Source organism: Apodemus sylvaticus, chromosome 3, assembly GCF_947179515.1.
Source record: "Apodemus sylvaticus chromosome 3, mApoSyl1.1, whole genome shotgun sequence".
Lineage (NCBI taxonomy): Eukaryota > Metazoa > Chordata > Mammalia > Rodentia > Muridae > Apodemus > Apodemus sylvaticus.
Window position 1 is genome coordinate 85,563,935 of NC_067474.1, and position 72,089 is coordinate 85,636,023.

The window sequence follows — 72,089 nt, forward strand, 5'->3', positions numbered from 1 at the left end:
CTTTCTTCCAACCCAACCCTGACACAAGACAGGAAGGCAAGGCAGAGCATCCTCAAACCCTCAGCAGGATGAGGATTTATAGGGAATTGGAGTAAATAATAGGGTGCCCTGTCTGTTTTACTAGATATTAACTGAATGTCTAGTAATACCTGATAGGTGGGTGCTCTGACACAAGACCATAAACAATCACAAGTACCTCTGAAACAATCAGACTAATCTTTGATTAACTATGGCTAGGAAGTAGCTAGAGAGTAATTCTGGTCAAGGACAAGCCATCAGGTCCTTTCTGGTATGTGGATGTAGCTTGGCTTCTTCTGTAAATCAAGTTCTCAGACTTTTTTTTTTTAAGAGCAGAGACCAGTCCCAAGATAAAATAGGTTTGGCCTCTCACTCCCTTCAGTACTTTTGAAAATGAGCTGTTATATGGAACTGTAAGTGAAATAAACCCTCTCCTCACCAAGTTGTGTTAGTCATGGGGTTTCATCATAGTAACCTTAAGACAATCATATAAAATGCAAAAATGCAGTTAGTTCAGCTTTTGCTGTCCCCAGTCAGAGTCATTCAGTCTCAAAACTATTTAAAATTATAAAGTCTGAATTCTCTTCTAAGACTCCAATAATCAAACGTTGACCCTTGTAAAATGAAAAATCAAGCTACATACTTCCAACATGCAGTGGCTTTCTTAGAATACATGCTTTCATTCCATAAGGGAGGAATAAAGGTATATCAGGAAAACACTGGACAAAAGCAAGAATGAAATGAAACCTAGCAGGAAAAATACCAGAGCTGCAACTCCATGTCCCATGTCCCATGTCCCATGTCTGAGAATTGAGTTTCAAAGGACTTCCCTGACTTCAGCTTTTCTTCTTGTAATACAAATATCTCTTTTCTGATTGTTACACTTACTGTATCATTCTTTGGTAACTGTCTCATTGCCCTGGAATTTCTAATACTTTGGGGTTTCTTCTGCAACCCAGTCTTCATGGCATAGCTTCTCTGGGGATCCTGGATTCTCAGGACCTCCTTGAATGAGTCTGGCACTGCCAGATGATAGCTGGCTTGAGAAGCTCCCTGAAACTACAGACTAGCTCACATCACCAAAGCTCTTTCACCTTTAAAGCCCCAAAAGCCAGTACCATGTGGATGATACCGAAAATGTTGGCTTTAAACTTGGGACATATCTTTGATCCCTTTGACCACATTAGCATCAACTTTCTAATGCTGAAGAAATGTTTTATAGTAACAAATAATGCCTTAGCCTTTTTCCTAACACAGATTAGAAGTTTATCAAAGTTGTATTCACACATATAATAAAATCTTTGGATTATCTGAAGTCCCAGATATTTCTTGTCTAGGCTCCATAATGAAGCCTGATCATAGAGGAGCTTTATCAGTGTTCTTCCTCTTATGTTACCTGTTACATGCATGGATATGGAAGCCGAACAGCTTTTCTCTTTTGAATCCACAATCATGCAAGCACCCAGTTGGTCCAGAGCTCATCAATGGCATGGCATATGTTCATCATGAAAACAGAATCATGATGAGTTCATCTAAATTTGAGCTTTATTTCAGTCATTGTAGAAGGGAAATACATTATCTCATTTGTAAAAGATGGATTTGGAAAGAACACTTAGCAAAAAAGAAAAAAAACCTGTGGAAATTCCTATGGTTCTAATATGTACTATGTCCCACAAACTCATGTATGAAAACAAAGGTCCCTACTAGTGACACTATTTTGAGGTATTTATTTATTTATTTATTTATTTATTTTTATTGAGTATCTTCTTCATTTACATTGCCAATGGTAAAACCTTTCCCAATTCCCCCCTCCCAAAAGACCCCCTCCCCAAAGATACCCTACCCCTCCTCCCACCTCCTGCCTCCATGTATATGCCCCTCTACCCGACATACTCCCACCACCCACCCACACCCCCCATCCGTCTCCCTTTGTTGGGACCTCTATTGAGCCTTTACCTGACCAAAGACCACTCCTCCCACTGATGCCCAACAAGGCAATCCTCTGCCACAGTTTTGGCTGGAACCATGTGTACCCCTTGATTGATGTTTCAGTCCCTGGGCGTCTTGAGGTGTCTGGGTGTCCGAAGTCATTGTTCTTCCCATGGAAGTGTAAACCCCTTCAGATCCTCTGGACTACCCTCCAGATCCTCTATTGGGGACCCCAAGCCCAGGGTTCCTCTGAGAAAGGAAACATAATACTCACAGGAGCAATAAGGGAGGCAATGTGTGGAGCAGAGTCTGAAGTAAAGGCCACTTTGGAAACATAATCAGAATAATTTTTTCCTCCTTTACATTGCTTTTTGCTGTATTCTTAATTGTCTCTTATTTCAATCACTGAGATGAAAAATAGATGTTGGCGAGGATGTGGAAAAAGAGGAACACTCCTCCACTGCTGGTGGGGTTGCAAATTAGTACAACTACTCTGGAAATCAGTCTGGCAGTCCCTCAGAAAACTGGGCATGTCACTTCCAAAAGATCCACTCACTAATAAGTGGATATTAGCTTGGAAAACTGGAATATGCAAAACATAATCCACACTTCAAATGAGGTACAAGAAGAACGGAGGAATGGCCCCTAGTTCTGGAAATATCCAGTGTAGCAGTATAAAGATCCTGCTATACCACTCCTGGGCATATACCTAGAGGATTCCCCAGCATGTAATAAGGATACATGCTCCACTATGTTCATAGCAGCCCTATTTATAATAGCCAGAAGCTGGAAAGAACACAGGTATCCCTCAACAGGAGAATGGATGCAAAAAATGTGGTATATCTACACAATGGAGTACTATTCAGCCATTAGAAACAATGAATTCATGAAATTCTTAGGCAAATGGATGGAGCTGGAGAACATCATACTAAGTGAGGTAACCCAGTCTCAAAAGATCAATCATGGTATGCACTCACTAATAAGTGGATATTAGCTTGGAAAACTGGAATATGCAAAACATAATCCACACTTCAAATGAGGTACAAGAAGAACGGAGGAGTGGCCCCTAGTTCTGGAAATATCCAGTGTAGCAGTATAAGACAAAACCAGAACAGGGAAGTGGGAAGGGATGGGTGGGAGAACGGAGGGAAGGAAGGGGGCTTATGTGACTTTCGGGGAGTGGGGAACCAGAAAAGGGGAAATCATTTGAAATGTAAATAAAAATATATCGAATAAAATTTAAAAACAAACAAAAAAAACAAAACAAAACAAAAATAATAATAAAATTAAGTGCTACATTGTTTGAGTAATTGAAAAATAAAAAAAAAAAAGAAAGTGGCTTTTCCTAAGTATGTGTTATTCATGAAACAGTATCTGAAATTTTTGTTTAGAGGCTTAATGATGAGATTTTCAAAAGTAGAGAATCTTAAGTAAGAAAATGGAAATTGAGCCATTTGGCAGTTGGAGGACTGAGGTGCAGTATGGAAAGAAAAAGACCAAAGCAGGACAGGGAGGACTCTGAGTAAGATAAAACCAAAAGTCAGCACCATGCAAACTCCTATCCTTCCAGATCATTCTTTAATATTTTTTAAATACTTTCAGTTATGCTACATTTTTAGATAAAAATTTAATTTTTAAGATAAAAATGAAATTCTAGAGAAGAAGGCCTCCACTGTCCTGTAGACAACTTTAAACAATGATATTTTCAGATATTTGATTAGGGAACCAATATAAGTTTGGTTCATTTATTCATTAATTAACATTTTCACAAAATATCTGTTTATAAAAAGGCTCCATTAAACCTTATGAAAATATATTCATAATGAGTGTAGAAGCAATGGTCAAAGGAAGCCTCTTAATCTTCAGTGATAAAGAAGAGACTGACAGAAGAGGATCCACACAAAGAGAATCCCAGGGAACATGAGAAACAGTTCCACAGGTTTGGAAGCATGATCAGACTTGGCTTACAGGAGTAGATTAGAGAAAGTTCACATGGCTGAAAGGTAGTGAACACAAACATTATAGTTTGAGACATCATAGGAATGAATAAACTATGGAACTTAGTTAAGAAACTCATTTACCTATTCCAGAATCAATATAACCTGGACAAATAACATTAGATATGTAAGTTTAAAGACATACTGGAATTTCACCAACTTTGTTTTAGAATTCAGTAAATACAAACAATAGACTCATGCTGTCCAACATATTATTGGAACTCAGTAAATGCTTATGGGATGCAAATCATCCTGTCTTTATTATTCCATATGGTTGTGTTTCTTTTTCTTTCTTTCTCCCTCCCTCCCTCCTCCTCCTCCTTCTTCTCTTTTTCCTCTCTCTCTCTCTCTCTCTCTCTCTCTCTCTCTCTCTCTCTCTCTCTCTCTCTCTCTCTCTCTTAATTTATTTTGTAGGAAAATATCTCAAGGACAAAGACCATATTGTCCTTAGGATATAATGTACATGGGTAATCTCTATCTTCAGAAAAAGGTACAATAAACTAATTTGTCAGAAGTACTGATGTCACCTGTGCTTGACAGGGCTTGAGAAATGCCTTGCTTAGGAACACAGAAGTGTCCCACCATCTTATCTACTTATTCAGGCCTTTTCTTCTATGTCCTCTACTTGAGCAGTTGAGCTGGCCCTTGGAGAACCCATTTAAAGCCAAAACATGTCCAGGCCTTTGGTTTTTCCTCTGGAGCTAATATCTAGTACTTTTAAATCTATGTGCATTTAGTACAGAAAAAGGAAAAGAAAAAGAAAAAATAGGGAGCTGCATTCCTTAAAGAGCATGACTGAATGGAAGAGAATGTGCATTTCTGGAGAGGTTCTTTGAATCCTTTTTGTTCCTGATAAAATATTTCCTAAGCTGTTTATTACCTAACAGCATCTGGATTTTTTTCCTTAGTAAACCTTGCTTCTTGGCTCTAAACCATACAGTAGTAAAATTATTTCAAATTCAAGATCAGTTTTATCATCAATAATCATGATACCTTTAGGTCAGATGGTTATATCATGTAAAAGTTAAATCTATAAATGATAAGGAAACCAAGAAAAAATAAAAACAGAAGAAAAAAGAAAGAAGTGAAGAGGATTTGTAAAGCATATACTTCCCTAGTGACAAATAATGTCACATGAATAATGACAATGAGTTTATTATGCCAACATGAGTAAAGCAATTCCATATTAAGAAAAATGACATCAGACAGAGAAATAAAAATAGTACATCCTAACTGTTGTGATTTCTAAGGGAAATCTCTATTTCTGCTTGTTAGTGTGATGCAACTACTAAACTTTATTTCCTTCACTTTTAAGATAATATCATCTCCTTGGAGATGTTATCCCTAACTTATCTTTTCCACTAAGCAGGTATGCATTCCTTGCTACATTTCTCAACAGAAACCTCTAATTTCTCAAGCAGTTTTTCAATAGCATACCTAACTTTCACGTTGGCTGAATAATCTGCCATTCTATTAAGGCCAAGAGAGTTTGTGGGGTTTATTGAACTTGAGTGTATTAGCTTAGAGACTATTGTTTCTGATAGGCATGATTATTGTCAGGCTGGGGATAGTTGTCTCCATCTTACCTAACATTCGTTAATGCTGATTGGAAAGATTAAATACATTCTATACTAAAGTACTTGAGCATGTGATCTGGCTTAATCTTCATTAAACTGTATTTTATGTGATATTACAGTCACTTCAAAGGATCCTTTGTACTTAATCCTAACTACAAAATAGCATTCTCTCAACCATGATACATGCAGAGAATATTTTGAACAATAGCAGGACAACTTCAGTGTGAAGTTGGTGTCCACTAATGCATTTTACATTTACAAACAACTAACAATCTTATTTAAAGAACTCTGACACACCTAGTAGCTCTCCCCTTCTCTGTGCTGTCCTCTCTCTACTGAAGCTAGTAAAGCAACAAGAATCACCTACACTGAAACTTCAGTGTACTGTAGAAATAATGAGGAAACTAGGCTGGGTGACTTCTCGTAAAGATTCGTCAAAAGATATTTCTGCTCATATTCCATTAGTTAACTCAAGTCATATACCTCTAAGGCAAGCCCACCAGGAGAACAGATTTTGTTTGTTTGTTTGTTTAACGAAACAAATAAACTAATGCTGCTGTCTACTGGTTATTCCTTGGATGAATACCTAAATAAACCTCTTATAATTTGTAAATTCAGTAAGCTCCAAATACTCTACACAAAATTTAATAGAATTTCAGCCATATTTTGATTATTTCAGTTTACTGCCTTTTCTGATTCTACTAGCCATAGATACATATTTTTATAAAAAAAATCTTTCTAAAGTGAAGATAGAGCGGCATGCTAAACTACTCCTGATCCCAGTCTGTTACTTTTCTGTCTTACATAAAGCCTCTGCTGTATCTAACATACAACTGAGGGATGACAGTTAAATGAATGAAAGAGTGTGCTCACCCCAGGAGAGGGTGTCTTCCTGTCACTGATCTTCTCTTACGAATCCACTAATGTGAAATTTCTGACCTAAGAGGCAGAAATTGCACAGCTCTGAGGCTCTTCTCATTATTCATCAAATATGTGCCCTACCATATGAACTCTCTCCCGCAGACTTGCTGCCAAGCACTTACTCATTTCTATCACTTACCTTTTATATTTTTTCAAGAGGTGACTATATATTCAGTACATTTTTCAGAATCAAAGCACAAGTTTAGAATACAAATGATATTGTCTTGTTTGATTTTGAAGTATAAAATCACTTTCAAGTCCAAAAAAATTGATGCTGATTTAAATTTTAACAATAAAAAATAGAGAAAACTGGTAACTACAGAAATAAATAGAAAGCAATCCTCAGCTCTGTATAGATTGGCTATGCAAGAGTCACTCCAAAGATTGTCTCTTTTGTTCTCACTTTTTTTTCTTTTCCAAGGAATCATTCAGAAATAGCTGACAAAATCTACTTAGTCCTAGGTTCTGGATGAATGAAGAAAGTCAAGTTCCCAAACCATGCCCCTTTTTTTATGACGAAGCATTCTTGATAAACCCTTGAAGATACAAAGTCTAATAAAAGGAAATATAATATGATTTGAGCACAGTACTTGTAGGCCTTTGCACATCATGAAAGGTTCAAATTTTTCATGCACTATACTTTCATATTCTATGATCACCCACAGTGGTAATCTCAGATTTTTAATATCTCAACATCTATCCTAACTTATCTCAGGTGACTCTAAACAAAAAGCCATATCTGTAACTAATATACTATTTTGACTGATTATAATCAGGTAGCAGGTAAATACCTCACTTGTAAACAAACAAGAAACTGACTTAGCTCTATTCACCCATCTCACATTTTCCTACTTTAATCTTTCTTTTTCTTGTTCCTTTAATTTATGAAACTTACCCCACATACATATAGTTGTTCTAACTACAGTATGATTAATACAGGGACTGCTTATCACAAACTTCCTTTTAAAGATTTCTCATTCTAAAACAAGGCTTGCACTCTTTATGTAGACATTTCATCATGATGTAAAGATTTGCAGCAAACTCAAAATCATTAACTATTCTGGTACTTTTGATATTTCTGTATTGCTGTGTATGTTAAATAAATGGTACTTGAATACTAGTAAAAGCAGCATTGAAGAATTTGAAAATGCAATACAGATATAATCCTAAATCATCTGGATGTAATTATTTTGCTTAGTATCTATTTCAAGCTACATGACACATTAGAATAATCCCTTCCAACTGGACACAAAGGCATCCTACTAACATTCCTCAGGAATAAATGATCTCTAGTCTAAAACATAAGTTTAGGCTGAGTGTGAAGCATATCACTACAAAGATGACACATTTTATCCCATCCCCCATAGACCAACATATCTCCCAGTTCTTGGAATAGGGATCACTGGATACAATACAATAACATTCCACCAGCCAGAAGGAAGATTATGGGTGCTGGGTTTCAGGACATCTCCTCTTGCCACCTTCCATCTTGCCTCTAAGCCCATCTCTAGGGTGCCAGACTGCTCTTTGTGAGCAGAAGCTCAAGAAGAAATGCTATCCATGCCTGGTATATAGGTTTTTGTGTTATCTTGCTAGGCATACCATCGTCATCTAAAGGTAAATATCAGGCTGCTACATCAGAGGGAAGCAGCAAGACAGCACTATAATCCTTTAAGCTTATTAAGAAGTGGTTTGGATCAATGTTGAGGAGCATCATGACAAGAAGTTTGGGGGAAATATCTGAAGATGTATTTTTCAGCCTAGACAAAATATAAAAAGACAGTTATCTTTCATAAAAGACAAACTTCAGCTGAAGAGGAAGCTGAAAATAACATAGCAAGATGACATATTCTTATAGGTCTTGGAAGAATTATATATTTTCTGACCTTTTGCTGGAAGGAAAAGCGGCCACAGTCATCAGAAACAGAGGTAAAGCACAGACTTTTCAATGTTAATTTACACTATTTAGTGTCTAAAGCCTCTATCCTGTGCACACCTCCCTCCTCCCCACCCCACAGCTTTTGACCAGGAATTCCATACCTCAGTGCAATCCACAGCCTCCCACACACAGAGTGGAGTTCTTGGACCAAAGTGAAGTCCATTGTTCTTCAAAGAACTGCAGTTTCCTGAGAGGAGCCAACAACTTGCTGAGCAACCAACCTTTGGGGGAAGGGTTTTCCCCCATGTTTAAATTTGGAGCTACCCATTAAACATTGAGCCTTGATCAGAAAATTTTTGTCTTGGCTCCTTATTTCTTTTGCCTGCCTGCCCTTTCTATTTCATCCCCAGCATTCCTTCCAGATGACCTCGATTCCCCATATCCGCAGGTGGTTACACTATCCCAGGACCAACTTTCACTGGAGGCCTTGACCAACAGAAGCAATTGCTAAGCAGAGACAACAGCATTCTAAATGAGTTTCCAGAGCTCACCCTCCTCTCTGGCTGTTGTGGCAGCATATGCCAAGTTTCTCATAAACTGATTATTCTTTGACTTCAGAAGCTCACTATATTTACTATGCATTCAATCTGTGTTTTATGATACATCTTCAAATTATGGATCTTCATTTCCCCAATAGTGTGTCTTATTCTTTTTATAATCTATAGTTCCTAGAAGAATGACTTATCCCTCATCATAAACATAGAATTTGTGTTTTCCTAACTAAAACATGCTTGATCAAGGAAAGGTGGAGTATAGGAGTATGCAACTGTCTAATTTATCCACTGTTAGGGTTACAGCTTGTAAATCCAATCAAAAAATGGAGTGGGATAGAAAGAGGTTCTTACTCATAGAAAGAAACAAGTAATTCTAAAAAGATGATTACCTTTTAAGACTATAAAGATGATTAACCTGAACAGTGTTTGAAGATTTCCCATCTCCTATAATCTATGTTCTTGCTGTGAAAGAGGGAGGTCGGCATCTTACTTTCTGCTCTGGCATGGAGCCCCTCTTTCTCCCCTCCATTTACTACCTCAAAATTGCATCATACACCACCTGAACATAGCCCTCTCCATACGCTGTCAGTGTTGGTGAATCTACGGCCCCTGCTGCTCTACTCCTCAGGGTCATCGTTCCCCCTGATCTCCAGGGTAAGTAACCCCTGACCTAGTTTTCCTTCAGTGCTGCTGACATCTACAGCTGGAAACTCCAGACTCCCCTTTTCATGGAGAAGCCGCAGGCTCTCATTGCTCTTCTTGGTACTATCCTCTTCAGTTATCAACACACTTGGTATGACTGTAAACAGCTTCTCCAGGATTTCTTCACTACTGAAGAGAGAGACCAGACGTTATTTGCTGATAATGTCAGAAGCAGGTGCTTGGGACAGATGGTCAGCCTAGAGATAACAAGACCACTATCAGCAACCTTTTTCTCTACCTGGCCTTACTGGCACTTCAACTCTCCAAGCTACTGCTAGCTGGCCCACCAGTTTATCTAAGATTAGTCAGGTAGTTCAGGAAAAGACTGAATCTCCTGGATCCTTCGAAGAAAGGCTCCTGGATGCTTACCAGACATATATGCACCTTAATCTTTAGGCACCTGAGCATCAGATGGCTGTCAAGATGGCCTTTGTCAAGCAGGTAGCACCAGATATCAAGAATTAGCTCCATACTCTGGATGGATTTGAAGTTAAGAATCTATCAGAACCTGAAGCAATAGCAACCAAAATCTACAATAATAGAGAAACTCCTGAAATATGTGAACTGGAGGACTGGCAAAAGCATTAGGGTCCCCTCTGACTAGCCAAGACCAACTGGCCTATCTGAAGACCTTTCCAGTCTTCAAAGGAACTAATTTACCTACTATAAGAAAATGGATCATTTGGAGGGAGAATGTTCCCAGAGAGAACAAAAATAAATTCAATGGATCTAATGACCACCACTAAGTCCTTGAATTGATTAGACTTGAGGGCTGAGGGTAATGGGGTTCAAAGACCCTCCTTGAACCTTGGGTAACCTTACAAGTGGAAGGGAGTATACTTGACGTTATGGTGGACACTGGAACTCAACATTCTGTCCAAAAATCTAATTGCCACCCTTGTCTGAAAAAAAAATCTAAACAAAGAAAAACAAAACAACCTTGGGTCCATGGGCAACCTGGTCAGCCCCTTACCGTTGGACAACTGGCCAGACTATGAATCTAGGAGCCAAGCAGGTGAACCATTCTTTCCTGATCCTACCCTGCTGACCTTATCCTCTAGAGTGAAGAAACCTTTTAAGCAAAATGAAAGCCCAGATTCTGTGTTTTGAGTTTATACCTGGAAGAATACAAGCTGTTCTCTCTAGCATCTGTTTCGGGAGAGTCTGTCCTATTACAGAGGTTGAAAGAAACTATGGTGGCAGTGTGGAAAAAGACAAAAACCCCTGGCCTGACTGTCCAACAGTCTCTGGTTGGAGTCACCCTCAAGATTACAACCTCATCTATTCAGGTCAGACAATTTCCCATGAAACCAAAGGCTACAAAAGGGATTGCCATGTACATTGCCATGACATTTGAACATGGAATGTCCAAGAAACTAGGGACTAATGAATACCCTCCTTACAGGACCTCAGGAAGTTCAATAAGAGGGTTGAAGACACTCAATTGTGAGGTACTGTATGATTATAAAGTGGAAAGATACCTGTTGAAGTCTGAAATCAGGAATAATAAAATGGAACCTAATATTTGTAGGTAATTATAAAATACCATAAATAGCAAGGCCAACTAGGAAGCTAAATAAGAAATAATAGTGAACTGATAAGAATAACCAATAATTGAGACAGGTATCACCACACAAATTCATACATTTGATTGTTGAGCTGTAATGAAATGCCATATTTTTATTGATAAACAGCAAAGTAGTATCGGCTTCCTTTTTATCAAAACAAAATAGTAGAGTATTTTCTCTCTGACAACACAACCAGATGAAACAATCATTTGATAGCTCTATCTTGATTAAATTGACTGGTTGCATTAGCCACTATAGAGTAGGATTTGCTTCAGTAACAGGTTCCAAATTCAATAGCTTGAAACCATGAATTCAATTTGCATTGTACATTACACATCCATTGTGCATCAGTTAGGTCTATTGTTCTTTGTTAGCTCACTTCAGAATAAGTGAACAGAACACAAATGGTTTATGCGCTAAGATCAAGAATTGGCAAATGGGACCTCATAAAATTGAAAAACTTCTGTAAGGCAAAGGACACTGTCAATATGACAAAATGGTAATCCACAGATTGGGAAAAGATCTTTACCAACCGTACATGTAATAGAGGGCTAATATCCAATATATACAAAGAACACAAGCTAGATGGCGGAGAACCAAATAACCCAATTTTAAAATGGGGTATAAAGCTAAACAGAGAATTCTCAAGTGAGGAATCTTGAATGGCTGAGAAGCACTTAAAATAATATTCAACATCTTTAGTCATCATGGAGTTGCAAATCAAAACAACCCTGAGTTTCCACCTTAGGCAAGTCAGAATGGCTAAGGAAAAAACAAAAAGCTCAGGTGACAGCAGATGATGACAAAGATGTGGAGAAAGAGAAACACTCCTCCCGTGTTGGTGGGATTGCAAGCTGGTACAACTACTCTGAAAATCAGTCTGGTGGTTCCTGAGAAATTTTGAAATAGTTTTACCTGCGTAGCCAGCTATATTACTCCTGAGAAAATACCTAAAAGATGCTCCAACATATAACAAGGACACATGTTCTAGTATGTTCATAGCAACCTCATTTATAATATCCAGAAACTGGAAAGAACCCAGATGTCCCTCAAGAGAGGAATGGATATAGAAAATGTGGTACATTTTCATAATAGAGTATTACTCAGCTATTAAAAACAATCACTTCATGAAATTCACAGGCAAAATCGATGAAACTAAAAAAATATTATCCTAAGTGAGGTAACCCAGTCACAAAAGAACCCACATGGTGTGTAAAGACTGATAAGTAGATATTAGCCATAAAGAAGCTCTAAATACCCAAAGTGTGGATGCTCCAGTTCTACTCAGAAGGGGGTAGAAAATAATCTTTTGGAGAGAGAGAGAGAGAGAGAGAGAGAGAGAGTAATCTAGGAGAGAGAAGGGAGAGAAAGGGGGGGACATCTCTTCCATGGGAAGAGATGGGGGACAAGCACAGAGGGTCATGAATTTGAAAGGAGCTATGAAGCAGTGAGGGAGGGTAACTGGGTGTAACCATTAGAAAGTCACAAATATGAGGGAGTCAAGATGTTCCCAGGACCCAATAGGGAAGACATTAGCTAAAATATCCAACAAAAGGGAGATAGGATCTATAGAGACCATGTCCTGTGAATAGGCACAGCCCCAGTTGAATGATAATGCCACCCACACAACTGAAAAATATTAATCCATAATTTCCCATGTAAAAAGGAATGTAGGGACAAAGACTGGATCAGAGACTTAAGGAAAGGCCATCCAGAGACTGCCCCACCTAGAAATCTATCGCCTCTGCAGACACCAAACTCAGACACTATTATGGATGCCAAGAAGTGCTTACTGACAGGAGCTTAGCATAGCTGTCCCCTGAGATGCTTTGGCAGAGTCTGACCAATAAAGATGTGGATGTACACAGCTATACATTGGACTGAGTGGGGGACCCCAATGGAGAAGTTAGGGCAAGGACTGTAGGAGCTGATAGGGTTTGGAACCTTATAGGAAAAACAACAATATCAACCAAACAGACCTTCTCCCTAAAAGATCCCAGGTACTAAACCACCCAAAGAGTACATATGGGGTGGCCAATGGCTCCACCTGGACATGTTGCAGAGGATTGCTTTATTTGGAATCAGTGGGAGGGGAGCCTCTTGGTCCTATGGATGCTTGATGCCCCAGTGTAGGAGAATGCTAGGGTGCTGTGGCAGGAGTGGGTGGGTGAGGAGGGTAGCACTGGCATAGAGGCAGGAAAAAGGAGAGGGCATAGGGGGTGTTGTGGAGAAGAAATTAGGAAATGGGGAATAACATTTGAAATGTAAATAAATAATCTAACCAATAAGAATGAAAAACAAAAACATAGTTGATTTAAGTTTCCTGTGTTTATTCATATATACAAAGATATTAGCTAACCAGGAAAATTCGAATTTGGATAAGAATATTAAACCCTACTGTATCCTTTGCACACCATTAGAACTCCATCTTAAATGATTTTTTTATCACCCTGGAAGATGCAAGGTGATCTTCAAGTTGTCATCCTAAGGTAGACTTTTGTAATGAAGACCTTTTAGCCATGTGTGTGTGTGGCTGTAAATAATCCCTCACCCATATTTCTCTAAGTGTGGGTTTCCAAGCCAGATGAGGGATGGTAGAGCACTGCCCATATCCCAGACAGCTCTCAGACAACACAGCATGAGTGGGGTTACTCACTAACCAAATCAGTATTGGGTCTACTCAACTCAATAGAGTTGAGACAAAAGCCATGGTTACATTGTGATAAACCTGGGTAAGTTTGTTTTTTCCCAGTAGAGAACTGGCTTCTCCTAAATCATGTAACTGGCAGTCTGCTGATCCGGCTGACATGCTTGGATGGGTCCTGCCCATCCTAAAGGACTTCCTCCCTTGTTGTCTTTCTTCTTTGTCCCCAATTTAAGTGATAGCTCTTCTATTTCAATAAATCAATCTTCCCCGTCTCCTGTCATACTCATAGCTGCCTGAGACTCTGCTCCACAGCTCGAACTCTCATGTGCAATGTCCATATGTAGCAGGGTACCCACATGTGCTGCTAAAGCAAAGACATTTAGCTATGCATGGAAGAAGGTAATGGCATCTTGCCTTACTATCCCAAACTAAAGATTGACTTTTCTTATTTCTTCCACTCCTTCAAACATCTCTCTAAATAATTCCCATGACACAGTAACTAGTTAAAATTCTTAGGGTGATAATCTTCAAGAGACTTAATGCCTTAGGGAGTGGGGAGGCCCAGTGGGGTAGGAGGGTGGGGACATCCTTTTGGATACAAGAGAGAGGAGGAATGGCATGAGGAACTGTTGGAGGGTTGACTGGGAAGGGGGTAATGCTGGACTGTAAAGAGATTAAACATAAATATTAGAAGAAAAGAAGAAGAAGAAGAAGAAGAAGAAGAAGAAGAAGAAGAAGAAGAAGAAGAAGAAGAAGAAGAAGAAGAAGAAGAGGAGGAGGAGGAGGAGGAGGAGGAGGAGGAGGAGGAGGAGGAGGAGGAGGAGGAGGAGGAGGAGGAGGAGGAGGAGGACTAGGACAAGGACTAGGAGAATGAGGAGGACGAGGAGGACGAGGAGGAGGAGGAGGAGTACTAGGACAAGGACAAGGATTAGGAGGACGAGGAGGACGAGGAGGACGAGGAAGAGGAAGAGGGGGAAAAGGGGAGGGAGAGGAGGGGAGGAGGGAGGGGAGAAGAAAAGAGAGGAGAAGAGAGGGGAGGGGGAGGAGAGAAGAATGGGGAAGGGAGGGGAGAGGAGAGGAGAGGAGGGGAAGGGAGGGGAGGGGGAGGAGAGGAGAGGAGAGGGGAAGGGAGGGGAGGAGAGGAGAGGGGAAGGGAGGGGAGGGGAGGAGAGGAGAAGGGAGGGGAGGGGAGGGGAGGGGAGGGGAGGGGAGGGGAGGAGAGGAGAGGAGAGGAGAGGAGAGGAGAGGAGAGGAGAGGAGAGGAGAGGAGAGGAGAGGAGAGGAGAGGAGAGAAGAGAAGAGAAGAGAAGAGAAGAGAAGAGAAGAGAAGAGAAGAGAAGAGGAGAAGAGAAGAGAGAAATATTTAGAGTGATTTGGCTCCTTAGGAACTGAAGGGTCTTTCTAAGGAGAGGTCACATGTTTCCCTACCACAAAAAACCTAGGGATGTCATATTTGTTGTGAAGTGGATAGTGGATAGTGGAAACCTTTCCTCACCACTCATCTCAAATCTCTAGCCAATAAAGTGCACATAGCTAGTGCACTTAAATGCTTGGATGCTTTGTGCTTCCCAAATTAAAAACACTTTAGAATAATTCTGGATGGGATCCAGACTATATGTACTACAAAATCATTTACTTGATGCTTGTCACTATTTCCTTAAGAACCATGAGACATTTCCTTCAAATTATGTATTTCAGAGAATAGCAACATACCTCAGAATTCAAAGTTGAATTTATGATTTATCACTTTGTGATGTCATAGGGAAACTGAAGCAACAGCTCAAGAAATATTTCTACATTTTAATAACTTTATCATGGCCTGCCTTAAATCTATATCCATCAGTACTAAATGAGCTTAGATTGTCTAAGATCTTACTTTGTGTTTCAGAGAAACAATCACACTTATATGTTTGTTTTGGGTGTTTTTATCTGCCACAAATCATGTACATAAGCACATTTATAAAAATCATGTTAAATTTATATTTTGCCCTTTTATTTTAAAATGTAGTCTTAATTTTTTGAGGAACAGAAAATTCTAACATGAAGAAGTTAATAATAATTTTAATAATCATTGTCCATAAAATCCCAAATGGCTTTTGTGGGCATCTGCTTGACATCATTTCGACATCATTTAGAGTGAAATTCCATGGATAAGTCATTTTGCTTAAATGGGTGGCTAACTGACAGGATCTTTCTTACTGAAAACTCACAAAGGCCGTCAGCAAACATCACAAGAAGTCCTTGATTAGATCATTTTCATTGTGTTAATGTTTTGCATTGAACTCTTACTTATAACTCTATTGTGGATAGTCCTGGTCCTGTTTGTATTTAGATTTTAATTCCAATTCCCTAGAAGGGACTGCCTTCCCCTAAATAATAAAAATTTCAAGGAATAGATCACTGGGTGAGTAGGCAGGGCTTCTGGGTCAGAGAGGGATGGCAGAATAGGAGGGGGTAGTCCCTCCAGAATGTACCAGAGACCTGGGAGGTGAGAGACTCTCAGGACTCAAAGGGAGGGACCTTAAATGAAATACCCTAGAGTGGAGAGAAGGAACTTGTAGAGCTCACCTCCAGCAGAAAAGCAGAACACCAAGTGAGGGATGTGGATGCCATCCCACAGTTTAAAACTTAGACCCCGGAATTGATCCTGTCTGAAAGAACTGCAGGGACAAAAAATGGAGGAGAGCCTGAGCAAAAGGAGGTCCAGTGATAGACCCAAATTGGGATCCAGCTCAAGGGGAGATCTCAAGGCCTGACTACTATTATTAAGGCTATGGTGTGCTCACACAAAGGTATTTATCATAACTGCCCTCTGAAAGACCCAACAAGCAGTTGGAAAAGTCAGATGCAGATATTTGCACCCAACCAATGAACAGAAGCTGCTGACCCTTGTGGTTGAATTAGGGAAAAGCTGGATGAAGCTGAAGAGGAGGGTGACCCTCTAGGAAGGCCAGCAGTCCAGGCAGCATATAACAGCTGATATGAAGCCCCTAACCCATATACAGCCGAGGACTGCTGTGTCTGGATTCAGTCAGAGAAAATGCACTTAACCCTCAAGAGCCCCAGGAAGAGTGAAGGCCTAGGGTGATGAGGGTAGGGATATCCTCATGGAGAAAGAGGAGGCAGAGGAAAGGGGAGGAGATATGGGATGTAGAACCGTCAAGAGGGGTGGACCAGAATGGGAATAAAATCTGGACTGTAAAAAATGATAAAATAAATTTAAAAGATTCTAATTCTAAAAAAGAAAAGGAGGAGGAGGAGGAGGAGGAGGAGGAAAAGAAGGAGAAGAAGAAGAAGAGGAGGAGGAGGAGGAAGAGGAGGAGGAAAAGAAGGAGAAGAGGAGGAGGAGGAGGAGGAGGAGGAGAGGAGAGGAGGAGGGAGGAGGAGGAGGAGGAGGAGGAGGAGGAGGAGGAGGAGGAGGAGGAGGAGAAGGAGAAGAAGAAGAAGAAGAAGAAGAAGAAGAAGAAGAAGAAGAAGAAGAAGAAGAAGAAGAAGAAGAAGAAGAAGAAGAAGAAGAGGAAGAGGAAGAGGAAGAGGAAGAGGAAGAGGAAGAGGAAGAGGAAGAGGAAGAGGAAGAGGAAGAGGAAGAGGAAGAGGAAGAAGAGGGAAGAAGAAGAAGAAGAAGAAGAAGAAGAAGAAGAAGAAGAAGAAGAAGAAGAAGAAGAAGAAGAAGAAGAAGAAGAAGAAGAAGAAGAAGAAGAAGAAGAAGAAGAAGAAAAATGGGCTTGGGATATTAAGAAAGAATTTTCCAAAGAAGAAATAAAAATAGCTAATAAATTTATCAAGAAGAGAAATGCACATTAAGTCTCATTGATTATGTCTCATCAATTTACTCAATCAGAATAGTTATAATTCTGAAAACAATTTACAACACAGTTGGGAAATGAATGCTTTTCACAGTTGGAGGGATAGGAAACTGGTACATGTTAATCAGGGAATAGTAGGTTAGAAGTGATATACTTAGGAAATGGAAAAATATGTGAGGAGGCTTTAGTTAGAAAGGGAGGGAAAGATCAATAAATAAGAAAACAGATAAAAAGGGATAAACAACATGAAAGATGCATGAAAAATAATAAATCATTATATTTATTTAAAAATATTTGTATATATATGTATACATACATATATATGCATGTATATTTATAATATAAATAAAATTATTCCACTTGAAGTGTTAATAATGACCTATACAATCATTTGATATCCTCTGCCATTATAGAGTCTAAGCCCACTGAAACCATCAGTCTCTACATCTTTTTCAGACAGTGTTTTAATTTTTTTAATCACAGCAATAAAAAAATTAAATAATACTAAAGTTGGTATGAGGCAGTACTTTACAATACTGGTTGGTTTTTGTTGTTATTGTTGTTTTGTTTTTGCTTGTTTTGAGGAATATGGAATGCTTTTGGATTAAAAAGGAGGCTGTACACTATAAGCAAAGATTAATGAGCTATACTAGAGGGATTTTGAAAGACACTGTTGATTTGAACATGTACTATGGAGGTGATCTCTAGATGTTTCAGATGGAACAAAATAGGCAACCAGACTAGAAACTTATCTGTGGTATTTGGGCAAAAAAAAAAAAAAGTATCGAATTTAATCTGTGGCTAAATTTTAAAGTCGTGGAATATAGGTGAAGGGGATTTTAAAATAACCTAATATTGTTTTTATTATGTGACTATCATTGTGTACAACAATGGTATCTTGCATGAGACTTTTTATAAAGCACATATGGCTTCTTTCATAAAGATGTATTTTGTTGATTCAGAAACAGTGACCAAAATATGGGTCTACAGAGAATGACTGTGATAATCATAATGCTCATGAGAGTCAGGATTCAGCTTATTACCAAGATAAACATAGAGGTTATTTAGATTGTTGTAAAGTACAAGTGACATCTCTCATAAGGACTTAGAAGTTTCACAAGAGAAAAGTCTAGGATAAAGAAACTTTGTCTTGGTAGACTTCAGTGAAGCCTCTAGATAGCAAAGGATCATCAGAGAGTAAACTATACTCTCACAGCATTCTAGTTGGAAGACAGACAAACATCCCTTTTCTTTGACCAGACAATTTCTGGTCAAATTCTCCAGTGCTTATCTGTATGTGAATGTGTCTCATTTCATCAACAATTACAACTAGAGATGAGTGTAACTATCAATCCCTTTTCAAAGGTATTTTTTTCACCAGATTTGAACTATTAGAAAAAACTACTAGTCAAAATACAGAATGACCAACTATAGGATATCCATCTCCAATTGATACATTTAAAATAAAACCCTTAAAACTAAGGATTAGAGATCATCACAAAAAAGGGTCAGAATTATTATAAGATATAAAAGACCAAGAAGTGTGTATTCTTTACAAGCCCAGTAAGGTGTATCCATGAAAGAGCAACAATATGTCTGCCTAAACAAAATATGTGCAATGAGGACAATGATTATGCCAGTTGGTGTAAGTGGAGAAAATACATGGGACCCAATCCCAGATAAAGAGCTTAAGGCAATTTAAAACTGCTGAGAGAGTTAGTAAGAATTAATATTCAGGAGAAATGAGGACCCTAAATGGTTATCCAATCCCAAATGGTCACCTCTGAAACAATATATACCATACAAGGAACGCTAAATATACTTTAAAAACAAACAGGTTACATTTAAACATCTATTATATAGAATATTATTTTACACTTTATAATTATGTTATATTTTATCTGTATAAGACTAAATTAATCTTAATCAAAAACATGTGACATATAATTACATGATATATGTGATATAATTATATATGGAATATATAATTCCATATAATTGATATAATTATATTTATATATAATTGATATAATTATATAGTGATACATTATATTATATAGTGATATATATCATATGATATAAATTAATATAAATATATTAACATAAAATATTATATAAATATAACATAAATACAATATAAGGCAAATATATGTGCATATGAAGCTATTAACTTGAAAGGAGGGAGCAAGGAGGCATGGGAATAGTTTTAGGTAGGTGATGGAAAGTGACATGATATGGTTATATTTTCATATTAAATGCAAAAAAGTAAATATAAGTAAAATAACAAGCAACAGCCAAAAACCAAATAAAAAACAGAAAAAAATTAAAAATAACCAAAAAATACATGACATGAGAAATTTGCCTGCATAATTGAAAAACCAGTACAGAAACATGATTACAAACTGTGAGGAGCCAAAATTACCACTATAATGCTCAAATTACTGAGCATTTTCTTCAGTGTAAGCTGCTACCATGGTTGTTGATATGTATTGCTAGTATAATGTCAAACTAAAAATACCTATTATTTAATACCTGAATTGATCTGCCTTACTATGGTGACTGTCGTAGATTGCTCTTTCAGAAGTGGCAGAGAAAATGGCATGGATATAATTAGATTTTAAAGTCTATTTGAAAATTTTTTAAAAAAATTGTGATGAATATCACAGAAAACATTTTCTAAGCTTCATAAATTAGATATTGTCTTTTAATTTCCAAGTACACATACAAATATGATGATGAAGACCTCAGCTTCAGTAAATCATAATGGAGAGATTGTAGAGGACAGATTGTATAAGTTGCCTTGTAACTGTGGTTTGTGAGATAGCTAAAGAACAGTAGTCAAAGTGGGATTTTTTTTAATTTTTTTTAATTTATTGATATATTTATTTACATTTCAAATGATTTCCCCTTTTCTGGACTCCCACTCCCCAAAAGTCCCATCAGTCCCCTTCCCTCCCCCTTTTTCCCACCCAACCCTTCCCACTTCCCTTTTCTGATTTTGTTCTATACTGCTTCACTGAGTCTTTCCAGAACAAGGGGCCACTCCTCCGTTCTTCTTGTACCTCATTTGATGTGTGGATTATGTTTTGGGTATTCCAGTTTTCTAGGTTAATATCCACTTATTAGTGAGTGCATACCATGATTCATCTTTTGAGTCTGGGTTACCTTACTTAGTATGATGTTCTCCAGCTCCATCCATTTGCCTAAGAATTTCATGAATTCATTGTTTCTAATGGCTGAATAGTACTCCATTGTGTATATATACCACATTTTTTGCATCCATTCTTCTGTTGAGGGATACCTGGGTTCTTTCCAACTTCTGGCAATTATAAATAGGGCTGCTATGAACATAGTAGAACATGTATCCTTATTACATGCTGGGGAATCTTTTGGGTATATGCCCAGGAGTGGTATAGCAGGATCTTCTGGAAGTGAGGTGCCCAGTTTTCGGAGGAACCGCCAGATTGATTTCCAGAGTGGTTGTACCAATTTGCAGCCCCACCAGCAGTGGAGGAGTGTTCCTCTTTCTCCACATCCTCGCCAACACCTGCTGTCTCCTGAATTTTTAATCTTAGCCATTCTGACTGGTGTAAGGTGAAATCTCAGGGTTGTATTGATTTGCATTTCCCTAATGACTAATGAAGTTGACCATTTTTTTAAGATGTTTCTCCGCCATCCGAAATTTTTCAGGTGAGAATTTTTGTTTAACTCTGTACCCCATTTTTAATAGGGTTGTTTGGTTTTCTGGAGTCTAACTTCTTGAGTTCTTTATATATATTGGATATTAGCCCTCTATCTGATGTAGGATTGGTGAAGATCTTTTCCCAATTTGTTGGTTGCCGATCTGTCCTTTTGATGGTCAAAGGAAAAATCCACCAAGTGGGATTTAAAGTTCTGGTCTCTGCCTCTGGATCCTCTGGATCGGGAACAGTTTGGGCCATGGTGCCCCATCTCCAGGCAGTGCAAGAGGCCAGTTGTGCACCTGGAGGGCAACTGGGAGGAGGCAGCATGCACTCACTGGTGAGTCCAGCACTGCAGAGCAGAGGATCCAATCCAGAGGCCTCTAGGGGGAGCCTTTCGGTCTCTGCCTCTAGATCTGGAAAAGCCTGGGCCACAGGACTCCAACTCCTGGTGCAGGAGGACAGCTGTGCACCCAGAGGCCAGCTAGCAAGAGGCAGCTTGTACTGATGTGTCTGGCATTGACAACAAGACCAACTAATACCAGTGAGAACTAGATGGCAAAAGACATATGTAGGAACATTACTAACAGAAATCAAGGCAATATGGCAGCATTTGAACACAATTCTCCATCAACAGCAAGTCCTGGATACCCCAACACACCAGAAAAAGAAGATTTGGATTTAAAATCACTGGTCATGATGCTGTTACAGGAACACATGAAGGATATAAATGAATCTCTTAAAGAAATTCAGGAGAAAAAGGATCAAAAGTTAGAAGCCCTTACAAGGGAAACACAAAAATCATTGAAAGAAATTCAGGAAAATACAGGTCAAAAGATAAAAGTCAATAAGGAGAAAACACAAAAATCACTTAAAAAAATACAGGAGAACTTTGGTCAACAGGCTGAGGTCACGAAAGAGGAAATACAAAAATCTCTTAACGAATTACAGGAAAACACAAACAAGCAAGTGAAGGAGCTGAGTAAAACCATCCAGGATCTAAAAGCAGAAGTAGAAACAACAAAGACATCGCAAAGGAAAACAACTTTGGAGATATAAAACCTTGGGTAGAAATCAGGGGCCATAAATGCAAATATCAACAACAGAATACAAGAGATAGAAGAAAGAATCTCAGATGCTGAAGATACCATAGAAACCAGGGACTCAACAGTTAAAGAAAATGCAAAATGCAAAAAGTTTGTAATCCAAAACATCCAGGAAATCCATGACACAATGAAAAAACCAAACATAAGGATTATAGGCATAGATGAGAGTGAAGATTTACAACTTAAAGGGCCAGCAAATATCTTCAATAAAATTATGGAAGAAAACTTCCCTAACCTAAAAGAGAGAGAGTTGCCCATGAATATACAAGAAGCCTACAGAACTCCAAACAGATTGGACCATCAAATAACAATCAAAGCCCCAAATGTACTAAAAAAAGAAAGAATATTAAAGGCAGTAAGAGAAAAAGGCCAAGTAACATAAAAAGGAAGACCTATCAGAATCACATCAGACTTCTCACCAGAGACTATGAAAGCTAGAGGATCCTGGGCATATCTCACTCAGACTCTAAGAGAGCACAAATGCCAGCTAAAACTACTATACCCAACAAAACTGTCAATCACCATAAATGAAGACACCAAGATATTGCATGACAAAACCAAGTTTACCCAATATCTTTCCACAAACCCAGCCCTACAAAGGAAAATAGGAGGAAAACACCAATACAAGGAGGGAAACTTCACCCTGGAAAAAGCAAGATAGTAACCTTCTTTTATCAAACCCATATGAAGATAACCAATCAAATATAAAAAATAACATCAAAAATGACAGGAAGTAATAATCACTATTCCTTAATATCTCTTAACACCAATGGATTCAATTCCTCAATAAAAAGACATAGACTAACAGACTGGATAAGGAAACAGGACCCTACATTTTGCTGCATACAGGAAACACACCTCAGTGTCAAAGACAAACACTACCTTAGAGTAAAAGACTGGAAGACAATTTTATAAGCAAATGGTCTCAGGAAACAAGCTGGAGTAGCCATTCTAATATCAGATAAAATTGACTTTTGACCCAAAGTCATCAAAAGAGATACTGAGGGACACTTCTTGCTGGTCAAAGGAAAAATACACCAAGAAGAACTCTCAATCCTGAACATCTATGCTCCAAATGCAAGGGTACCCTCATTCACAAAAGAAACTTTACTAAAGCTCAAAGCACACATTGCACCTAACACAATAATTGGGGGTGACTTCAACACTGTACTTTCCTCAATGGACCAATAAGGAAAACAGAAACTGAACAGGGAAACAGTGAAACTAATTGAATCCTTGGACCAATTACATTTAACAGATATATATATATATATCTGTTAAATGTTATATATATATATATATAACATTTCATTCTAAAACACAAGAATATACCTTTTTCTCAGCACCTCATGGTACCTTCTCCAAAATCTATCATATAATTGGTCACAAGACAGACCTCAACAAATATAAGAATATTGAAATAATCCCATGCCTCCTATCATATGACTATGGAGTAAATGTGGTCTTCAATAGCAACAAAAACAACAGAAAGCCCACATACACATGGAAACTGAACAATTATATACTCAATGATACCTTGGTCAAGGAAGAAATAAAGAAAGAAATTAAAGAATTTTTAGAACTTAATGAAAATAAAGACACACCATACCCAAATCTATGGTACACAATGAAAGCAGTGCTAAGAGGAAAATGAAGAAGATCTCAGAAATTTAAAAAAAATCTTCCATGCTCGTGGATTGGCAGGATTAATATAGTTAAAATGGCCATCCTCCCAAAGGCAATCTACAGATTCAATACTATCCCCATAAAAATCCCAACCCATTTCTTCATAGACATAGAAAGAGCAATTCTCAAATTCATGTGGAATAACAAAAAACCCAGTATAGCTAAAACTATTCTCAACAGTAAAAGAACTTCAGGGGGATTCAGTATCCCAGACTTTAAACTTTACTACAGAGCAATAGTGATAAAAACTGCATGGTATTGGTACAATGTCAGGCAAGCGGATCAGTGGAATAGGATTGAAGACCCAGAAATGAACCAACACACCTATGGTCACTTGGTCTTCGACAAAGGAGCTGAAAGCATCCAGTGGAAAAAAGATAGTCTTTTCAACAAATGGTGCTGGTTCAATTGGAGGTCAGCAGGCAGAAGAATGCGAATCTATCCATTCTTAACTCCTTGTACTAAGCTCAACTCCAAATGGATCAAGGACCTCCACATAAAACCTGACAAACTGAAACTAATAGAAAAGAAACTGGGGAAGACCCTTGAGGACATGGGCACAGGGGAAAAGTTCCTGAATAGAACACTAATAGCTTATGCTCTAAGTTCAAGAATTGAGAAATGGGACCTCATAAAGCTACAAAGTTTCTGTAAAGCAAAGGAAACTGTCAAAAGGACAAAACTTCAACCAACAGATTGGGAAAGGATCTTCACCAACCCTAAATCCGACAGAGGGCTAACATGTAATATATACAAAGAACTCAAGAAGTTCGACCCCAGGGAACCAAATAACCCTATTAAAAAATGGGGTACAGATCTAAACAAAGAATTTTCACCTGAAGAAATTCAGATGGCCGAGAAGCACCTTAAGAAATGCTCAACATCATTAGTCATTAGGGAAATGCCAATCAAAACAACCTTGAGATTTCACCTCACACCAGTCAGAATGGCTAAGGTTAAAAACTCAGGAGACAGCAGGTGTTGGCAATGATGTGGAGAAAAAGGAACATTCCTCTACTGCTGGTGGGATTGCAAGCTGGTACAAGCACTCTGGAAATCAATCTGACTGTTCCTCAGAAAACTGGACATGACACTTCCGGAGAACATGCTATACCTCTCCTGGGCATATAGCCAAAGGATTCCCCGGAATGCAATAAGGACACATGCTCCATTATGTTCATAGCAACCTTATTTATAATAGCCAGAAGCTGGAAAGAACCCAGGTGTCCCTCGATGGAGGAATGGATACAGAAAATGTGGTATATTTACACAATGTAATACTACTCAGCAATTAAGCACAATGAATTCATGAATTTTTTAGGCAAATGGTTGGAACTGGAAAATATCATCCTAAATGAGGTAACCCAATCACAAAAGAATACACATGGAATGCAATCTCTAAGAAGTGCATATTAATTAGCCCAGAAGCTCTGAATACCCAAGGCACAATTAGCATAACAAATTACTCCTATAAGAAGTAAGGAGAAGGTCCTGATCCTGGAAAGGCTTGATCTGGCATTGTAGGGGAGTACCAGGACAGAGAAAAAGGAGGGAGGTAATTGGAGAATGGGTGGAGAGAAGAAGGCTTATGGGGCATTTGGGGAGGGGGGAACTGGGAAAGTGGAAATTATTTGGAATGTAAACAAAAAATATAGAAAATAAATATATATATTAATAAAAAATTTTAAAAAATACATACCAAAAAATAAACTTATTTTTGAAGAGTTTTTGAAGAGAAAATAATAAAGAAGACATGAAAATTGTTTAAAATAGGATGAGTGGTCTACAGTAATGTAGCAAGCACTAGAACTTGTAATTGTAGCTTATCATATTTATCCTATTTTATACTCTGCTGTGGTGGTTATTCCTGGTTGTCAACTTGACTATATCTGGAATGAACTACAGTCTAGAATTGGAAGGCTCACCTATGATCCTAATTTGGAGGCTCAGAGATAAAAGTTTCTGACCTGGATCTTGGCTTGGAGACCTTGAAGCATAGTGGCTAAGACAAGGAGATCTCCGAGTTCACGATCATTTGGGATTAAAGGCATGGATGCACACGCCTTTAATCTGGGCCACACGCTCCGCTCCGTTGGAGACCTACAGCCTTTAATCTGGGCTACACCCTGTGCTGGAGATATATAAGGACATTGGAAGAAGGAAGATTCTCTCTTCTGCTTTCTTCTGGGACTGAGAAACTGCTAGATCCTTGGACTTCCATCCATAGCTGCTGCTGATCATTGTTGGGGAGTTGGACTATAGACTGTAAGTCATTGACAAATTCCCAACTATATAAAGACTAGCCATATGTTCTGTGACTCTAGAGAATCCAAACTAATACAGAAGTTGGTACCAGGAGTGGTTCTAGAGGAGCAGAAGTAGAGGATGAATGTTTCAAAATTTTGGAGTTGGTTGGTTGATCCAGTAGCACCTTCAACTACTGAAACTTCTCCAGATTCGCTCCCTCCTGGGAGTTTGGAGAATATTGAAGACCCGTGGATGAAACTATATCTCAAGCTTAAAGAAGCTAATGCCTTTGATTGTCTTGATGAATTAAGTGATTCGGTGGTATAAAATACTTTCTCCAAGTTGGGGAAAAAATCAGAAAATGATTTTTCTGGCTGGCTGCTCTTAGCATCTTGGGGAAAAAAGAGTGAAGGAAAGAAGGAGTTGTGTGATAAAATCGAAGAGCTCCAGACTCAAGTAAACCATCTAAAAGTTTCTAAGTGTGCCCTTGAAGAGAATCTACTCTCTAGCATCCATCGAGCTCAAGTAGCAGAAAATCAAACTGAAGCCCTCATTATAAGGTTGGCTGAATTACAGTGAAAATGTAAGTCTCAACCTCAGAAGGTATCAGCAGTTAAAGTAAGGGCATTAATTGGCAAAGAATGGGATCCTATAACTTGGGATGAGGATGTGTGGGAAGACCCTGTTGAAATTGAGAATTTTGAATCTTCAGATTTTCAAGAATTTTCTCCACCTGAAGAAGCAGTACCCTCAGCCCCACCCCTTGAAATAATGCCTTCTCCACCTGAGGAAATTAATCCCTCAAAGCCTGATAATCCAGCAGTGACTTTTGCTCACAATACTGATGTTTCTCAGGGCCTACCAATGGTTTCTTCTAGACCTATAACCAGACTCAAGGCAAAGCAGGCCCCTAAAGGGAAGGTAGAAAGTGTAGTCCATGAGGAAATACACTATACTAATAAGGAGCTTAATGAGTTTGCTAATTCATTCAAGCAGAAGTCTAGGGAATATTCGTGGGAATGGATTTTAAGGGTGTGGGATAATGGTGGAAGGAACATAAAACTAGAGCAGGCTGAGTTTAATGGCATGGGCCCTCTGAGTGGAGATTCTAGGTTTAATATGGAAGCTCACACAGTTCAAAAATATGTCAAAAGTTTGTTTGATTGGTTGACTGAAGTATTTATCAAAAGATGGCCTACTGAAAAGGAGTTGGAGATGCCTGATATCCCTTTGTCTTAGTGTTGATGAAGGAATTTTATGGTTTAGGGAAATTGCAATGCTAGAGTGAATATGTAAAACCTAATCCTCCACAGTGCGAAGGTCCAGAAGATATGCCCTTCACCAGTCCTATAAGACAAAAACTGGTGAGAGGGGCACCAGCACATTTAAAGAGTTTTGTTCTTGCCCTTTTCCTTGTGCCAGACCTTAGGGTTGGAGATGCTGCTGCTCAATTAGATAAATTAAATTCAATGGGTTTAATTGGACCCCGAGTTAACAAGGGCCAGGTGGCAGCATTGAATTGCCAGAGACAAGGTGATCGTAGTTATTATAAGGGACAGCGTAGACAAAGCAATGTTTATAATGACATACCCCATAATGGACAGAGAGGTGGAATTTATAATGGTATGACTCATTTGGACCTTTGGTGCTGGCTAATTAATCATGGTGTTTCCAGGGATGAAATACATAGGAAACCTACTGCATATCTATTTGATCTGTATAAGCAGAAAAATCCTCAAACAAATGATAGGAAAGCTGCATTGGATCATGGCAAAAGGCAATCTCGGCCAGTGAATCAATTTCCTGACTTGAGCCAGTTTACAGATCAAGAACACCTTGAATGAAGGGGTGGCTGGGTTCCCCTGAGGAAGGATCTTGATAAGACACCTAAAAGTTTTGCTGTTAGTCTTTCTCCAATTCTTCCCCAGAGGGGAAGTTACAAGGGTAACTGTATACTGGGGGGGGGGGGAGAGAAGGAAATAATCAGACTTTCTGGGGGCTATTGGAAACTGGTTCTGAATTGACACTGATTCCAGGAGATCCCAAGAAACATTGGGCCCTCCAGTTAGAATAGGGGCTTATGGAGGACAGGTGATTAAAGGAGTTTTGAATGATGTGCGACTCACAGTAGGTCCAGTGGGTCCCCGAACACATCCTGTGGTCATTTCCCCAGTTCCAGAATGTATAATTGGGATAGATATACTCAGAAATTGGAAGAATTCTCATATTGGTTCTCTGACCTGTGGAGTGAGGGCTATTATGGTTGGAAAGGCAAAATGGAAGCCTTTAAAGTTGCCTTTGGCAAAGAAAATAGTGACTCAATAACAATATTGTATTCCTGGAGGAATTGCAGAAATTGCTGCCACAATCAAGGACTTGAAAGATGCAGGGGTGGTGGTTCCCACCACATCTCCCTTTAACTCTCCCATCTGGCCAGTGCAGAAGACAGATGGATCATGGGGGATGACAGTTGACTATCGAAAATTAAATCAGGTAGTAACTCCAATTGCAGCTGCTGTACCAGATGTAGTTTTGTTACTTGAGCAAATTAACACATCTCCTGGAACCTGGTATGCAGCTATTGACCTGGCAAATTCCTTCTTCTCAGTACCTGTACATAAGGACCACCAGAAGCAATTTGCTTTCAGTTGGCAAGGCCAGCAGTATACCTTTACAGTTTTGCCTCAAGGATATATTAACTCTCCTGCTCTGTGTCATAACTTAGTTAGAAGGAACCTTGATCATTTGTCTCGTTCACAAAATATTACATTGGTGCACTATATCAGTGATATTATGCTGATTGGACCAAGTGAGCAGGAAGTAGCAACCACTTTGGATTCATTGGTAACACATATGCATATCAGAGGATGGGAAATAAATCCAACCAAGATTCAAGGACCATCTACTTCAGTGAAATTCTTAGGAGTACAGTGGTGTGGGGCATGCAGAGATATTCCTTCTAAGGTGAAAAATAAGTTATTGCACCTGGCCCCTCCCACCACCAAGAAAGAAGCACAACGTTTAGTGGGTCTATTTGGATTCTGGAGACAGCACATTCCTCACTTAGGTGTGTTACTCAGGCCTATTTACCAAGTGACTTGGAAAGCTGCTAGCTTTGTGTGGGGCCCAGAACAGGAGAAGGCTCTTCAACAGGTCCAGGCTGCTGTGCAGGCTATACTACCACTTGCAACATATGATCCAGCAGACCCAATGGTACTTGAGGTGTCAGTGGCAGATAGAGATGCTGTTTGGAGCCTCTGGCAGGCCCCTGTAGGTGAATCACAGAAGAGACCTTTTGGATTTTGGAGCAAAGCTCTACCGTCATCTGCAAACAACTACTCTCTCTTTGAAAAACAGCTCTTGGCCTGCTATTGGGCCTTAGTGGTAACTGAACGTTTGGCAATAGGACACCAAGTTACTATGCCACCTGAACTGCCCATCATGAGCTGGGTGTTATCAGACCCTCCAAGTCATAAAGTAGGGCGTGCACAACAGCAGTCTATTATCAAATGGAAGTGGTATATACGTGATCGGGCCAGAGCAGGTCCTCAAGGCACAAGCAAGTTACATGAAGAAGTTGCTCAGATGCCTATGATTTCTACTCCTGTTACAATGCCATCTGCTGCCAAGCATGCACCTATAGCCTCATGGGGTATTCCTTATAACCAGTTGACTGAAGAAGAGAAGACTAGGACCTGGTTTACTGATGGCTCTGCACATTATGCAGGCACCACCCAGAAATGGACAGCTGCAGCCTTATAACCCCATTCTGGGACAAGCCTGAAAGATACAGGTGAAGGAAAATCTTCACAGTGGGCAGAACTTTGGGCAATACACATTGCATTACAGTTTGTTTGGAAGAAGAAATGGCCAGATGTACGATTGTTCACTGACTCATGGGCTGTAGCCAATGGATTGGCTGGATGGTCAGGGACATGGAAAGATCACAATTGGAAAATTGGCGAGAAAGACATCTGGGGAAGATGTCTCATGTGGATAGATCTCTCCAAATGGGCAAAGGATGTGAAGATATTTGTGTCCCATGTAAATGCTCACCAAAAGGTGACTTCAGCTGAGGAGGAGTTCAATAATCAAGTGGATAAGATGACCCGTTTTGTGGACAGTCAGCCTCTTTCCCCAGCCATCCCAGTTATTGCCCAGTGGGGACATGAACAAAGTGGCCATGGTGGCTGAGACAGAGGTTATGCTTGGGCTCAGCAACACGGTCGTCCACTCACCAAGGCTGATCTGGCTACAGCTGCTGCTGAATGCCAGATCTGCCAACAGCAGAAACCAACACTGAGCCCCAGATATGGCACCATTCCTCGAGGTGACCAGCCAGCAACCTGGTGGCAGGTTGACTACATTGGACCACTTCCCCCGTGGAAAGGACAGCATTTTGTTCTTACTGGAGTAGATACTTATTCTGGTTATGGATTTGCCTTTCCTGCACGTAATGCTTCTGCCAAAACCACCATCCGTAGACTCATAGAATGCCTTATCTATCGTCATGGTATTCCACACAGTATTGCTTCTGACCAAGGAACTCATTTCACAGCCAGAGAAGTGCGACAGTGGGCCCACAATTATGGAATTCACTGGTCTTACCATGTTCCCCATCATCCTGAAGCAGCTGGTCTGATATAAATATGGAATGGCTTTTTGAAGACACAGTTAAGGCACCAATTAGGTGGCAACAGCATGGAGGGCTGGGGCAGAGTTCTTCACAAGGCAGTATATGCTTTGAATCAGCATTCAATATATGGTACAGTTTCTCCCATAGCCAGGATCCATGTGTCCAGGAATCAAGGGTTGGAAAAGGGAATAGTTCCACTCACTATCACTCCTAGTGACACTCTAGGAAAATTTTTGCTTCCTGTCCCCACAAATTTAGGTTCTGCTGGCCTAGAAGTTTTGGTTCCAGAGGGGGGAGTGCTCCTACCAGGAGCCACAAGAAACATTCCATTGAACTGGAAGCTCAGACTTCCCCCTGGCCATTTTGGGCTTCTAAGACCCTTAAACCAACAGGCTAAGAAAGGAATAACAGTGTTAGGAGGGGTGATAGATCCAGATTACCATGGGAAAATTGGATTGCCTCTCCACAATGGAGTTAAACAGGATTATGTCTGGAGTGCAGAAGATTCCCTAGGGTGTCTCTTAGTACTACCATGTCCTGTGATTAAAGTCAATGGGAAACTACAACAGCAGGATGACAAAGGACACAGACCCATCAGGAATGAAGGTATGGGTCAATCCTCCAGGAAAAGAGCCAAGACCTGCTGAGGTGCTTGCTGAAGGTGAAGGAAATACAGAATGGGTAGCAGAGGAAGGTAGTTATAAATACCAGCTAAGGCCATGTAACCAGTTGCAGAAACGAGGATTATAAGTAATATGAATGCTTCTATCTTATTTTGTTGAAGATACATTTGTCTTTCTTCCAGTGCCTTTAACATCAATTTGTATTGAAACACTAAAAGAATGTTCCCAAGGGACATTTCCCCATTGTAAATTTACAAATGCATTTGCAATTGTACGAGGAATAGTTATATCATGTTAGGCATATTCACAATCTTGTTATTGTTTCATGTGAACATGAGATATTATTTGTGTCAAGTTGGCAAGGGGTGGATTGTGGTGGCTATTCCTAGTTGTCAACTTGACTATATCTGGAATGAACTACAGTCTAGAATTGGAAGGCTCACCTATGATCCTAATTTGGAGGCTCAGAGATATAAGTTTCTGACCTGGATCTTGGCATGGAGACCTTGAAGCATAGTGGCTAAGACAAGGAGATCTCCAAGTTCAAGATCATTTGGGATTAAAGGCATGGATGCACATGCCTTTAATCTGGGCCACACCCTCTGTTGGAGACCTATAGCCTTTAATCTGGGCTATACCCTGTGCTGGAGATATATAAGGATATTGGAAGAAGGAAGATTCTCTCTCACTCTTCCTTGCCTGCTTGCTTCGTGGGACTGAGAAACTCCTAGATTCTTGGACTTCCATCCATAGCTGCTGCTGATCCTTGTTGGGGAGTTGGACTATAGACTGTAAGTCTTTGACAAATTCCCTAACTATATAAAGACTAGCCATATGTTCTGTGACTCTAGAGAACCCAAAGTAATACATCTACTGTCTTCTTAAAGTGAGCAACACACAAAATACAATAATAAAAAAAATAAAAATGAAGAATACAAGAAAAAGAAAAAGAAAAATGAATACCAACAATCAACATATTTCTCTTTTTTATTTGAGGCAGGAGAAGGGCCAATAAGATGTTTCTGTCCACATTTTAGATAGACCTTCTCACAGAGCATTCTCAGTCTGACAATCTCATAGACATTCCCAAAACTTTGTCTTCTAGGTAATGCTCTATTCTGTCAAATTGATAATATTATCCACTATGGATGGACATTTTTAAAATGATTTTTCTTAATCACTATAACTCTATAATTTACACACAGATCCTCATGAAACACATAAATAACTTGTTTAAATATGTTAAACTCCCTAGAAGTTCATCCATCAATTATTCTACACTCATTGTCCTGTATTGGAAACCTTCATTCTTGTATGCTGTCAGATGCTTAGCTTCTGGCCCTTAAAAAAGAGAGAAAAATTGTGTGATCACCTGATATTTATTGAAAGTATCTGCTTTTCCTTTTCCTCAACCAGGTCATTGGTTTTTACATAGCATATATTAGTTATAAATATCTATGTTCCATGCCACTGGGGAAATATTTGGTGAAATTAGATCAGACCATTTAAATTATTTTAAATAAACATCTATTGTGAAAAGAACTGAAACAAAGAGGTGATAAATGATAGAAGAATTAATACTTGTGTTAAAATAGCACTTGGTAGGTTGTATATAAAGTTAGTTGAAGTGAACCAACTGTGTTCTGCCATGAAAGGAAGGCAGAGAGAAACAGTGAAGTGGATTTGTACTCTTAGTTCTTTTTTCAGAAACTGTTCCATATATATAATTTGTTCACCTGGAGCTCCCAAACATTAAATGCAAATGAGATGTTGTCAAAATCAACTGGGAAGAAAATCATGAGATTATTACATTGCTAACAATTGGATGAGTAACCATAATTGTGATACACCAACAGACCTTTTTATGTGACTTGGTACAATTTCGCCAAAAGAGAAATTGGGCTGAGGCTTTGCTAAACTCTGTTCTTAGTCTCTTCTGCCTAGGCCTTATCTAACTTATGGCAAATGTCCTGCACACAGGACAAGAGAAAATCATAAGTTCACATACAGTGAAAAGCTAACAGACAGTGGTAATGGATTTGCAGTTATTTATTATCTTAAAAAAGGATAAGAATGAAGATAAGGGCAGTGGAATGTAAAATACCAAGATTTCATAAAAGAAATTAAGTTTTATGAAAAGAATCTGCTGAAATATTTGAAAGTTTGCTGGTCATATTTTATCAATTTGAAACGAAATTAGATTTATCTGGGTGAGAGTATCTTAATTTAGAAAGTGGTTCCATTATATTGGCCAGTGAAAATATTTGTAGTTGAAAAGGAAGTCATGAATTCAAAGAACAGTGGCCTCATTTTTTCACTAATTTTTATTGCATGCATATGTGTATGTGCATATATAGATATGTTCCTATGTAAAGCATATTTTATTAGTATAATGCTACCTGTATGTTTGTTGTTAGGGTTGCTTGTACTGGTCAACCAATTGACACCCCAGAGAAGGCCATGTTATTTTTTTCTCATTGTTCCTCAGTTGCTTATATTCTTTTTATATAAAAAAAGAAAATAGTAGGCAGTAGTACTGTGAGAATTTATTGGTATGGCTTCTGATATTACTAAGAATCACAATCTCACAGCAAACTTTTTGATCCTCTGGCTTTTACAATCTTCCTGTGCCATCCTCCTCAATGGTCCCTGAGCCCTAGTTGATGGGAGTTGTGGATATGTTCATTGACAATGGGCTCCCCAGCTCTATAGCTCGATAGGTTGAGATTTTTCTATAGTGGTCTGACTGTTGAAAAGAGAAGTTTCTTTGGTAAAAGTGTAGATAAACTTCCCTGTGAGTAAAACAACAAATGTTCATAAATTGCTTCAAGAGCCAATGACTACCTACATAATCCCCAATAGGAGAGAATAGACAAGTGACACCCTATTTTGTGTTGTTACCAAGGGATATTCAAGAGACTCCAAAAACATATAGCTTATTGCTATTGTCAGTGAAAGCTAAGTCCCTATTGCTGAGAGATACCATGAAATTCAGTCACAGAGTTTAGAAAACCATGGTCTGGAATTGATATAAATCTTCCTCCCTGACCACTAGCTTTCATGGCACCAAAGGCAAAATGCAATTTTCCAGAGGAAATTAAATAAAAGTCCTACTCAGCTATGATACCTGTAACCCTCCACAGTCACTCATGTGGCACCTCTCTATAACAGACAGCTGTCTAATTGCCTTAAGACCTACTCAACATGCCTAGTATTAGAAACATAGTCAATACCAAATTGCTAGTGAAGTCATGTTTATTAGAGTAGAATGTACAATCAATAATTTTACTGGGAATGTGAAGTTCAAAAGCAGAGTCTGGGGAAGGTCTCTGAGGACATTTCATAACTGAAGTTACTAACTCTGCAAAGACATGCTCATTATTGGAAGACATTTGAGCAGGAGAAAAAACAAACACAAAATAATTCAAGAGGAATTATTTTACGTTTTTCTTCTCTCTATTCTAACAAAATTAACATCATGCCCCAAAAAGAAATGTTAAGAAGAAACTCTCTATTATTACATAACAGGTAATGAAAGCTATCTTTAGAGCTGAGGATAAGTGAATGAGTGACATAGCTCACTCATTGTTGTGCTGAAAGGAGAAAAAATAATCACAGTAATTTGGCTTAAATAAATACTTGAAACCTAGCCCAAGAAAGTTAAACCTATCATCCTCTAAATTATTCAAACAGAACAATTTGAAAAGCCTATAAAACTTTTCCTATAAAAACCCATGCAGAGAAATTCCCAAACCTACTGTACAAACCAAAACCAAACCAAAATAACACCATTTAATCATTATGTTGTGGAATTGTGAAACCTGAAGGAGTTCATCTTTAATGATCATGTCAATCAGTACATTTCACACAGAGAAAAAGGAGAAAGAAAAAGGAGAGAGAAAAAGGAGAGTCTATCACAAATGAGAAAGCCCGACTACATTCTGTATCTCTCATTTTCTTTGTTCTCTGGCTCCTCAGAACATCACACAATCTCTGAAGTTCATGTTTTTACTGATAGCCCACTTCACAGAAGAACAAGAAGCAGTAGTTATGTGCCTAGTTAGTAAACTACATTTTAGAAAAGAAAAATGGAGTTTTCTCTCTTTGAGATTATTTATCTATTTTTACTAATTGATAAGATCAAGTTGAGAATGTCATAGATTTGAACTACACTGTCACATATGGTGGCAAGTGACAAAGCAGAGATGGAATATTTGACTGCATAGGTGAATAGGCTTAACTTTAAGTCCTTAGCTAGCTATCCACTTTTGATCTGCATGGAATATTTTTTTACAATTTAATAAATAGATATGTAATAAACAGTTTGTAAAAGAAGTTTCTATCTCAGAAGTGAAAATCAAATATTAACATATCAGTTTTAAAAGCTCCCATACATATGTATTATTTTAAAATTTTGTCCACTTACCCAAAACCAAAGAATTACTCCCATCTTATAAATAAGAAAGCTGAGGTTCAGGCAAGGAGCTTGATTCTCCCAAATTATCGAGTATAAAATCCACCTGACAAGCCTCCTTTGAAGTTATTTTTTTCTTCATTCTTCTCAAAAAGCAATTAAATTGTCATGAAACATCATCATTTAAATAAAATGTATTTACAGGTGTCAGGAAAATTTCTACTTCAACAAAATAAAAAAAAAGAAAGAAAAACTAGTGTGAGACAAACATATTCCAAGTTTCTATTGTTCAAATATTTAAACTATTGCCTATATTTTCAATATAATTTTCTAGTTACAGTTCTGTTGCTTTGATAATATATTCTGACAAAAAGAATCTAACAGAAAAAAGTTTATGTAGCTTTTAATTCTAGGTTTCTGTCTATCATTTCTGGAAAGTAAAGGCAGGAATCCAAGGAGGTAATCACATCTCATTCACAGTCAGGAGTAAAGCATGAATAAACTCTTGATTGTTCTTAGCTAGCTTTCATCTCTCTCACACTATTCAGGATACTCAGCTCAAGGAATGGTGCTTTCCACCATCAGTGGAGTCTTAAAATGCCAAGTAACCATCAAGGTAGCCTTCCACAGACCTTGCCATATAACAACCTGATCCAGGTAATTCTTCCTCAAAGTTCTCAGGTTGTATCAAATTGATGATTAGAGCTATCAAGCAACAATGTTCTAACAGTTTCATATTTCTTATTCTTATTTTGCATTCTTTTAAAATTGTGGCTTAAAAATGTGAGCATATATAAACAAAAGTGCAATGTATTCTGTACTAATTATGTCATTTCATTTTGTGTTATAACTGCAACAAGGCCAGGTTCAATTTTATGTGTAGACTGTTAATTAAAAAGGAGCACACAGGCTAGTACATCTAATACACCAAAGGTCACTCTTGAAAGAAAAATAGTTCCAACTAATAATTGAGTGTCACACAAGATCTATCACCTCATGTCCTTTTACACATACTTACTGGGACTTCCTAGGAACTTTTACCAGAGGAACTATAAAATTCATGCTATTAAAGGGACTCAATATATATGTGGGAGGTTTTTTTGCAAGGTTTTTATAATAAACTTTACTTTTATTGGATATTTTCTTTATTTACATTTCAATTGCTTTTCCTGTTCTAGATCTTTCCTTTGTTATCCCCATCCCTCCCTTTGCCTCTATGAGGATGCTCCCCGACCAACCCACCTACTCCCACTTTCCCACCTTGACATTCCCCGACACTGGGTCATCGAACTCCCTCAGGCCCAATGTTTGCTCCTTCCACTGATGTCCATCAAAGTCATCTTCTGCCATATATATGCCCTGAGCCATGGGTCCCTCCATGTGTACCCTTTGGTTGGTGCTCTAGTGCTCAGGAGCTCTGGGATGTCTGCTCCTTCACACTGTTGCTCCCCCATGGGGCTGCTAGCCCCCTCAGCTACTTCAGTCTCTTCTCCAACTCCTCCATCAGGGACTCCACGCTCAGTCCAATGATTAGCTACAAGCCAATGTATTTGTATTTGTCAGACTCTGGCAGAGCCCCTCAGGAGACAGCGATTTCAGCCTCCTGTCAGCAAGCACTTCCCTTCCCAGAATTCACAATAGCATCCAGGTTTGGTGACTGTATATGGAATGAATCCCCATGTGGGTATACAGTCTCTGGATGACCTTTCCTTCAGTCTCTGCTCCACAATTTGCTTCCATTTTTCTTCCTGTGAGTATTTTGTTCTCACTTCTAAGAAGCACTGAAGCATCCAGACTTTGCTCTTTCTCCTTCTTGGACTTCATATGGTTTGTGAATTGAATCTTGGATATTCCGAACTTTTGGGCTAATATCCACTTATCAATGAGTACATACCATGTGTGTTCTTTGTGACTGAGTTGCTTCACTAAGGATGATATTTTCTACTTCCATCCATTTGCCTGAGAATTTCATTAAGTCATTGTTTTTAATAGCAAAGTAGTATTCCATTGTGTAAATGTAATACATTTTTTATATCATTCCCCTGTTGAGGGTGGTTTCCAATTTCTGGCTATTATAAATATGGCTGCTATGAACATAGTGGAGCAGGTGTCCTTATTACATGTTGGAGCATCTTCTGGGTATATGCCTAGAAGTTATATAGTTGGCTCCTCAAGTAGTACTGTGTCCAATTTTCTGAGGAACTGCCAGACTGATTTGCAAAGTGGTTGTACCAGCTTGAAAACCCACCAGCAATGGAGAACTATCCCTCTTTCTCTACATCCGCATCAGCATCTGCTGTCACCTGAGTTTTTGATCTTACTATTCTGACTAGTGACAGGTGGAATCTCTAGGATATTTTGATTTGTATTTCCATGATGAATAAGGATGTTGAACATTTCTTTAGGTGCTTCTCAGCCATTCTGAATTCCTCAAGTGATAATACTGTTTAGCTCTGCTCCCCATTTTTAATAGGGTTATTTGGTTCTCTGCACTCTAACTTCTTGTGTTCTTTGAATATACTGGATATTAGTCCTCTGTTTGATGTAGGATTGGTAAAGATCTTTCCCCAATCTGTTGGTTGTTGTTTTGTCCTATTGACAGTATCCTTTGCCTTACAGAAGGTTTGCAATTTTATGAGGTCCCATTTGTCGAATCTTGATCTTAGAGTATAAGCCATTGGTGTTCTGTTTAGGAACTTGAGGATCTTTCCCCACTTTCTCTTCTATTAGATTCACTGTATTTTTAAAATTAGTCTTGTTGAGGAAATTTGAGATTATCTGTTTTTACTATGGAAAGTGTCAAAAAATGAAATTTGATGATATTTTGAACAATAAGGTATTATTTAGAGCAGTTCCCTATCTAACATCATTCTGATATGTGAAAAAGTATTAACTTACTTTTATTGTTGAACTCTAGTGTTCTATTAACAAACTCCAGATTTTTGAGTTTTCTTTGTTTTGAGTTTTAAAATATTGATTTAAAATCTTATATATTATCAAATTTTGTTGTTTATAATATTTAAACAAGTCTCTGTCAAGGAGCAGACATTTTAAAAACATAAACTTTAGAATCAGTGCCTTTCATGTATACTGTGGGCCTTTTCTTCTCTCCCTCTACCAATGTTTAATGAGCGCTAACACACTGCTAGAAGTCCTCATTCTTCAATGAAGTTTTAAAATCGGCATTAATCTAGTCCCTCTTTGTTCTCATGAAGGATTTTTGTGTGGAGATGTCACACCTGTGAAACCACAGGATTGTTACTTTTGTTTCTATGGTAATAGCCCAGGATCTAGTCCAACAGCATAAAGGCATTGTTGAACTCCCATTTCCCTATACATCCTGAGCAGGAAACAGGCCCAAAGAAATATGGCAAATCAATGTATTTTAGCATATTACAAAGAAACCCAAGTTGACTTGAAGGATCCAAGAGTCAACTTCCCTGAAGAAAGAAGCTGTGTACCAGGTAAGTGTTCTTTGTTTTAAAAGCCAGAAAACAACCTTGTTGTCTTCAGAACTAAATCTCTAGTATTCATGTCAATGTAATTTATTAAAGGGTTATTAAATTATTCTTCAAAGAATTCTATCTTTAAGATGAATTGATGAGGCAATAGATTAAACCAGATTTAAACTGGTTAAATCTATTAACCAGTTTAATAGATTAAACTTAACGACCCTTAGAAAATTCCCTTTACCATTGCTTCTTACTGTTGCTACTTGTCAAGCTCTTTGCTGAATTTCTGGGAAAAATGAATATAATGGAACCAATTATGCGGTTATTTTTATCTCACATCTGAGCGAACTAGGCTCAAACAGAAAATTATCAGTAAGCATTGGAGTTAAGACACATCACATAAGATGAAACTCATAACTTGTAACAACCAGGCTAAAAACCTATGGGTAGACAAATAATTGAGCTAGGAGATAAGCTAATCATCACATATTTCATGAGCTTGTTATATTCAAGTTGTTTTGGAGATATGTTAAAATATTCCAAAGTCCAAAAGAAATCACAATCCAAAACATGTCTGGTTCCAATTTCCAAAAGTAGGTGTCTAGTTTTTACAGTACCCAGAGCAGTGCTTATAGAATAACCCTCAGAATCATCAAAATCAACTGACACAGAAATATTGGTGTGGGACAAGTGTTATGTTCTAGCAAGTTATCTAATTGATTTTGATGTGGATGTAGGTTGACAATAACTGAGTTGTAAAATAAGAACTGACATGAAGGTTTGCAATAATTGCATTATGGTGGCACTTCAATTTTGTCATTGTAAGAGATCTGACTTAGTCACAACAGAGAGGTTTTCTCTAACATGATAGGCAAGAGTGGGAGGATACACAGACAGCTGTCCATTGTTGTTCATATTTTCTTAGAGCAAGAATGTTTCTATAATACATGAGTCTTCCTTAAGTCAGTGGTCATGATGCTAATGCACCAAAATATACAGAATTCACGTTCAATGTAAATTATAATCATTTGATGATCATGATAAAGGAGGCATAAATTTCAACCACTCTATGTTTGCATTTCCTTTGCCTGGCATGAGACAATGTCATTTTCCCATTCTTAGATGATCCTAATGCATCCTCAGGGCTGAAAAATAATGGTTCATCTTAGAATCATTAGTATGTGTTGCTTGGTGTCATTTTAGTAAATATTTGAGATTTAGGTCATTCCATCACTGTAAGGAACCTGTGCTCCAGTCATAGCTGAATATTTCTATAATACATTTTCCCTCTGTATTTAAGGTTCTCTATATGTATACTAAAAACTTTGTCACATAATATTTATATCTGTGTATGTGGATCTTTTCCTTCATTAAGATATTCGTTGTGAGGCTCCTGGTGGAGCAACTGGCAAGAGAGGTGTCTAGGCCCTTTATTACTTGGATTTTGCTTAGTTTTTTCCCCTCCTCATTTTTTATTAATCATTCCATTCATTTACATCTTAAATGATATCCCCCTTCCTGGTTACCCCTCCACAAATGCCCCTCCCACATTTGTCTTCTTTTCCTTTCCCTTTGCATCTATGAGAGTGCTCCCCCTCCCACACATACTCAATCATGCCTCACCACTCCAGCATGCCCCTATGCTACAGCATAAAACCTCCACAGGAACAAGGACCTCCACTCTCATTGATGTCAGAAAAGCCATCCTCTGGTACATATGTATCTGGAGCCATGGATCCCTTCCTGTGCAATCCTTGGATGGTTGTCTAGTCCCTGGGAGCACTGGGTGGTCTTGCCAGCTGACATTGTTCTTCCTATGGAATGTAAAACCTCTCTGTTCCTCCAGTCCTACTGCCAGCTGCCCCACCAGGGTCCCTGAGTTCAGTCCCATTGTTGGCTCCAAGCATCCATATCTACATTGATCAATTACAGGCAGAAATTCCTAAGGAACAGCCACACCAGGTTCCTGACAACCAGTGACTCTTGGCAACAGCAACAGTGTTGGGTTTGGCATCTGCAGACAGGATGGGGAGGTCCTTGGAGGGCCCTTCCTTCAGCCTCTGTTCCATTTCTTTGTGCAAGTGATTCATTTGAACAGGACAATTTCTGGGTTAAAAAATTTAAGATGGGTGGTGGCCCCATCCCTTGACTGGGGCCCATGCCTTTCTACTGGAGGTAGTCCCTAAGGTTCTATATCCCCTTCACTGCATAGATTTTGGCTAAAGTCATTCCTGTTGGGTCCTAGGAGTCTCACACTTCCCTGGTGTCTGTGATTCTCCAATGGCTGCCTGCATTTCCTCATCCCTCACTGCTATATATTTTAATTTAATTTCTTGACCCTCTGTACCTTTCTTCCATCCCTTCCAGTACATGCTACTTCTCCCCCCTTATTTCTGCTGTGTTCTTTCTCCCTTCCAGTTCCTCTCTCCCTCTACCTAAGTGAGAGAGGAGAAAAGGATTTTAAAATCCTATTCTCTCTTGACAATCAAAGGGTGTAACATTAAGAGTGTGTTATTACATGACTAGTTTTTTCTTACAAGTTTGGTATTCTCATGATCTGCAGGGCAGCTCTGATTCTCCCAGTTGTGAACATCCTCATTCTGATTTCTGTTTTTTACAATGGTCTCCTACTTGGATTTACCTCACTGTGTCCACTCAACCAAAAGTTCATTCTGGAGATCCCTATGGGAGAGGTTATGCCTTCTCTTTTACTAAAGCATCCATGAGTTGAAAATTGACTTCTTGCATGTAACTAGTGTTCAACATGGGAAAGGCATTTAATTAAATTTAAGATCTATTTGTAATGGAAGACTGAATGAAAGAAAAGACTGATTAAGTTGATAGAAATAATAGAGTTTGCTCAGGCCCACTCTTTTGCCATACATCATTATATCTTCACAAAAATTTCAGATGGTGGTTTACCATTTTAAATTATCATAAACATACTTCTTTTACCACTTGATATTATCAGTTTTGTCAGCTACACTAGGCATTTATCATTATATTGTGCCTTTAATTTTTTATTTTCCTAATGACTAATGATGTTGAGTGTCTTTTCCTGAATTTATTGGCTTGGAAGGCAACTACTTCTCCCTCTTTCAGCAATCAATGATTACCAGAAGCTGTTCATCTAGAGAAAAATGTCATGGGAATTTTCTTCTATCCTCATTAGCATATTAAATTATATAGCCACTGTATAGTGGTCTTATTTAGGCTACCTCATTCTTGACATTTCATGGGTGACATTTTTCTTTAATATATAGTAGACACTAGCAGCAGACATCCTGCCCCTCTGGTCATTATTACCTTTCCCTTCTCTCTTTTATGATGTTCCATATATATATATATATGCTATTTAGGGATCAAAGTAACTTATTTTTGTGCATTTTGGCCAGTTGTGGATCTATGGCAATAGTCTCTACCTTCTTCAAAAAGAAGTTTCTTAGATGAGAGGTAAATGATCCATTTATTTTTGGGTATAAGAATAGGAATTTAGAAGATAACATATAGTAATATAGGAAAACATCAATGGTATGCTCTCTTCTAAGATCAATGTACTCTTTAGCCACAGAAAAATTTCCCAGCACCATGTGGTCTTGATATCTCTTCTACTTTGTGTCCCAAATCTATTTAGGCAACTATTGTTTTCACCAAGTAGGATTGCCACTACTACACCATTAGAGATATTTTAGAGCCTATTGACAATTCTTCTCCCTTGCAGTTTCTGATAATATGAGAACTAGCTCTTAAGAATTTGATATTTCTAGATCATTTCCAGATTAATTCTTTCAAATGCTATGCAGTACATGGTAACACCAGCAGTAAGATTTTACCTTCGAGTTTTGTGGTATAATCAAGGCTAATGGCAATAGTATGTTTTGCTTTAGAAATATTTTGAATCCCTCTAACAAACAAAGGACATTTTCAAGTCTGTCACTGAGATATTTGTTAGAAAGATTATGGTTCCAGTGATAGTACTAACACCCCATATGGTGTGATTCCAGTCAAATTATAAATAAATGTATATGCACTTATATGTACTATGTGTATTAAGTAAGGTTATGAGGTAATACACTTTCATATATTTTTCTTCAAACAATCTTAGTACTATTTCTCTCTTTGTCCTCCTTTCCCTCTGTAGTTCATCCATCCCCCACTCTGGCTAAGTCAACACTGCCCTTTTCTCTTTCTTCCTTTTAAAACACTCATGTACTATTATCTCCCTTTCTAAAAGTCCCTCTATTTTTCTCTTTGAAAGTCTCTTTCCTTAACTCTAACATCTGTTGTTACAGTATAACGCATAGGAAATTCTAAAGAATTTCCTATAGCTAATTTCTATAGAGAAAAAGTTTTTGCCTTACTGAACCTTTGTCACCTTACTCAATATAATATTTTCATTTCATTAACTTACCTGAAAACCTTATTATTTCATTTTTCTTTACATCCACATAATATTCAATTCGTATATATAGTCTATTTTCATTATCCATTCATCTGTGGAAGTACATTTAGGTTTCCAGTTCCTGGTTATTGGAATAGCAAAGCTAAAAGCATTACTGAGCTGTGAAGAAGAGTTTCAAGTCCTTTATGAAAATGCAAAGAAGTCATAAAGCTCTGTCATATAGTAGATCCATTTTTTTCCATTTTGAATTTTTCTATGATGGTTTTCATAATGACTCTGAGTTTGTGCTTCAAATAACAGTTTGTAATTATACACTTAACCCACATCTTCCCCAGAATTTGTTGTGAATTGTTTTCTTGACTTTAGCTATTCTAACTGGAATAAAATAAAATTCTCAAAGTATTATTAATTTTCATTTCATTGGTGAACAATGATTTTGAACATTGTTAAAGATATTTTGCATACAGTTTAATTTTCTCCTTTAGAAAACTTTCTTTAGATTTCTAGCCCATGTTTTATTTGCTTGTTTGTCTACTTGATTATTTTTCTGTTCTTTGTATATTCTAGATATGATTGATGGTATCTCTCATTCTGTGGACTTCCCATTCACTCAACTGCTCCTTTCTTTTATTGTACATAAGCTTCTTGGTTTGGTGAGATCCTACTTATATACCATTGGCCTTAATGACTGAATAAATAGAGCATTTATCAGAAAATTCTTTCCTGCACTGAAGGCTTATAAGGTGCTACCATATTTTCTTCTACAGTTTCAGCAGTTCAGATTTTATTGAGATATTTGATCTATTTGGGGTTTATTTTTGTGTGATATATATATATATATATATATATATATATATATATATATATATATATATATATATGTGTGTGTATGTTTGATTTTTATTTTTCTATAGGAGGACAAAGACATTTGTTGAACATGCTGCTTCTTTGTTATTGTGTATTGTGGCTTCTTTGTCAAATACCAGATGCAGATGGTTGTTATATTGTGCACACATGTTAGGGTCTTCTATTTGTTCCATTGTTATACATATTTGTATTTGGCTGGGGGCTACCAGAAAATTCCTGATAATATTAACGTTTTCAACATTATTGAAGGTTCCAAGATCAACTCACAAAATCAAGGGCTTCTATATGCCTATAACAGCAGTGTTAAAAAGAGATCAATGAAAAATTCCCATTAAAAAGACTCAAAAGAAAATATGTCAAAGACTAAAACTTAACCAAGGATCTGAAATACTTCTACAATGAAAACTTTGAATGTTTGATGAAATTGAGGAACACATTAAAAATGGAATAATTGTCCATGCTTAGTTTTGATAAAGTGCCCAATTTATTAAAAACAATTCATATATTCAGTGTAATATCAATTAATCTCCCCATGGCATTCATCACAAAAATAGAAGAAAACATCTTAAAGTTCACTTGGAAACACACACACACACACACACACACACACACTCACAAAAACACACACAAAGACAGAAGATATTCAAAACAATTCTGAACAAAGAGAATAAAGCTGCAAGAATTACAGTAGTAGACTTCATAATATATTACATAGCCACAGCATTACAAACTCCAGAATATTGAAAAAGTGTACCTGTCTTTATTTACATAATTTTCTAAATCTATGATTGGTCTGGTGGTTTTATTAATATTCAGTTTTATGAGTTCTTTACAAATTTAAGATCTATTATTTGGTACATGATTTGTTACTACCCGCTTTCTTTGTGTGTTTTGGAGACATATTATGTAGGTAGAAAAATAAAAAGAAATGAAATTAGGAATGCCCTTTTCTATATTTAAAATTTAAATAATTTATTACTATTGCTAACTTTCCTTGATCCAGATTATGATGATGTCCTCTTGAGAACAATAACTAGAATTAATACTTAGGGATTTAATTAACTGTAGGTTCTATTTAATATTTAGATTAACACACACACACACACACACACACACACTGCAATAAAATAGTTCCAAATCGTAATTGCTTGCAACATTTTTCTTTCTGTATACATGGATCTTTCTCTCAATATATCAATACTGAATTAACAATAATCTTGTCATTAATCTACAAAACAGCTATAAATATTTAAACAAAACAAACTAGACTTCATTAATTCCAAGCCAGAAATGCTACGTACTGGGGTTGAACCCAAAAGAGGTTTTCAATAAATTGATAAAGCCATGAAAATGAAAACTTTTAATTGTAATGCCAAAAAATTTCAGAAACAAACATTATAGTGATAAACATGTGACAATTTAGTGTACAAGTATTTATGTTTAATTTTGAATATTATTTCCCCTATTTACTTCTTTAGCAGCAACACATCAAATATCCTATAGTGTAATCCTCCACTCAACACTCATCAATGAATTATGAAACAGTATTAAATAGAATTAAGTAGATGTTTAATGAATCATATCTGTCCTCATTTATTATACAATATAATTTTCAAGGACTGAGTAATTATGAATTACCAATGAGATAACAGTTAATGTCATTTGTTAACCTTGCTAAGAAGTAACAGTACAAAATAAGTGGTTGCTTCTCTGTTATTAAGCACATGGTTATGGATTACCATTGTTTTAAATAAATGGAAAAATTGCATTGAAGCTATAATTGATATTCATTGTAAGATAACAATTCATTACCTCATTTTCTATCATACAGAACATCCAAACATGGAAGATTTAGAGTCATTATTCTACCCTTTTTATTTTATATATTGCTATCAGCCTCTTAGTTTGCAGGTAATCACATTCACCTCATATGGATAATTTTGTTAAGTGAAACTCAGATTACACAAGATTATTTAACATGAATATTTCTGCATATTTCCAGGAGGAACATACACAACTGACTCATAATTATTGTGATAATATAGAAACTATTGGTCAACAGCTTTCATTATTATTCTTATTACTTTCACATTTCAGAAGCTGAAAAATGCACAAGCTGGAAAAATCCAGTGTCTACAACTTGGCATTTCTGTTTTAAAAACTACATATATGTGTAGTTACATACATGTATGTAAATATCTGTATATATGTATACATATATATGTACAGTTATACTAACACACACATGAATGAGTAATTAAAAAGGAGCCATGAATTTGAAAGAGAGATATATAAGAGAGTTTGAAGAAAGGAAAGGGAGAGAGGAAATGATGTGATATTATATAATCTTGCTAAGTTTTAAAGTAATGTTAAAAACTTAAAACGAAAAAAGGCAGTCATCTTTGCCTTCTCTTTGGGTCTTTTTATGTCTAGTTATCTCTTTACAGCTTAACTGCCCAAAGAAGGTGTCTCTTACTCTGAGATGCAGTATTTTCCTCTTAGATAATCTTTCCTGGAAATGCCCTCAGAAGCCTGCCCAAAGAAGTGAGTTTCTTAGTTGATTCCAGATTCCATTTTGGTTACACTCGAGATTAACATTAAACCACTGACATAGATGGAGACAGACACCCAAGGTGAAATATCTAATTTTACAGACAATAGAGATGTATCTGAATAAGACACATTTCTCTCAGTCATGACCATTAGAGAGTAGCAAGAAGAATAACCAGGCAGTAATCAACTGATCTACATAAAAAAAAAAAAGGCAAACAGGGGAGCAATAAGCAATGTAAAGAACTAAAAGGAATGAAACTAGAGAGAAAGTAGGAGTGGAAAAATTATTTTAAAAAATCAGACAAAGCATCTCCAAAGAGATACCACATCTGAACAAAGCAAATAAAAATATAATATTTGGTGCAAAAGGTACAACAGATTCAAGAATCACAAGCCCTTTATTGTTCCTGAAAAGAACAAGACATCTTGAGAAATATTCAGCATGCAAGAAACAATCTTGGAAATACTTGGCTTGAATGCTGTGATTTCTGCTGGAGTCCCTGGGAAAGACTTAATTTAAACTCAAGAGATAATGGGCACTAGCTATGCTTTTCTCTTCCAATTCTGACCAGAACTTTTAATACATGGGAAGTGGAAACAAATGTGACAAAATGTCAGGTATTTAGTATAGATACCATTCCTCATTATAGAGAAGAAACTCCAAATTTCCCATAGATCCTAGAATTTGAAGCCATTTAAAAGAAGTATATTGGTAATATCCTATATTCATTATGGGCTTGATATTCAAATAAGAAACATTCATTGAAATCAAGGACTTTCTTATATATTTGGTGCTCTGTGTTACACACAAATTAAGATCTCGCCTTTTTAATGAGATTCTTGTGAAGTGCACTGAAACTCTGATATTTCCTGAACTGTCTAGCCAAAGTTGTTTTTGAAATTGTTAGAACAAGGACTCAGAAAACAACCCCACCTAACACAACTTCACATCTAACTATCTGTAATGAAATACTGCTGGTCCATGAATCAGGCGTATAATAATGCGTGTATTTAGCATCTTTGTTTAGATTTATTCCTTTTTCACATATACTCTTTCAGTAAAACCATGAATAATCACTAATATTGATCATCTAAAGATTGCTAATCAAAATGGATATATAATTCTACTCTACTAGAGTCTGAGAAGACAAATCCAGTTAAGGAAGGAACACCTGTCTTTGTTTGGTGTGTTTTTTTGGTTTTTTACAGAATTGAAATCTTATCCAGAAACATTTTATAAAATTCCCTAAGGGCCAAACTTCACTCAGAAAAGTAGTAGTTCTTGATTCATTTAAAGTTCAAGTCTGCCACACATTCCTTTTCTTTTCAGTTAAGAAAATGTAACTGGCATACAGAAACAAAGGCATGAAATGTGCACTTTTGCACATTTTCAGCTACTGGTTGACTAGAAAATTAGTTACGATTGTCTGACACTTTTAATAATTCTTAAATTATTTGCAGAACTAAGTAGAGCACACTTAATTATAGCTGGGCCAAGAGACAAAGTTAGATCAAATTCATCACAGCTTGACAATTGTATTACAATTAGATATACCTAGTAGTTTATAGGCTCCTACCAATATCTCCATTCTATGCCTATATATTTTCCCTTTCCCCTACACTTTTATTTTTTACCTACATGAACCTAATTTTCTGTATAAATCTTGTTAATTTTCAAACATATGAATTATTTCCTTGAAAAATTATTTATTTTTATTTTTTAAAACATTTTCCTGCATGTGTCTATGAATGTGTGTGTGACTATGAGTGCAAGCACCCTTAGAACCATCAGATTCCATAGATCCTCTTGGAAGCAGAAGTTGTGTCTGATATTTTCCCAAAGCAAGTATTGGGAACCAAACTGGAGTTCTGTGAAAGCAAGGTACTCACACTTAACACTGAACCAAATCTTCACATCAGATGAAAATAATGTCTACTTTATTTCTTGTATTTTAATAATTTTTACTCACTTTACATACCACTCATGGCCCCTCTCCAAGTCACCCTGTCTCACAATCCTTCTTCTAGAAGAATAAATTCAGTTAGAAGAATATATCCCACATACAGGCAACTGCTTTTGGAGTAGGCTCTGCTGCAGTTGTTTGGGGCCCAAATGATGACCAAACCACCCATCTGCTACATATGTATGGGCAGGCCTAAGCCCAGGTGTTATATGTTTTTTGCTTGGTGGTTCAGTCTCTGACAGACCAAAGGTTCCAGGTTAGTTCATTCTGTTGGTCTTCCCTATGGGGCCTGCAATCCTTCCTCCTATTCTTCCATAAGAATCCCCCAGCTCTGTCCACTGCTTGGCTGTGCTGTGCGTGTCTGCACATCTGTCTGAGATGCTGTGTGGCGCCTCTCTAAGACTACCCTTGCTAGACTTCTGTCTACAAACATAACAAGAGTATCATTAATAATGTCAGGGATTGGTACTTGCCCATGGCTGGTATCAAATTAGGCCTGTTATTGGTTGGCCAATCGCTTAGTTTCTGCTCCATCCCTCTTCTCTGCATTTCTTGTATACATGATAACTATTTTTAGACCATTTTCTGGGAGGCTTGGTGTCCCTATCACTACATTGAGGTTTCTGCCTGGCTACAAGAAGTGACATCTTCAAGTTCCATCTTCTCAATGCTGTGAGTCATAGCTAAGATCACCTCCATTGATTCCTGTCCCTCTCCCTTACTTAGCTTTCTGTCTCATCCTGGAGATGCCCCCACCTCTCCTCTCCTGTCAGCTGCATATTTCCATTTATTTTCATAGCTATCTTTCCTGTCCCTCATAACATGATGCTGAGAACCACATATCTCCCCCAATCACTCTCTACGTAGTTCCCCTCCTCCATCAGCCTCTTATTACTATTTTATTCACCCTTATAAGTGATAGTCAAGCAATCCTCAATTGTGTCTTCCTTCCTGTTTAGCTTATTTGGTTCTATAAAGTATAGCATAGGTATACTTAATTTTTATGGTTAATATCTACTTATAAATAAGTACATACCATGCATTTCCTTTTGGTACTGGGTTGCCTCACTTAAGATGATATTCTCAAGTTCCCCCAGCAAAATTCATGATATCATTGTTTTGTAATAACTGAATAGTATTCTGTTTTGTTGATGTACTGCATTTTTCTTTATCAATTCTTCAATTGAAGGACTTCCGAGTTGTTTCCAGTTTCTGGAAATTATAAACAAAGCTGCTATAAACATAGTTGAGCAAGTGTCACTGTGGGATGGTAAATCATCTTTTGGATATATGCCCAGGAGTCTTGAAGCAGAAATGTTCCCACCATTCAGAGAAACTCTCAATTGATTTCAAAAATGGTTGTGTAAGTTTCCACTCTCGTCAGAAATGAAAAAGTATGCTTTTTGATCCAAATTGATGACAGAATGTATGATCTCTTGAGTTTTTTATCTTAACAATTCTAATGAGTGTAAAATGGAATATCAGAGTTGCTTTGATTGACATTTCTCTGATGACTAAGGACTGTGAATATTTCTTTAAGTGCTTCTTGGCCATTTGAGATTCCTCTGTTAAGAATTCTCTGTGTAGTTATGTCCCCGTTTTTCTTCTTCATTTCTTATTAGATATATTCTTTATTACATTTTAAATGTTGTCCCCTTTCATGGTTCCCCCCCAAAAAAAATCCCATCCCTCTCTACCTGTTCACCAATCCACCTACTCCAGCTTCCCTGTCCTGGCATTCCCGTATACTGGGGCATTGAGCCTTCTCAGGATCAAGAGCATCTCCTCCCTTTGATGTCCAACAAGGTCATCCTCTGCTCCATATGCATCTGGAGCCACGGGTCCCTCCATGTGTACTCTTGGTCTCTAGGAGCTCTGGGGGTACTGGGTGGTTCATTTTTAATTGGGTTGTTTGGATTGTTGGTATCTAACTTCTAGAGTCCTTTATAGATTTTGAATATTAACTCTCTGTCAGATGTAAAGTTGGTGAAGATTCTTTCCCAGTCTTTGGACTGTTGATTTGTCCTTTTAACAGTGTTCTTTGCCCAGAAGCTTTTTCATTTTATGAGGTTCCATTTATCAATTGTTGATCTTAGAGCCTAACCAATTGTTGCTCTCTTGAAGAAATTGCCTCCTTGAACCAAGGCTCAGGAACCTTTAAAGTAGAGGGCATAAAATATTATAAGAGCCAGATGAATTGGGGAGTTTGCTATAAAATTGTGTTTCCTAAGAGTACCAGAATTGACAGCTAAAAAGTCTCATGAACAGAATTGCCAAAAAATTTCATGAAGTCATTATTTTTAATAGCTGAGTAGTACTTAATTGTATAAATGTACCACATTTTCTGTCTATTCCTTTAATATAGGAATAGATACAGAAAATATTTATACATGTATTTATCAAAGATATTGACCTGTAGTTTTCATTTATGTTAATGTTCATTTTATTTGTATCTCTATAGTTTTGCTATCAGGGTAATTCTGGCTTCATTGAAGAAATTCACAGGAATTTTTTCCTCTTCTATTTTAACAAATATAATATTTTCTCTTTATATCCACTAACCTGCAATTTTTAAAAAATACTGGTTTTCATTATTCTTTGGGTTTATTATTCTGGTAAAATTGTGTACTAAATCTATGTGACCCTGCCCTTTTTGCACATGGGAAATTTTAAATTACTGCTTGAATGTCACATGCTATTATGAGTATATGAAGATTACTTATTTCATTTTTCTACATCTTTGTAGGTCATATATATCTAGGACCATCCTTTCAGATTTTCCTAGTATGGTAGAACATAGACTATAAAAGTATGTTCTATTAATTATCTAAATGTTCTTACTGTGTGTTGTAATGCCTCCCTTTTTCTGCTTAATTTTATTCATTTGGATCCTCACTTTTGCTTAAAAAAATCTCACTAAAGGCTATGTATTACACACATTTATTTATTCATTTATTTATTTGTTTTTTTAAATGCTACTCTATGAATTTCAGGCTGGTTTTGATTGTATTTTCACATTTGCATTTTTGTTATAGATTCCTCTTGCTCTTCTAAGATCTTCTGGTGCTTTATTAAGTTATTAATTTGAGAACTTTCAGATTTTGTTTTGGTTTAGATATGTTTTTGTTTATCTATTTTTTTAATTAGGCATATAACTTTCCTCTTAAGGTTATTGTCATTATATACAATATATTTTTACATGCTGTGTTTTCTATTTCATTCATTTCTACAAAGTTCATTGTATATGACCATTAATGAATAAAGCTAGATATCAACATCTATAGGACTGATAGATATATCAGAAACTTCTGAAAGTTAAACAACACACTACTAAATGAAATTGGGTGAAGGAAGAAATCAAGTTTAACTGAGACCTCTTTATAGCATTCTCAATGTATTATCCATCAAGGAAAAGTTGTTTTTGCAATGCATCAATGAAAACAGACATTATCTGCACTAGCTAATATAGAAATTTATAAAATTATTCCAAAAATAGTAAACATTTGGATATTACATTTCATTTTTTTAATTCAGAAGGCAGCATATAAAAGAGGGAGGGAAGTGGGGATTACTATCATGCTAGCAGAGCTAGCATTTCACATACTAGTTGCTACTATTACAATCTTTGTAATTATTGCAATCCGGCCTATTACTTGAACTTTATTACCTTGTTTGAGAATTACTTTGTCTGGACTATTTTGAAGAAAGTTCCATGTTCTACTCTGAATCATATATATTCTTCAATGTGAGGAATATTCACCAGATAATTATTTGGTCTATTTAATTTATGATATTGTCTAATTCCAGAGTTTCTCTATTTATTTGATTTTCCTTCATGACCTAAGTATTGGCGACAGAAGGATATTCAAATAATTTCCTGTCACTTTGTGTAGTTTTAAATGGTAATAGTTTTTATTTTATGAAAACTAGATCATCCTTTGTTTGGTTCATTTAAGTTCAGTATTGAAATATTCTGTCATGGTTTTTTTCTTTATTGAGTATAAAATATCCCTCCTTTCCTCAGATGAGTTTTAGTATTAAATCTATTTTGTCAGATATTAGCATCACTATGCCTGAATGTTTCTTAGTTCTGTTTGCTTATAATATTTCTTTGCTCCATCATTTTATCTTAAGTAAGTGTCTATTATAGAGTGTGAAATTCATGCCTTGGAGCTGATAATAAGTCATTACCTGTTTTGTTATGCAATCTCAGTACATGCCTCTTGGAGAGTTGAGGTCATTTTTATTAATTATTATTGAACATTATTTATAGAGTCATTTTGTTGCTTTATTTTTATTGTATATTTTTGTTTTAAAATCCTCAAATTTTGTGTTCTTTATGGCTTCTTGGACATACCTAATCTTCAATTCATATGTTTTCTTTCAAGCTTCCTTTGTAAAGTTTTTGAAAGGCCATAAATTTCTTAAATTATTTATCTCTGATGGATTTTTTTTCATTCTCAGTTATGAGGGTATAGTTGCTGGTATAGACATTTGGCCTAGTCAACTGTAGTCATTCCTTACATTATAAGATTTCTTGTGTTCATAGTCTCCATTGAAAATTCAGCTATTTTTTTTTAATTTTTTTGTCTTTTGTATAGCAATTTTAATTGGATATTTTCATTATTTGCATTTCAAATGTTATTCCCTTTCTGGTTTTTGGGTTTCTGGGTTTCACCCCTCCAAGAAATCCCCTATACCATCCCCTTTCCCCTGCTTCTGTGAGCATATTCCTCCACCCACCCATCCAGGCCTGCCTCCCCACTCTCAAATTCCCCTACACTGGAACATCTATCTATCCTTCATAGGACCAAGGATCTGTCCTCCCATTGATGTCTGACAAGGCCATCCTTTGTTACATATGCAGCTGGAGCAATGGGTCCCTCAATGTGTACCCCTTGGTTGGTGGCTTAGTCCCTGCGAGCTCTGAGCAGTCTGGTTGGTTGATATTGTTCTTCTTCCTATGGGGTTGAAAACCCTTTCAGCTCCTTCAGTCCTTTCTTTAACTCCTCTACTAGGGACCCCATGCTCAGTCCAATGCTTGGCTGTGAGCACTCGCCTCTTATTTTGTAAGGCTCTGGCAGAGCATCTCAAGAGACAGCTATATTAGGCTCCTTTCAGCAAGCACTTCTTGGTATCCACAATAGTGGTATGGGTTTTGGTGACTGTATAAGGGATAGATCCCCAGGTGGCAATTTCTCTGGATGGCCTTTCCTTCAGTCTGTGATCTACACTTTGTGTCAGTATTTGCTTCCGTGAGAATTTTGTTCCCCTTTCTAAGAATGACTGAAGCATCCACACTTTGATCTTCCTTATTCTTGAGCTTCATGTAGTCTGTGACTTGTATCTTCAGTAGTCAGAGCTTTTCAAATAAAATCCACTTATCAGTAAGTATGTGTGCTCTTCTCCAGAGAATCAAATAACCCTATTAAAAATGGGGTACAGATCTAAAATAAAAACTTTTCAACTGAGGAATATTGAATGGCCTAGATGCACCCAAAGAAATGTTCACATCGTTAGTGATCAGGGAAATGCAAATCTAAACAAACCTGAGATTCCACCTCACACCAGTCAGAATGGCTAAGATCAAAACCTCAGGAGGCAGCAGATGCTGGTGAGGATGTGGAGAAAAAGGAAAACTCCTCCATTTGTGGTGAGATTACAAGCCTGATACAACCACTCTGGAAATCAGTCTAGTGATTCCTCAGAAAATTTTATGTAATATTACCTGAGAACCCAGCTATATCACTCCTGAGCATATACCTAAAAGATGTTCCAACATCTAACAAGGACACATGCTCCACTATGTTCATAGACACAGCCTTATTCATAATACCAGAATCTGAAAAGAACTCAGATGTCCTTGACTTTATTTTTTTTCCTTATTTTATTGGAAAGGGAAGTAAAGGAAAGTAAAAACACTTTATGATAAAATTAAAGATTTACATGGAAAATATTTCACATAAACACGTTACAATATACAATTTTCATGGAAAATTAAGGAGTAAAGTGGTAGGCATGTAAAACATTGCTAAATTAATTGAAATATGGGATAGAAACATTTTATGATAGAATTGAAGATTTATGTGGAAAGTATTTCTGATAAAATTGTAGAAAAATGTAGAAACACATCTTAGAATTGAAGATTAAGATGGAAAATTTTATATAGGTATAATAATTGTAGGCATAAAAGTATTTCTAAGTTGATTAAAAGTGGAATTATAAATATTTTCTGATAAACTTGAAGATTTACATGGAAAATATTTCTGATAAAATTATAGAAATATATAGAAAAACATGTTAAAATTAAAGATTATCATAGAAATTTATAGATAAAACATAGATATAAAATATAGATAGGCATAAAGATTGAAGGTGGAATTGTAAACATTTTCAGATAACACTGAAGATTTACATGGACAATATTTCTGGTAAAATTCAAGAAATAAACAGACAAACACATTAAAATTGTCTATTTCATGGAAAATTTTACATAAAAATGGTTAATATAAAAACTTTCTAAATTAATTGAAGGTGGAACTAGAAACATTTGTGATAAAATCAAAGATTTACATTGAAAACATTTCTGATAAAATAGAGGAAGTATATAGAAAGACATTAAAATTGAAAGTTATCATGAAAAATAATGCAGATAAAATGGAAGACATACAAGAAATTACTAAATTAATTAAAAGGGAAATTACAAACATTTTCTGATAAAATTGAAGATTTATATGACAATATTTCATTAGTCTATGTCTTTTTATTGGGGAATTGAGTCCATTATTGTTAAGAGATATTAGGGAATAGTGATTGTTGTTTCCTATTATTTTTGATGTTATTTTTATGTTTGTGTGGGTATCTTCTTTTGGGTTTGTTGGAAGTAGATTACTTTCTTGCTTTTTCTAGGGTGTAGTGTCCCTCCTTGTCTTGGTATTTTCCATCAATTATCCTTTGTAGGGCTGTATTTGTGGACAGATATTCTGTAAATTTGGTTTTATCATTGAATATCTTGGTTTCTCCATCTATGATGACTGAGAGTTTTGCTGGGTATAGTAGCCTGGGCTGGCATTTGTGTTCTCTTAGGGTCTGTATGAGGTCTACCCAGGATCTTCTAGCTTTCATTGTCTCTGGTAAGAAGTCTGGTGTGATTCTGATAGGTCCGCCTTTATAAGTTACTTGCCCTTTTTCCTTTACTGCTTTTAATACTCTTTCTTTGCTTAGTTAATTTGGTGTTTTGATTATTATGTGCTGGTAGGATTTTCTGCTCTGGTTCTTTCTATTTGGAGTTCTGAAGGCTTCTTCATGAAGACGTTCATGGGCATCTCTCTCTAAGTTAGGGAAGTTTTCTTCTACCATTTTTTTGAAGATATTTACTAGGCCTTTAAGATGTAAATCCTCATTCTTGTCTATACCTATAATCCTTAGGTTTGGTCTTCTCATTGTGTCCTGGAGTTCTTCTCTAGGGTATCTTCAGGGTCTATCTATCTAAGTATCTTTTCTATCTATCTTCAGCACTGAGGTTCTTTCTTCTGTCTCTTGTGTTCTATTGTTGATCTATGACTCCTGAATTCTTTCCAAGGTTTTCTCTCTCCAGAGATTTCTCACTTGTGATTTCTTTATTGTTTCTACTTCCATGTTTAGATCCTGGATGGTTTTGTTGAGTTCCTTCACTTGGTTATTTGTGTTTTCCTGTAATTCTTTAAGGGATTGTTGTGTTTCTTCTTTTAGGGCTTTTACCTGTTGACCAATGTTCTCCTGTATTTCTTTTTTATTTTTTTTATTTCTTTTTTTTCTTTTTTTTTATTATTATTCGATATAATTTATTTACATTTCAAATGATTTCCCCTTTTCTAGCCCCCCCCCACTCCCCGAAAGTCCCGCAAGCCCCCTTCTCTTCCCCTGTCCTCCCACCCACCCCTTCCCACTTCCCCGTTCTGGTTTTGCTGAATACTGTTTCACTGAGTCTTTCCAGAACCAGGGGCCACTCCTCCTTTCTTCTTGTATCTCATTTGATGTGTGGATTATGTTTTGGGTATTCCAGTTTTCTAGGTTAATATCCACTTATTAGTGAGTGCATACCATGATTCACCTTTTGAGTCTGGGTTACCTCACTTAGTATGATACTCTCTAGCTCCATCCATTTGCCTAAGAATTTCATGAATTCATTGTTTCTAATGGCTGAATAGTACTCCATTGTGTAGATATACCAAATTTTTTGCATCCACTCTTCTGTTGAGGGATACCTGGGTTCTTTCCAGCATCTGGCAATTACAAATAGGGCTGCTATGAACATAGTAGAACATGTATCCTTATTACATGGTGGGGAGTCTTCTGGGTATATGCCCAGGAGTGGTATAGCAGGATCTTCTGGAAGTAAGGTGCCCAGTTTTCGGAGGAACCGCCAGACTGATTTCCAGAGTGGTTGTACCAATTTGCAACCCCACCAGCAGTGGAAGAGTGTTCCTCTTTCTCCACACCCTCTCCAACACCTGCTGTCTCCTGAATTTTTAATCTTAGCCATTCTGACTGGTGTAAGATGAAATATTAGGGTTGTTTTGATTTGCATTTCCCTAATGACTAATGAAGTTGAGCATTTTTTAAGATGCTTCTCCGCCATCCGAAGTTCTTCAGGTGAGAATTCTTTGTTTAACTCTGTACCCCATTTTTTAATAGGGTTGTTTGGTTTTCTGGAGTCTAACTTCTTGATTTCTTTATACATATTGGATATTAGCCCTCTATCTGATGTAGGATTGGTGAAGATCTTTTCCCAATTTTTTGGTTGCCGATTTGTCCTCTTGATGGTGTCCTTTGCCTTACAGAAACTTTGTAATTTTATGAGGTCCCATTTGTCAATTCTTGCTCTTAGAGCATACGCTATTGGTGTTCTGTTCAGAAACTTTCTCCCTGTACCGATTCACAATAGCCACAAACAGTATAAAGTATCTTGGGGTGACTCTTACCAAACATGTGAAAGATCTGTATGACAAGAACTTCAAGACTCTGAAGAAGGAAATGGAAGAAGACCTCAAAAAATGGGAAAACCTCCCATGCTCATGGATCGGTAGAATCAATATAGTTAAAATGGCCATCTTGCCTAAAGCACTATACAGATTCAATGCAATACCCATCAAAATCCCAACTCAATTCTTCACAGAGTTAGAAAGAGCAATTATCAAATTCATCTGGAACAACAAAAAACCCAGGATAGCTAAAACTATTCTCAGCAACAAAAGGAAATCTGGGGGAATCAGTATCCCTGACCTCAAGCAATACTACAGAGCAATAGTGTTAAAAACTGCATGGTATTGGTACAGTGACAGGCAGGAGGATCAATGGAACAGGATTGAAGATCCAGAAATGAACCCACACACCTATGGCCACTTGATCCTCGACAAAGAGGCTGAAAACATCCAATGGAAAAAAGATAGCCTTTTCAACAAATGGTGCTGGTTCAACTGGAGGGCAGCATGCAGAAGAATGCGAATTGATCCATCCTTGTCTCCTTGTACTAAGCTCAAATCCAAATGGATCAAGGACCTCCACATAAAGCCAGACACTCTGAAGCTAATAGAAAAGAAACTGGGGAAGACCCTTGAGGACATCGGTACAGGGAGAAAGTTTCTCCTGTATTTCTTTAAGGGAGTTATTTAAGTCTTTCTTAAAGAAGCCCTCTATCAGCATCCTGAGATATGATTTTAAATCCAACTTTGGCTTTTCTGGTGTGTTTGGGTATCGGGATTTGCTGTGGTGGGAGGACTGGGTTCTGATGTTGCTGTGTGGTCTTGGTTTCTGTTGGTAGAGTTCTTTTGCTTCCCATTCACCATCTGGTGCTAGTTGGTATTGTTGTCTCTGGCTGAATTTTATTCCTCCTGTGGGCCTGTAAGCCTATGTCCTTACTCCTCTGAGCTCAAAAGTGAAACACTTCTGGGAGATCTTTCTCTCCTGGTGGGCTATGCACAGAATCCTGTGGAGTTTTCCAGCTCCTCTGTGCAAATGGTGGTGGGCAGGAAGACAGCTGTCACACCTGGTCCACTGATCTTAGGCCCTCTGTGCTCCTAGCTGGGTCCCCTCTAGAGAGAAGGTGGAGATCTCACCTCTGTTTTCCAAAGTGAAAGCCTGCTGGGAGATCACTCCCTCCTGGTGGGCTATGCACAGAAGGCTGTGGAGTCTCCTGCCTCCCTGGTGCAAATGGCTTCTGTCCCAGCTGGTCCACTGATCACAGAAGGCTGTAGAGTCTCCTGGCTCCCTGATGCAAATGTCAGATGGCCTTAAAAAGAGGAATAGATACATAAAATGTCGTATACAATTCCATTACACAATAGAATACTCCTCATTTATTAAAAATAATGAATTCATAAAATTCTTAGGCAAATAGAAGGAACTAGCAGATTATCAGGAGCAATAATAGGACAAGCTAATATCCTAGCAGGTGATCATCCTGAAATGGCCTGTCTTGGATTATTATATAATCTTTGACAGGTGAGCCATCATTAACCAATTCTGTGAGGGACTAATTTTAGGAAAGATTCCTGCTATTAATATGTTTTTCCTGTTATCATTAAATATATATAATAATCAACAAGTAATAGCACATCCCTTTGAAATAGATCTCTGCAGATCCACAAAGATGTACTATTGTCTTATAGTGATGCTGTGTAGACAAATAGATGACTTAAGCTTTAATGATGATCCTATAAGAATTCCTAAAATTACAAATGTGATTATTAAGCTCTTTTATATTTGCACTGATATTATGTCCTTTTCTGATAGTCAAAACTGTAATGAGAATTCTGTCAGTCTCCCAAGTGTCATCAGTTAATTGCTCTTAAATGATAACCAAACTTTTTTCTACTCAGAGCACATTCCAAGATGCTGTAAAGCAATTAATCAAAGGTCAGAAAAGGGAACTAATGATTTATTATAGGTACTAGGCAATAAGATAAAATATTGACTGGGTTTATCTATGCCAAACATCCCTAATAACTTAGTTTTGCTTTTAAACCTTAAATGAACCTGTAGAGCTGAGACAGGTGATAGATGTTTAGCTAGATAACTATTCCTAATGAATATGCATGTAAACATTCTCTGTTGTAACTTCTATTTCAATTTATGACTTGATTTTTTTGTGTGAACTTGTGATGACCTTTGTAACATGTGATCATGTATTCTGAAAGATGTTTGAGAACTGAGGACAAAGAGAAGAGTCACAACTGAGGAACTTAAGTGAGAGGAACGAGGTGAGAAGAATTGAGTTGAGAGAGGAACTGAACTGAGGAGAAGTTTTTAATCAGAAGAGAACAAAATTAGGAGAATGCAGTGAAATAATTTAGAAATTGTAGATAGCACACACACACACATACACACAAACTCACACACACACACAAACACACACATACACACACACACACACACACACAAACTAGAGAGTTATATGCAGAATACAGATGGGGAAAGGAAAAAAGAAGACGTTACGGAAGAAGCAGGCAGGCTTCTCCTTCCATGGGACAGAACAGGTCCCATGGTAAAGACAAGGCAAGCTTAGTCTTATTAAAAGGAACAATGCTTTTTTTCACTACAAACATGATTTAATTCATTTAGCATTAGAAGGGTGGAAGCTTTTCCTTTCTCCATGAAATAAATATTGGAGTTTAATTTTCATCCAGAATGAGTGAGTTCTTTCTGCACCAGTGCTTGGTCTTTTGCTCCATATACATGTGTAAATACGGATGTATGTATAAGTATGTACTTGTGAGAATGTATGCATGCATGTGTGTGTGTGTGTGTGTGTGTGTGTGTGTGTGTGTGTATGAAATTGTCAGAATGCATGCAAGTTGGGCCCAACTGAATTTGTATGGAATTGTACAAATGAGAACTCTGCATGTTGGAAGTTGTATATGAACTTATGTGAGATTATGAATATTTGCTTATGTAAAAGTTTTTCTTTCTGCAAGTGTTATTCTCTTCTCTTGGTTCAATAGATGCTTATTGCTCATAACTTACACCTAGCCAAGACAAGTAAGAGACATCTGGACAATAGTTAAAAGGCTCTAGCAATTAACCCTTTACTTAATCTCCTACTGTTTTAGGATGAGGTGCTAAGTGCCTAAGATTGAAGTCTCTGACTTCAGAGGAACACAGAAAGCAGATCAACTACAATAGCATAGTAATGTAGACTTAGATAAGTAAACTTTTTATTATACAGTAACCCTAAATATCTCATAAGACAAAGAAGTTTGCAAGACCAAGTGTTACACCCACTGATGCTCTTCCTTATCACTCCACTGCCCCAAGAAGAATCTACAAGAAGAACACCTCCCACTGGGCCTGGTTCCTGTCAGAATATATTTTCCTGAGTGAGGTAACCCAATCACAGCTATTAATATGGGCCTACTTTGTATGTGACCTTACCTTTCTTTTTTACTCCTTTGCTATTCTTTCTTTGTTTTATATATTTACTACTTTAACTCTTATGTAATGCAGAGAGTGTCTGTGTGGACCTTTCTAGTTGGTGTTCTGTGTGTTTTTTGTACTTTCATAGCTCTCTCTGTTTCTGTCTCTCTGTCTCTGTTTTTGTCTCTTGTCTCTGTTTCTGTCTCTCTCTCAGATTAGTTTTCTTCCCTGATAGGCAACTCTTATTTTTAGATTAGACTTTTTTCTATCAATTTATTGAAAATATTTTTGTCACATCTACCTGGAACTCTCATTCTATACCTACTATTCATAGGTTTGGTCTTTTTATATTATTTCAAGTTTCTTTATTGTGTTTTATTGGGGGTTTTTTTTGACTATTTGTTTTATGAAGTAATCCAATTACTATTTTGAAATTACTATCTTGTACATCATCAAGTTTCTTTTCTAAGAGGATATTATGTAACTATTATTGTTTTCTGGAGATTTATTGTTTTGGTTTTCATGCTTTTATTGAAATGAGGAATAGGCTTTTGGAGTAACATCATTGTTTCTCTTGTCAAATGAGTGATTAACGATCTCTTTCCAGTCACACAAACTTATCAGGTGGTCGATAAACTACTGAGGCATAGGATTTAGTCTTTGAGCAATTCAGTTTTCACATTTGAATTAAATTTCTTGATTCACCCAAACTAATTGAGGTTTGAAATCCTAGGCTCAGATCATTTGTAGAGTAAGAATATTCTCACAGACGGTTTTTAGGAGTTTGAAGGATATTCTCAGGATTTTTTATTTTAAAGGAGAGGGTGCTGGACAGTTTGCAAATGCAAATTTAATATTCTTACTAGGGAAACAGGGTGCAGAAAGAAAACTGAAAGGCTGGCACAGGTCAGATGGTCCTCATGCAGGGTGCAGTTGCTGGTCATGCTTTAGTACTTCTATGTGGAGGACAGTGCTTGGGTAGTGTGGCTCAGTTAAGCTGGAAGCAGGATCTTAGGCTCTGGGATTACAGGTGGAGGAATCCATATGCTCAGTAGGGGTGAGGTGAGTTTGTGGAAGGAGTCTATGATGCCTACACTGAAAATGTATGTCCAGAAGGGGGCAAGAAGGCAGTGCAGGGAATATGCTTCCTGGCAGAATATATTTTCCTGAGTGAGGTAACCCAATTGCAGCTATTAATATGGGCCTACATTGTATGTGACCTTATCTTTCTTTTTTACTCCTTTGCTATTCTTTCTTTGTTTTATATATTTACTGTTTTAACTCTTATGTAATGAGATTGGAGGTGAGGCTAGATTTGCTGGTGGTAGTCAAGTGCCTTTGTCTGGAGAGGGGCAGTCATGGAAGATTTTAGATTAGTGGTAGAGAGAATTAAAGTTCTTGCAGGACTTTTAAGAATCAAACTGATTTATATTAACATTTATGTAATTGAATTCTTGACTAGAATAATAGGTAAGGTTTTATTCTTTTGTGTGCAAATTCTTGCTTTGAAGGAGCATCAAGCATATGAAATGATTCTAAGGACTCATTCTGAAAATCTTGACTCTAGTCTCCTTTCGACTGGTCCATGCTACTCTGAATTCCATAAAAATGAAGAATGCTAGCAAGCAATATGACTGAATTTAACTGTGCCACTGGAAAGACCATTACACACATGAAAGCAAATGCTATCTCCATGGAGGTCCCAGTATAGCTTGTGTATAGCTTAGCTTTGTCTCTTTTCCCTAGGAATCGTTACCCCTGTGGATACCTCTAGTGACTTGTTTTGTTAGGATCATCCAGAGACTTATAAGTTTTGTTTATTTCTTATAAATTTTAAATTTTCCTTACTTTCTGAACTTTAATGTGCCTCTTATCAGAAAAGCATATTGGAGTTTAGAGGGCAACAAAGATCTTTCCGTTAACTGGTATATTCTTCAAATACCATTCTTCATGGTTTCTAATAGATAGATACTGTAAAAGTAAATGAAACTATTGTTTAAGTACATTGCTGAATAGTCTATTTTTAGGCTATTGCAAGTGAAATTTTCACTTTATTTTTCTTTTCAGATAGTTTGTTGTTTAAGAAAACATTTATGATTTTTATTTTTGTGAATATCTGAACCCTGGGTCAAATATATACCAAGCAGGTATTCTGTCACCTGCTCCTGCTTTCTTTTTGTTGTTTGGATTGTAGCTCTTCTAACTAGGATTTTGTTGCTGCTCTTATAATCTTTAGAATTTTTCTGTATATGATAACAAATAGGCTTGAGTGAAGATATGAAGAACAAGTTACCTTTTTATGCTGTTGGTTCTAATATAAGTTAGTATAGACAATGTGGGAAATAATGTAATGTTTTCTCTAAATATTAAAAATAAAAACATTATGCTATTCTTTGGTGTATTCCCAAAGTGGTTATTATCACTGTTCTAAATAAATCACTGTACTCTATGACCATTGTGATGGGTTGTATGTTCACATACATGTGCATACATTTAAATACTAGTGAGCCTTAAGAAAACAAAACAGAAATGAATATTGAAAGGAAGCTATTGAGAAAGAGGAGGAATAACATTAGGAAGGAGGGAACAGTAGCAAAAAGATAATGAAGCAGTAATTACAATCAAAATAAATTTTATATATTATATATAGACAATCTCTGTTGAATTATTCATCATATCTTATAAGTCAATATAATTTATTACCTCTGTAGTATATTCTCTCTCTATCAGTTTTCCCTCTAGAGTACTCTAATAAAAACCTGTATAAAAATGTAAGAAAAACTTCATTGATTTTTTTAAATAAATAGCACATACTAATAAACGTTAAACATTGTTTGAAACAACTTGATAAAAATAGTGTATTAGACCAGCACCATCTATTGAAGACACATTCTTTTTTCTATTGTGTATTTTTGGCTTCTGTGTGAAAGATCAAGTATGCATAAGTGTGTGGTTTTATTTCTGGGTATTCAATTCTATTCTATTGATCAACCTTTCTGTTTCTGTATCAGTACCATGCAGTTTTTATCACTATTGCTTTAAGTCAGGGTTGGCGATTCTCCCAGGCAAAATAGGCACACATTTGTCAACTTGCACAAAGCTCAAGTCCAAATGGACCATGAACTTCAGCATAAAACTATATACACTGAATCTAATAGAAGAAAAAATTGGGAAAAAGCTTTGAACTCACTGGCACAGGGGAAAATTTCCTAAACAGAACTACAATGGCTCATGCTCTAAGATCAAGAATTGATAAATGGGACCTCACAAAACTGGAAAACTTCTGTAAGGGGAAGGACATAGTCATTAAGACAAATTGGCAACCTACAAATTGAGAAAAAAATCTTCACTAGCCCTACATCTGATCAAGGGTTTAAATCCAAAATATATAAAAAACTTAAGAAGCTAACCACCAGAAAACCAAACAACCCAATCAAAAATTGGGGTATAGAACTAAACCAAGAGTTCACAACATAGGAATCTCAAATGACTAAGACGCACCTAAGGAAATAGTCAAAAGACATAGTAAATAGAGAAGTGCAAATCAAAATGACCCTAAGATTCCACCTTACACAAGTCAGAATGGCTAAGCTCAAAAACCTCAGATGACAGCACATGTTGGCTAGGACATTGTGAAAGAATACTCCTCCACTGCAAACTGGTACAGCTACTGGAACTCAATCTGGAGGCTCCTCAGAAAATTGGAAATAGATCTACCTGGATACCCAGCAATACCACACTTGAGAATAAACTCAAAAGATGCTGAATTCTTGAGGAGATATGTGGAACAGTTGGAGGGTGGACTGGGAGAGGAATAAAATCTGGAGTGTAAAAATAAATAAATAAATAAATAAATAAATAGATAAATAAATAAGAATAATAAAAAGGAAATATTCTATTCCTTCTGATTTTAGTGAAAATTCTTCATCAGTGTTCCACAGTCTTCTTCTTACTAGTCCATCATTAAGCCTCACATTTTGTACTTTACAGAATTGTTTATAGTCATCTTGAATATCCTAATGCTTCTGGACACAATATTATATTTTACTTGTTTACCTGATTCATTTTTCTCAACTTGCCCTGCAATATCAAGTTATAGCTGGCTGCAGAAGTTAGAAGTTACTGATTTTATTTTCACAAATATTTTTACATCTGAGATACTGATGAAAGTTAGCTAACCCAATGACTTGCACTGAACTATTGGAGGAGAAATAAAGTAATTTATTTAAAGGAGAGACAGGGGTAATGGTTATAGGATCTTCCTGGTTCCCCTCCCACAATTCTTCATCCTATTCCTTCTCTTCCTTGCCTTCAAGAAGATGATCCTCCCACCACCAGGCCCCCTGTTCTCTGGGACCTCAAGTCTCTGGAGGATAAGTTCATCTTCTCACACAGAGGCCAGACCAGGCAGTCCTCTGCTCTCAATATATGGTTTGGGACCTCCAAACAGCCTATGTATGCTGCCTGGTTGATGGCATGGTCTCTGAGAGCTCCCTGGGGTCCAGGAGAGTTGAGACTTCTGGTCTTCCTATGGGGAGCCCTCCCCTTCAGCTTCCTCAATCTTTCTCCTAATTCAACCATAGAGGTCCCAGACTCTGGTTCAATGGTTGGGTGTAGTGATCTGCATCTCTCTCTGTCAGCTGCTGATAGGACCTCTCAGGGGACAGTTTTACCAGGATCTATTCAACAACTTACTTCTTTCTAACAACTTTCTAATATACTTATTCTACATTAAATGTTAGTTTAATGATTTTGCCTTTCTCTAAGCAGGAGCTAGAGTTCAGCATCATAACTTTTGACTCTCAATTATTAAGTTGTTATGTGATATATGCTATATTACATTATGGAATTGAAATCACATAAAATTATGTCTATACTTCACAAACTAGTGGGGTTTTTTGAGTTGTTTTAATTAGTTAATAAGCAAAAACAAACAGGGCCATATTTGTTGAGCCTCATCATAGCCCAACACAGTTAATGGTAATGTCATATTTTGTTGAAATCACATTCTCTGTGTAAATTTGCATTAGTCAAAACTTTAACACCTATTTGAATTCCACTTGATATTATAAGAAATCTTCATAAATGATATGCCTCAATTTCTCCAGATTTCTCTTGCCCTCTTCCCACCCTCTTTCTGTCTTTTTTATATTCCTGAAACACAGGATGGGATTTCATGAATAATATGTCCTTAGTCTACCAACATTAAATGCATATGACATTAATATCTGGATAACAGATGCCAGCATTTCTTTTTTGATTCATTATTTATGTTTCTGTTGAAGGTATCATATTCAATTAAGCTATACATATTTCACTCTACATGTGCTAATGTAATTTTAAATAAATATTGCAGCATATTTCTTCCCTCCTAACATAAATGAGGAAGAAATGTCTCTCTTATGAAAGGTAGAATAAGTTGGTTGGAAATGTAATGATGTAGAAAATATCTCTGACTCTAAGCTATTAAAGCCTATTTAGACTGAAATCAAACTGCTTGGTATAACTCTGACCAGGTCAGTAGTGGTAATCCTGAAGCCTGACAGTATTAAATAAGAACCAGATACATAGAATTTTTACAATAAGCTTTCCATGGCAAATATATCCTTTAAATTGCTTGCATTCTTAGAGTATTTTTAAAATTTCTCTAAGTAAATAGGTTGATCATTAAGAAAGTCCAAAAATAGATAGTAGACAATGAGTGTTAATTTTATTTTTATTAAGAAAGATGAAATACTACCCAAGGTCTTAGGACCAAATTGCAGAGAATTTGATCCACTGAACTCCTGTTACAGTTGACTGCTACTGTCATAATTCAAAATATCATCTTTATTACAGAACAATTGCCTGACAATTTTCTTGGTCAGTAAGTGGTCTTTTGTTTGTTTTTGAAACTCCTAGAACTAATGAAAAAAGTAAAGGTGACATATACTATTTCATTGGTGTCTTTTTAGAGAGGATGAAGGAAAGGTAGATTTAGCACTTATCTTGCATACTGACCCACAAGATAACAAAAGACACCAGTGTGTTTTATTAGCTATCATTAAGCTACTTAGACAACTAATTTGCTAAAGACTTTGCCTTTTGGTATTTGTTGTCTTTTGCTTCTCAACATATTGTAATAAAAATTTGCAAAGCAAATTTTATCCATTGAGGAATATGTTACTACATCTTTTATGGAGCTCTTTGTTTGTTAGTTAGTTTAGATATTTTCTTTATTTACATTTCAAATGTTATCCCCTTTCCTGGTTTTCCCTCTGGAAAAAAAAAAAAAACACTCTATTCCAACCGCCCTCCCAGTGCTCACCAGCCCACCTACTCCCAGTTCCATGTCCTGGAAATTCCCCTATATTGGGGCATCTAGCCTTCTCACGACTAAGAGCCTTTCCTTCCTTTGATGTCTAACAAGTCCATCCTCTGCAACATATGCAGCTGGAGCCATGGGTCCTTCCATGTGCACTCTTTGGTTGGTGGTTTAGTCTCTGGGAGCTCTGGGGTACTCATTGGTTCATATTGTTGTTCCTCCTTCTTATAGCTTTGTGTGACCTTAGGTCTCCTTGAATGAAAACATTTTGGAACACAAATATCAAAATAATAATTTATAATTCTAACATAATTAAATACTGACATAAATAACAATAAAATATGTTATTATTTTTAATGGCAATCCTTTGTTCACTGGATAGTGATACATGTGAGCAAAGAGTTCCTCGATTTTGTTTTCCAGATATTACATATTTGTATTTAAGAATAAAAAATGTCTCTTGAATGAGGTGTTTGTAAAAGTAACTTTCATTCTCCAGATGTAGTTGCTATGCCAGAGGCTTACTGATGGATAAGCTCACTATTCCTAGTACTTTCTGAACTCTGGCTGGTTCAACTCAGTTGGTCTGGCTCAAATTCCTTTCCAAGGTGACTGATCAGTGTGTCTTCCCTTAGCTTCTGACTAAATTGTCCTCCTTAGCCTCAAAATAACTCTGTTCTAATATTCTGGCTCCTCATTCTCTGTTTTATTCTGTTTTCATCTGCAACCTGTCTCTGTAAAACTGTCTCCAACTCTCCTCTCCTCCCCTCCCCTGCCCTCTCCTCCCCTCCCGTCTCCTCCCCTGCCCTTCCCTCCCCTGCCCTCCCCTCCCTTGCCCTCCTCTCCCCCTCTCTCTCCACTGTCTCTGCTCAAACTCAACTTCAGCACTCCCTCAACTGAACTGCATCATACTAAACTGTTCCCAACTGAACTTAAATAACTCTCTCTTTTCCTGCACTGCAGAAGTACACTCTTTTGGTCTATTTTCCTGAGGGTTGGGAATATCCTATCTCTGACCCATTCTGTCAAGTCCTTCTCTGATATGTCATTTTGTTTGCAATTAGACATCATTTTTACAAACTAACTTTACCTTCACTGTTTGTAATTAAAAGCATGAACTATGTTCATATTCCAGCCAGAAGGATTAAAAGTGTGTCATTCCAGCTAAATCACACAGACCTAGTAAAGTCTTTGGATGTTATCTCTTAACAGAGAAGCTATTTGGTTGGATTAAAATTCCTCTTCTGATCTTATAATTTGCTTTTCTAGCTTTGTTCTCTACTGTTGGCTTAATTTTTTAAGAATGTCATCTTAACTCATTTTAGTGTTTTTTTAGTATTTCTGTAATAATACTGTAACAAGGTATCAAGAGGACATGAGAAAACAACATAAGCTTATATTTCTGGTTGCTAGATGCCAATTATCAAGGTGTATAGAAGAGTTTGTTGGTCTCATGATGCTGGTAGAACAACCCAGGTTTGCCTGCAGTATCTTCTGCCATTTTAATGCCAGGTACTACCATTATCATCATTCACCAAGTTGTTTGCAAATCCCTAATCATGTGACCATATCCTTTTTGTACTCTGTTTGGGGTCTGAGAATTGTTTTACAAACCATTCAGACAAGGATCTAAGTCAGATAGGGCCGACTTATTTAATGCACACTCCAAGATCAGAAATGCAGTGTAGTCCAAGGAGCTGATCTCTGACACTCACCTAGAGTACTGTGAAGCTGTTAAGCCTGAGACCTTCAAACATCTGGGTCAAGTTATTTTATGAATCAGGATTTAGGGATAGTGGATTTCCTTAGGAGCATGTCTTTGATGTACATTTATACTCTCTTCACTGCATGGAGTATTCAACTGTAATGGGAGACTTGATTTGCCTCAACAGACAGACATGTCTTTATTTTGAACCAGGATGGGCATGTCTCTTTCTGTAAAATAGGATGCCAATTCTGAGAGAGTTCTTGGGAACTTAAACTTTATTCACCCTTTCTCAAAAAAGAAGTTTTACTCCAAATGGCTTCTTGTATTGTTGCATGTGTCTCCCTTATGTTGTTGTCCATCACAGTGTTAGTTTATAAAAGCAAAAAACCAGAAAAATTCAAGCATAGGTACAGGAAGGGCTGCTGGGTGGTTGCTAAGGGACCAAGCTTATTGTAGCTAACTATACAAAGTTCTGACTTTCCAGCAACACCAAGAACAGAACATAATAGAATATGTAATCAACTCTGGCATGAGAAAGTGTCATAGTATCAGTACCATGACAAAGTTTCCTTATAACATTAACAGTACAAAATGGCTAGCTAGACAGGCAACAGTTACCTAAGCATTAACACTCTATCTTTCTTCCCTCATTGTGGGTGTTTGCCTGTTAAATTTTATCTTTCAATTTTTGAGGGGCAAAATTGAAATAATAGCTTAATGGCAAAATTTTACTAATTTTGTAAAGGCCTTATTTTGGAATAAGATTATAGTCTGAATTCCAGAAAGTTTATACTTTATCATATTTTTATGGGAGCCCAGTCAATCCATTTTTCTTGCATTACTAATAGTAATTTTAATATTATTTCTAAGCAATCATTTAGTACTATTACTATATAAATAATATGAATATTCATAGGGAATCACACTACACACTTAGAGATGAATGAAAAAAAATCTCTAGTAAAGTGTCTGACTGGGACTAATGTTCCAATAAGGATCTGCCTTTAATAGATTTTGTTGCTTATGTATACTTTATACTCATAAAATTTACACACCTTTAAATGTATTTCATTCTGATTAGCATGTGGCAGAGTTTGTGCAGAATGGGTCCACTATTAATTTATTAGGACTTTTCTGGAACTACCTACTAAAACCAGAATACTTAGATATTCTGCTTAGAAATCTCTCTAAGGACTATCCAACACTGCATGAGGTTGCATTAATATGGCAGAGAGGTCAAAATCACAATTATTCTATAATTTCTCCATGGTATTTTGGCTTCTAGGTGAACCTACAGCATCAGGAGATACCAGGACACACTATCCCACTAAAGTTTTAATATCAGAGTTTTAGTAAAGCATTGCAAACAAATACAAAGATTTTAAAAACATAAATGGTAATGTTTATTTCAGTTTTTCATACAACATAATTTTTATTGAACATATTCTTCATTTACATTTCAAATATTATTCCCTTTCCCAATTTCCCCTCCACTCAGAAAACCTCCAACCTATCCTCCCTTCTCCTTCCTCCATGAGGATGCCCAATACACTCCCACCTACACCCCCTCTCTATTTCACCAGGCTGGGGCATATATCAAGCCTTCCTAGGATCAAGGACCACTTCTTCTACCCAAGCCCAACAAGGCATTCCTCCACCAGATTTGTGGCTGGAACGATATGTACCCCTTGGTTGATGGCTTAGTACCTGGGAGACCTGAGGGGTATGGTTGGCTAAATTCATCATTCTTCCCATGAGGTGGTGAACCCTTTCAACTCCTCCAGTCCTTCCTCCAACTCCTCCATTGGGGACCACTCACTTAGTTCAATGGTTGGCTGCTAGCATCTGCATCTGCATCTGTATCTATAAGGCTCTGGCGGGCCCCTAAGAAGACAATCATATCAAGCCCCTTTCAGCAAGTACTTCTTAGCATCTACAATAGTGTCATGGTTTGGTGGCTGTTTATAGAATGAATCCCCAATTAGTACAGTCTCTGGATTGCCTTTTCTTCAGCTACTACCCCACACTTTGGCCCCAGAATTGATCCTGTGAGAATTTTGTTCCATTTCTCAGAGGAAACAAAGCAACCCCAGTTTGGTCTTTCTTCATCTTGAGCTTCATGTGGTCTATGAATTATATCCTGTTAATTCTGAGCTTCTGGGTTAATATCCACTTACAAGTGAGTGCATACCATGTGTGTTCTTTTGTGACTGGGTTACCTCACTCAGGATGACACTTTCTTTCTTTCTTTCTTTTTTTTTTTTTTAATGTCGCTAAGCTGGGTGACATAGTAAGTTTATTAGGGATGCTTCAGGAATATCAGTGGTCAGTCACAGGCATGGGGGTAACTCAAAGCAGGATTTACTGAAAGCCCTCTCCAGCATGGGTGACAGCTCAGAAAAGCTGGAAACTTAGAGTTCATCATGGAACCTGCAAGCAGAGGGATGGGTCACACA